At 41.1% G+C, this 65725-nt stretch overlaps 3 protein-coding genes across 7 annotated transcripts in view; 2 read left to right on the forward strand and 1 right to left on the reverse strand.

Annotated features, from left to right (window-relative positions):
• Positions 1–8743: 8743 nt before the first annotated feature.
• On the forward strand, positions 8744–49537 carry LOC143265883 (uncharacterized). 5 transcript variants are annotated; one of them, XM_076540347.1, is made up of 5 exons: positions 8776–9429; positions 33105–33143; positions 33211–33245; positions 34340–34382; positions 36375–37117. In XM_076540347.1, exons 1-5 carry the CDS (start codon positions 9357–9359, stop codon positions 36599–36601), a joined length of 417 nt encoding a protein of 138 aa, XP_076396462.1. In that variant the 5' UTR covers positions 8776–9356; the 3' UTR covers positions 36602–37117. The 5 variants fall into 5 exon arrangements, 4 of the variants coding, with proteins under 4 accessions (XP_076396462.1, XP_076396468.1, XP_076396471.1 ...); XM_076540353.1 differs by having other exon boundaries at positions 8777–9429; positions 33117–33143; positions 36375–37116; XM_076540357.1 differs by lacking the exon at positions 36375–37117 and adding an exon at positions 48083–49537 and having other exon boundaries at positions 8778–9429.
• A 4906-nt stretch (positions 49538–54443) lies between these two features.
• Positions 54444–60170, reverse strand: LOC143266604 (uncharacterized). Its single transcript, XM_076542020.1, has 5 exons — positions 58781–60170; positions 58560–58694; positions 58154–58265; positions 55406–55436; positions 54444–54519 (listed from the first exon to the last, which is right to left on the reverse strand). Exons 1-5 carry the CDS (start codon positions 58823–58825, stop codon positions 54444–54446), a joined length of 399 nt encoding a protein of 132 aa, XP_076398135.1. The 5' UTR covers positions 58826–60170.
• A 4410-nt stretch (positions 60171–64580) lies between these two features.
• Positions 64581–65725, forward strand: part of LOC143266074 (uncharacterized) — a 10102-nt gene continuing 8957 nt past the window's right edge. Inside the window, exons 1-2 of the mRNA XM_076541647.1 lie at positions 64581–64838; positions 64999–65725. The exon at positions 64999–65725 is cut by the window's right edge and continues 8957 nt beyond it. The gene's annotated coding sequence lies outside the window, so the exon portion shown is untranslated. The remainder of the gene's footprint in view (positions 64839–64998) is intronic.

Genomic DNA, 65725 nt, shown 5'->3' on the forward strand with positions numbered 1-65725 from the left:
GACTTTTAGTTAAAGACAGTGACTTTTTGTTGGTGGTATTGGTTACAATGGCAAACCGTGTTTCGATGGAGCGTGAGTATATCGCTGAAGAAAAGGAGCAACGTGCTTCGGAATCGCGATTACAACGGTTGGAGCTTATGATGGAGGAGATGCTGGTGTGATCGAGAGCATCGTCGCGAGCAACGTCCCGTGGAGCGGACCGTCGGCGTGCGTCAAGATCACGGTCTCCATTTCGACGTGCATCGAGGTCGCGTACGCCACCGCGATCGCATCGGGATCGTTCGCGTAGTCCGCAGGACGACCGGTTAGGACATGTAGAAAGAATTTTGGAGACTCTAACAAGTAAACCTACCCAAGTGTCACTCTCCGATTTTCATGAAATTTGGATATGTTATAGTACATGGAAAATTAGGGGACACGTATTTTTTTTTAGCTGCGGTAAAACATATTTAGGGTATGAAACAACCCCCCAAAGTGTGAGGGTAAAATAGAAAAATTGCGATATTTTCGAGATCAGTGAAGCAATTTTGATGATTTTTGGTATGAAAGTATCTTTCGATAGAAGACAAAAATTGGCCTAGGTATGTTGGAAGGGGAGTGAAAATTAGGGGGTGAAATACCCTAAAGCGACCAATTTCTTGCTGTAAAAAAATCGGTTTTGATCTGATCGAAATAAAATCTATTAAAACTTCAAGAGGAAAGTTAATTAGGGAACACGTATTTTTTTTTTTTTTGTTACATAAATATTTGGGACGTAAATAACTCCTAAATTACCGCGCTCGTTTGGCACTACGCATGAAACACCTTGCAAAACTGTATCTCTTAACTGTTCGATCCTTTTAATATATCGGTTTTTTACGTTACTGAATGGAAATCTGAAATCAAAATTCAATATAACGGATCCATTATGGCGGACGAAAACTCGAAAACCTACTTAAATAGACTGTATCTGTAACATGCGATTTTCAAAATATAATACAATTTCTGACATTCATTGTTAGGTGTGTAAGGTGAATCAAGCGTGTTAAGAACATATTGTATATTGTTTATAACAAAATTGTTTGAACAAAGGAATTAATAAAATATGTGATCGATGTTCATTGTTAGGTGTGTAAGGTGAATCAAGCGTGTTAAGAACATATTGTATATTGTTTATAACAAAATTGTTTGAACAAAGGAATTAATAAAATATGTGATCGATGTTCAAACAATTTTGTTATAAACAATATACAATATGTTCTTAACACGCTTGATTCACCTTACACACCTAACAATGAATGTCAGAAATTGTATTATATTTTGAAAATCGCATATTACAGATACAGTCTATTTAAGTAGGTTTTCGAGTTTTCGTCCGCCATAATGGATCCGTTATATTGAATTTTGATTTCAGATTTCCATTCAGTAACGTAAAAAACCGATATATTAAAAAGATCGAACAGTTAAGAGATACAGTTTTGCAAGGTGTTTCATGCGTAGTGCCAAACGAGCGCGGTAATTTAGGAGTTATTTACGTCCCAAATATTTATGTAACAAAAAAAAAAAAAATACGTGTTCCCTAATTAACTTTCCTCTTGAAGTTTTAATAGATTTTATTTCGATCAGATCAAAACCGATTTTTTTACAACAAGAAATTGGTCGCTTTAGGGTATTTCACCCCCTAATTTTCACTCCCCTTCCAACATACCTAGGCCAATTTTTGTCTTCTATCGAAAGATACTTTCATACCAAAAATCATCAAAATTGCTTCACTGATCTCGAAAATATCGCAATTTTTCTATTTTACCCTCACACTTTGGGGGGTTGTTTCATACCCTAAATATGTTTTACCGCAGCTAAAAAAAAATACGTGTCCCCTAATTTTCCATGTACTATAACATATCCAAATTTCATGAAAATCGGAGAGTGACACTTGGGTAGGTTTACTTGTTAGAATAATACAATGCATTCATTAATATTTAATTACATAAATTAAAAATTGTCTTACCTAAAATTGATAATTTTAGTCCTCTTAAATGGCATTGTACTGAAATGGGATATTGATTTTGAAATTCCTCCAAACATTTAAATGCATCTTCCGCTCTTTTTCGTTGATCTGGAGTAAGATAAACAACACCTTGACATGGTACTCCTTCGCGTCCTACCCTTTCTTCAATATTCTCTACGTCCTTATCTGTGTCCTTTTCCTGATTCGAGTTTTCCTTCGTTTCCATTTCATCTTCTTCTTCTTCGTTTTGTGTCCTTTCGGCAGTTTTTTCCACTTCTTTTAAATGTGTATTTTCTTCTACTGCACATATGGATAAATATTCTAAAATATCTTCTGTTGTTATGTTCTCTTCGGAAAATTGTGTACAATTATGTTGTATTTCCGAAATTATATTTTCTTCCTCTTCTTCTGCTTCAATTTCCATCTGATGGTGTCGTGTAATAATTTTTCTCCACGCATTTTTTATATTGTTTTGTGTAACAGCACTCCATGCATCATGAATCATTTGAATGCAATCCTTGATTGTGTATTTCTCATAAAAATTTTGAATGCCTGTGTTATTTCGGATGACATGTTGTGTCAGTTTGTGCCGGAAATATGTTTTTGCTTTTTGGATTACTCCTTGATCCATCGGTTGGATCAAGGCTGTCGTGTTTGGTGGTAAGTACATAACTTTAAAATACTCGTCATGAGTATAAGTTTCTGGAAATTTGTGGCTGGAGCAGTTATCAACTAATAACAAGACTTTGCCACATAAACCTTTTTGTAACTGGAAAGTGCGGACGGCCTTTTTAAAATGGTTTTCGAATCAATCGATGAATAATCCACGGTCCATCCATGCATTTCTTTGCGCTTTGAATACAACAGGCAGTTTTCCCATATCATTCTTCAATGCGCGCGGTCTTTTATATTTATTAATTACTATGGGCATCATCTTATGCGTTCCTGTTGCATTTGCACAAAACCCTACTGTTATTCGCTCTTTTCTAATTTTCTGACCGCTTACGCTCATTTCATTTTTACTTGTAAGAGTTTTTGCTGGCAATGCCTTCCATAGTAACCCGCTTTCATCCATATTATTTAGTGTTTAGTCTTATTTTCATCGGAAAAGTATGAAGAATACATTAGTAAAAGTTGGATAACGAAAAAATGGAAAATAAAGAAGTTTTACTCATTAGTATTATCCCTTAGTATGTTTCCGTTTGTTTACATTCGTGTAACGTCCCCGGGTACATCATATTGAACCCTGTCGATAAATGAAGACATATGCTAATACGTATATCTTTTTCTATTGTATTACCGACCGCAAATTACCGACTGCACCATAAAAATTCGCGTGGTAATGGGATGGGGTAGCTCACGCGTGCAACATTGTTTAGAGTAGATCACCGATCGATGGCGCGCGCGTTAGTTAGAAAGAGACAGAAGATATACTTCGAAACACAGTTATTATAAATTATTATTTAAATGTTTATATTATATATATTATTAATTATTCATTCATTATAAATTGCGTTATATTTTTAGCTAGTATTTTATGTATTATTTGCGATTAATTATTTCTTCTATTAAAACACTTATAATTTGCGTATCTAAAAATTATTAAAAATACAATTTAACGGGAAAACTTGTGAAAAACTAATTAATAATAAATCAAAGCGTATTTTTATTAATCAAACTAATATATATTTGCTACTAAATAAAGCGTAATAAAATAATAACTACTTTTTGAGCGGGAAAAACCCATGATTTTCTGGGTATAAAAGGGCGTGCAGCAGCGGCTGCGAGCGCAGAACAATCTTGGAAGTACTACGTGCCGGACCTCTTAGGAAGCAACGAACTGGAGCAGTTTTAACTGGTAAGAGCCTACAAGATTCTTAGTTTTGACTGGACAGCGGGTATCAGCTATTTGGATACTCGATCGTTGGGTAATTCTAGCAACTAGCTAACGTAGGCTCCCCGTTCAAACGATCTTGTCTCTGAAACTCCATAAGGAGAGTGCTATGCTCAGCCCCAGAAAAAACTAAGACATCAACGAGAGCTCGCCAGTCACTCATACATATTTCTTATTTTCCTGAATTACTAATTCGCCGTCAGATTCTCGGAGTTCGCTCTGGGTAGTTTAGTAGCCAGCTAACGCAGGCTCCCCATCATTGAGCGGCTTGGTCTCTGAAGCCCGTGTCTTTTGGGTGGCGTTTCAGTAATTTCAATAATTAATTAAAGTCGAGTCATTTTTATTTGCAACCCTGTTGGTCACACGTCGGTCACTTGATTCTTGCATTGTTGGGTAATTCTAGCAGCTAGCTAACGCAGGCTCCCCAATTAAGCGATCAGGTTTTGGGTGTCGATTTGTGTTCTGACAAAAAGGGCCATGAATCTAATTAGTTTAGAGTCAAAACAAGGAGTAACTGTTCCACGTTTAATACAAATTTTAGAGTTTTGTAATTAACCAAATATTGTTCTGTCAGTTTTGTTAGAATCTAGATCCATTATTAAATTGCGTTATTTTCTTGCGTTGCGTATATCATTATAAAACCGCGTAATTGAAGTAGTTAGCTACCGTTCTGCGATTTGCGTCAACAACAAGTCTATTATACTCTAATTTGCTTATAGAATCCAGTCACATATACATTTTTATATTTACTAAAGTAATTGTTAATTATAACTCTTTTTCTCATCATTATTTGAATAAACCTAATTAATGAAAGGTATTAACCTGTAGATTTCACTCTTTAACCACACGCCACCACGATCCCACATTCTTTTAGAATTAGTTATAGTAAAAACGAGTCGCTTAATAAGCAAAAGCCGCTCCTTGCTTCATAAGCGCTGTAAAATACCAGGTTCTAGTACCAGGGACGTTACATTCGGTATCCTTCGCTCGCTGTCCTTTTCTACGTTCGGCAAAACAACATCAATCAACGTAGGAACTGTACGATATCTGCACCAGTTCAGACCCGAGAATGGTGCACATATCGAATATTTACTGTATTACGTTTATTAATTCCTTTTTTTTTTTTGTATAATTTTAATAGTGGGCAATACGAAAAAGTAACCTAATAACAAAGAAAACTAAAAGATAGAGTAATGTATAACCGTACGGCGGGGAAATAGAAAACAAAAAAATAATTTTAAGAAAAAAAATACGCCGACTTCGAAATGCACTAAAAAGTATAAAATAATTTCTATTTCCTAATGAAGTAATTTCTATTTCATTCAATCATACAATTACGTAACAGATATGAATGAAACCTATTTACTTGTTAGGTAGTATATTAAATACATTTCAACCTTTTCGGAGGCGGCGCAAAATTAAAAGATTTTCTTGAACATGTCAATCTTTGGACAGCCGAACATAGGCAAAGCTTGTATAGCTATTTTTTTTTCTATACATATAACTCGACAGCACGCCGCGAAGTAGGTGTTAGTGCGTATAGAATGTAACTATGTTCTATCTAGATTCATAGACTATGCGACGGAAAGACTCAATCGCCGCATATACTATAAAGATAGAGGCCTTCTGCCGCAAATTTGGTAATTTTCGCGTCGTGGGCGCCGTTTATAGGTTCTTAGATTCATGGCTTCCACATGCGAATGAAGTCGATTCAATTTCATTTATATCAGGAACGTTGCGAAATGAAGATGCAGTCGTTACATTCACATATATTACCAGATATATCTATAATGGTTCGTATTCTTTCTCAGGATTTATTAATTTCCAATACGCAATACCACAATCAACTGGTTATTGGCAGCAACGTTTACTGAGGTAATTTTTAATTTTGCGCCGCCTCCGAAAAGGTTGAAATGTATTTAATATACTACCTAACGAGTAAATAGGTTTCATTCATATGAGTTGCGTAATTATATGATTGAATGAAATAGAAATTACTTCATTAGGAAATAGAAATTATTTTATACTTTTTAGTGCATTTCGAAGTCGGTGTATTTTTTTTCTAAAAATTATTTTATTTCACACTTTTTAGTGAAATTGAGAGAATTGTATAGGATACTGTGAGACAGTTCTTCCGGGCTTTTTTTTGTCTGCGTAAATGCCATGAACATAATTAAGTAAAAGACAACATGGATATTCGTTTTTCAACTTTTTTTGCAACAATAATCCTTTGCAACTAAAAAATGAAAAAATTTTTGATAATAGTATCAATGGGGAGTCAGACTCCACAAGATGCGAAAGGCTTTGTTCCGATCGGACCACCCACCTAGGAAAAAACCGGCGAACATGCATAGAAAAAAAATAAGGGACACTCTTTGAGGGACAAGTACAAACTAATTACATCATGATTGAGGGTTCTTCATCAATTTGTTCTTTGTTAACTGTCTTTGCAAAAATTTACTGCGCATGTGTATCTCTTACGGTTTAGGATTGCGCAAGGGTCAAAGTATCCATAAAATAATAGCAGATCCTGCTCAACAAATTTTCTAACAAATCAAATTGATGCATTTTTAGAACGATACGGAGACTGTACCAAGCAATGGGAATAATACACCAACGTCAACGTGAACTCATCTTGCTGTATAAGTCGCGTGTCAGAGCGGTAAAACTTAATTAGTGTTTTAGTAGGTACAGAACATTGTAACTGCCCTTTCTTGTCTTTCCCGTGCATAGCACGGGGCGTTCCACTAATATTAATAACAATAGTTTTTCGCTAATATCACGAAAACTAGAGTTTTCCGTCAATTATGCATTAGGAAAAACTCGTTCAGAATCATGCCACTAATAACGCATTAGAAGGACATTAACCCCTTAACTTGTACGCTCGAGTTAATTCGAGCGCGCTAAGCAGGCTAAACTGTGCACACTCGAGATAATTCGAGCGGCGTTTTTCGTTTTATTGATATTTATCATTTACATGGGATTGTAAGCTATAACACTTATTTATTCAAGAATAAAATATAGCCTTTTTCCATAGAACAAAAGCGCAGTATATAAAAATTGACTTTTCTGTTCGATTTCTTCAAAAAAAACTGTGCGTTAAGGGGTTAAAATCGTTCGAAGTTGGTTTCAAAAGTTAACAACAATTTTCGCTAATATTTCGAAAACAAAAGCTTTTCGTCAATTATGCATAAGGAAAAGGTTGTCCACAATCATGCCCCTGACAACATATTAAAAGGACATTAAAATCGTTCGAAGTTGATTTCAAAAGTTAATAACAATTTTTCGCTAATATCTCGAAAATAGGTTTGCGCGAAATTTGTATAGGAACAAAATTGTTCAGAATCATGTCCGTAATAAGATATTAAAAGCGCACTAAAATCGAGAAAAGTTTATTTCAAAAGTTGCCGGTTTTTTTGCAATAACAACACTTTGCAATTAAAAAATGAAAAATTTTTTGATAATAATACCAACGGGGAGTCAGAACCTATCAGATGCAAAAGGTTTCGTTCCGATCGGTCCACCCAGCTAGGCGTAATCGGTGAACATACATAGAAAAAAAAAAAAAACTATACTGATCGAATTGAGTAACCTCCTCCTTTTTCGAAGTCGGTTAAAAAGTACGACGAGCAGTGTTATCGAATAATAACCGTTTGTAAGGCGGGGAGGAAATATTTGAACGAACCGCCTGGCCTTTGTACGCCGAGGATGGGAGTCTTTTTTGCGGTATAGGTTCTATCTGATCTTTTTGTTTAACACGCTCACGCGGGCGCGTAGCACCGGTAGCTCGCGTTTGATTGTCCCATGGGGTGGCGTGTACCACCGGTAGAACACACTCGAATGTTCCATCAGACGTCGAAAAAAACCAAGTAGAAAAAATTTCTATGAGGTTGGAAATTTAAATAATTGAAATTTACTGTATATTAATTTTAAAATAGTTAAAGTTGTTTTATTTGATCTGGATATTATAAACACAACTAAACAAAATATTATAAACACAATTATAAAAAATTCTAAAATAAGAACATTACAGTTCAATATAATAAACTAGACTAAATATAATATTATAAATGTAACTAATTGTGAAAACATAATAATTAATTTTTAAAATGAAATGTTATAAACCTAACTTAACTTATTGTTTATGTTTACTATGTAATTTTTTGAAACATTTCAAGCAAAGTGTTATCCTGCTCTCATAACTATTGCAATTGTTTTCTCGTGGCATAATCTCTTTCTTTTTTTTTTGTATAACTTCGTATAATAGTCTTTACACCTTTTTGTTAATTTTCTGGCAGAACCTTTATAGGGTTTGAGAAAATGTGAAGCTTCTTGTCAAATATTAATGTATTTGCTATCCCATTTTTGATTTATGTACCATGCATTGATTCGACATGTCCCACAAATTGACTATATTATAATTTTCCAATACCATTTAACAGTTTTTCATTTAAACGAGCAAGATGGCCGCACCAAGACACTCTCTGTGGGGTCCTTAATCAAGGGAGGACTCCACTTTACCGACTAATGTTAATCGGGTAAAATAATTATTCATTTATTTAACATGAAAGAGTTTCAAAAGTTTATTAACAATGTCTGATTAACTATTTGTTATATTAGTCTTGATATTAGTCTTTAGGATTCACTCTAACACATTGATTAATAATACAAAAATAGTTCGTGAATGAATACAAGATTGAATACAAGAAGTTTCCGGGAAAGTGAACTTTTTTCCCCGAGGAAATCCCCTTCCAAAAAATTTAGGCGAGAGAAAAACGCACCCTTCGGCGGGACGGTTGAGCGGAAGTAGGTGTCGCCACATATTCTTAACGCGTCGATTCCCACACTAGCGCCACCTGCACCGCGCTCCACGGAGCACGCGCGTGCCGTGGCGGCTGCAGCTCACTCATTTAGTTGCGCTTCAAGGTACAGAATAGACGTCTCCGTGACTACTTTAATTTTCCAAATGGTGACGTATGCTAATTGTTACGAATTTCGCTGCTTGAGAGAAGAAATATGAACGTAATCTGTGCACGTTTGACAATTTTCTGACACTGTGAGATCATTTGCGCTAGTTGTTACGAAAGTGTGTTCTTTTATAAAAGGATAAAAGGAAGCAGCGCCTGAGATTGAACGGAAGTTTCTCGAACAAACTTTCGGACCGGAAATGATAACAATAGACAATGTTTCAGACACTGGAAGTGTTTCGCGGGTGATGTGTTCGTTAAACTACGACGTGTTGGACACGAACAGTGTGGTAAAAGTACGGTATCATTATGACATTCCGGACGAAGTGCTCTGTAAATTCGTGAAGGCCAGTGCAGAGACACAATGAACTTACCCATCGCGTCGATATTTGCATCTCCGTCACTTCTGACTTTTACGTGGATGTGCAAAAGGGCACGTAAATTAATTCCAGTGAACGCCGAAAGATGTTGGTGAAGTTAATTTATTGCCTAGCTTCGCGGCCACACCATGGCTGCCGTAGAAGATGAAATAATAGACACTGCAGTAGAATCGGTGCAACCGATTAATGGACGTTTTCTGCGTAAGTCGACGCTTTTTTACACAGTTTTATTTCCTCGACTTGCAGTCTATCACATTTCCATACAGTCATATTATATATCCAGACGTAGATTTTCTGTTTAAACTATCTTCTGCCTAATCAGCATCTTCGTAACAATCTGTAATTTCACAATTCTCAGCCTTTTTATAACATAACTTAAAGATTTCTTGTTAAATATAAATATTTTAGTATTCGCAACGTATATTTAAAATGTATTTCGCTGTAACAATTTTGAAAAATGCTTAAGTAATTTACACTACAACTAACATTACGTCTCGTACTTGCACTTATATTGTAACCGTCCACCCTATGTGCAACGGGTACGTTATATTCGTATATAGGTTTAAATATTACGAAATAAATATTCTCAGAAGTTAACATATACTATCGTAACCGTATTTATTCAAAGTAATGCGCACGTGTACACAAAACTGATATAAGAAATGAAAAGGAATTCGATACCCGGAATATAAACAAAACAAACATATCTCACGCAAAAACACACATTCTTCATTGGCTTAGAGTCGACCGTTACCGAATAAATAGATAATTTGAAATATAATATCCGCTTTACGAAGAATTGATCCGCGTTTTTGAATTATTAACCGCTTACGTAACCGATTTTTTACGTAAATAGGTCGTTGTATTTAGAATAAATTCACACCGACTCACAGTGGAGTATTTTAAAATTGACGCGCTCTTTAAACTTATATAACTTTATCAAAATTCGTCCAAAATTAGTAAATCAAAGACTATTTTAAAGCTTGAACTCACCATTCTTTAGATTTTTAACTATTTTTATCACAGTTAGTACGAAAAAGGAAGAAACGGGATATAAGTAAGAGTACTTTCATTTGCATAAATTCCTCGACATTTGTCACATACTACTAACTGCAGATATTTTTCTTGCAATTTTTAAACATATTATTAGTATTACAGAGTATTATCATTTATATTTAAATAAGTTAATCGCTATAGAAAAAAATGTTTGTTAACAAAAATATTTGCCCTATCGTCGAAATCTTTCTAACATGGAAAAATTTCATGTTTCAAAATAATATCTGAAGTAGATTGAGGAGAAGGGTGAATAAAAAATTAAATAGACAGATTTGAGCCTGAAAAATCATAATAATTTATTGGCTCAAATGATATAATTTAGGGGAAAAAGCCTTGCGGCATAAAAAACCCCTTTTAATGTATATTTGTTCGTGATTGATCGGTGAAAGTGTGAGATATTATGTATAATATATGATGTGTATATGTAACGTCCCTGGGGAAACATTTTTCTTTCTCTACCGGCATCATCACGACAATCTTCTATCCACCGATTAGAATACCCAATTATCGACAGTAGTTGCCAATTATCGACAGTACATTAGGTATCTATTATCATATCTATCAAATTCGACAGTCGGTAATCAGTGTATATATCGGTAATCAGTGTATATATATATATATATATATATATATACAGGGTGTCCCGCAATTAGTGTAGGACCCGAAAAGGGGTGGTAGGTGGGGCGATTCTGAACAACTTTTTCCTTTGCCAAAATATTGGTTGAGGCTCCATTTTCGAGTTATTAGCAAAAAACAGTGACCAATGAGAGCGTGCATAGACCGGGTGCGCGAAAGCGTGAGCAAAAGCTTCGAATATGACGGCCGATCGTCGTCGTGAACAAATGTATCGATACTGTCGGTATATATATATATATATATATATTATCATTTATATTAATTATCTTATAATTTTGATTTAGAGTAGGTAATATTTTCCGTAAAAGTAATTGAATATTGAGTTAGAATAATTAAAACAAGATTATGCATTATTTTATTTTAATTCTAATAAATGTATAGTTTTGTATGAGAAAGGGTATAGCCGGATAAGGTAGTCAAGTGTGCCCTTGAGTCGAATTAGAAACCCAACTCATCAGTCGGTAGCATATCCAAAAAAAAACATCTCACACCAAGTTTCAACCCCCTATCTCATCCGTGGGGGTAGTAAAAGGGAAAAAACGAAATTCCGGTTTTTGGCCTTTTTTAACCGACTTCGAAAAAGGAGGAGGTTACTCAATTCGATCAGTATATATTTTTTTTTTTTTTTTCCTCTATGTATGTTCACCGATTACGCCAAGCTGGGTGGACCGATCGGAACGAAACCTTTTGCATCTGGTAGGTTCTGACTCCCCATTGGTATTATTATCAAAAAATTTTTCATTTTTTAATTGCAAAGTATTGTTATTGCGAAACAACCGGCAACTTTTGAAATAAACTTTTCTCGATTTTAGTGCGCTTTTAATATCTTATCACGGACATGATTCTGAAGAATTTTGTTCATATACAAATTTCGCGGGAAGCTTTTGTTTTCGAGATATTAGCGAAAAATTGTTGTTAACTTTTGAAATCAACTTCGAACGATTTTAATGTCCTTCGAATATGTTGTTAGGGGCGTGGTTTTGGACAACTTTTTCCTCTTGCATAATTGACGGAAAGCTTTTGTTTTTCAGATATTAGTGAAAATTGTTGTTAACTTTTGAAACCAACTTCGAACGATTTTAATGTCCTTTTAATATGTTGTCAGGGGCATGGTTCTGGACAACCTTTTCCATATGCATAACTGACGGAAAGCTTTAGTTTTCGAGGTATTAGCGAAAAAAAAAATTGAAAAACGAATATCCATGTTGTCTTTTACTTAATTATGTTCATGGCATTTACGCAGACTAAAAAAAAAGCCCGGAAGAACTGTCTCACAGTATCCTATGCAATTCTCCCTATTCCACTAAAAAGCGTGAAATAAAATAATTTTAAGAAAAAAAAAATACGCCGACTTCGAAATGCACTAAAAAGTATAAAATAATTTCTATTTCCTAATGAAGTAATTTCTATTTCATTCAATCATATAATTACGCAACAGATATGAATGAAACCTATTTACTCGTTAGGTAGTTTATTAAATACATTTCAACCTTTTCGGAGGCGGCGCAAAATTAAAAGATTTTCTTGAACATGTCAAACTTTGGATAGCCGAACGTAGGCAATCCGTAGGTTGTCCGGAAAGTTCGTGCCGATTGTCGGTAGGCGGCATGAAATTTTATTTAGAATAATTTTTCACCAAAAAGCCTGAGACGTCCTGGAAGGCCTTCTCAAGTTGCATAAAAGATGGAAAAAGGCTATAGAACAGAGTAGCACCTATATAATTTAATAAATGTATACCAAATTTAAATGAGCTGCGTTTCAATTCCCCTCAAAATCGGCACGAACTTTCCGGACAACCCAATTTATTATTCTCTAATTCAATTCATCCTTGAAATAATCGCGATGTACAATATTAAGCAAAATATATCAAACAGAGCAAGTGATACCTGTTACAAATGAAGGCAGCAATGACGACTGACACTCTTCATAGTATTTCTTCAACAATGGAAAGTGATAAGTTACGAAAAATAAAATCGCATCCCCATTTGCTTATTAAAGTTAAAGAACTTTCATCTTCAGTCAAAGTATTTATAATTTCATCTAAATATATTACTAATCGGGCAACTGTGTGATCCAATAGATTTTGTACATTAATTTCAACGCAGCTTTCCGTAATTGTGTATGATTCCTTCCCGGGGTAGCAATCCGTTTTTGCGTTCTGTATAATAGTATAGCATGGAAACAATTTTTTGTCTGCCATTCGAATGATTTCGTATTGTCTTTTTGACAACTTTGCCTCCACAAATAAGACAAGAGCCTGCAGATTTGTCAATTTTTTATTTTCTTCCTCATTCTTCTTACCTGAAGACATTTGTCGAATTACTGCTGCGTGCGTAGGTGATTTCGTCACTTCTTTTAATACGAGGGTCATTCAATAAGTAAAGAGACAAATGGCTATAACTCAAAAACGGTTTATTTCAATCTTTCAGAATTAAGACTATTTTTCAACATAATCTCCCCGCACAGTTATGCACTTGTCCCATCTTCCTTGAAGCTTCCCAATTCCCTTGGCGAAGAATTCTTTCGATTTACCCCGAAGCCACTTTTGCACCGCTTCCTTAACTTCATTGTTAGCAAATCTTTTTTCACGTAGGGCGTCTTTGAGTGGTTCAAACAGGTAAAAATCAGATGGGGCGAGGTTGGGACTGTAGGCAGGATGAGGTAAGACCTCCCAACCCAATTCTTGAAGCTTATCACGGGTCAGCTGGACTAAAAATCTAATGACTGAGCGCTGCTCTTCTAAGGTGCAATCTTCTAGTGGACTTGCCATGGTGAATTGAAAATTTTGAGGTTATGTTGACATAAAATGATGAAACAGCTGATCAGAGCATATCCCAAGGTTGCCAACTAACACTCCTGAAAAGATTGTACACATTCATTGAATAGTTTTAAAATTATAGAATTTGTCTCTTTACTTATTGAATGACCCTCGTACATGCGAAGCATCTATTAAACCTTCAGATCTTAACTTTGACTGTGAAACAAACGTCAGCTCCTCAGTACTTATATTTTTGCGAAGATGTTCTGTCTTCCTTCTTTTGCTGCGTTCTGTCAAATCTACAAATGGTTTGCGTGCACGATAAAAATGAAGTTGTGATGTAGGAATTTCAAATGTTCCTCTAAGCCACTGTTCATTTTGTTTTAAAAATCGATTTTTATTATAAGTGGCACGCGTCCATCTATTTTTAAATTCTGATTTAAATCGGGATATTCTTTGCTTGAACGCGTGATATTCTTCTTCAGAATAATTCTGATCAGTTACAAGGAACTGTTCTAAATATTCTAGTTTTTGGTTAATATTTTCCTTCCCCTGTTCCTCCATTATATTAAATAATTTTTGCCGACTTATTATTTTAATTCCAGACGGTCCTGCACTTGGTTCCAAGGAATTTTCAGACATTTTGATTCCTATATGTCAAGTTATTGGGCTTAAATAATATTCACAACTCACAAATTGCATGAACAATTATACTTGCATGTCTAAGTGTACTTACCTAGTATAAATTAAATAAACTTCAATATGGAAATAGTTTATAGAAAGTTTATATAAAACCTAACCAATCACACTTAACGAATATTAGATAAATATAAACTACACAACACAAAACGTAAACTGAATAAAATACTGAGGATGTCACACAACGAGGGTGTTAACGATTCTGCGGGTGTAAACTTGTCGATACAAAAATCACAAATGTCCCGAGCAGCGCGATGTCCAATGTTTTTATGCCCTTTTTAAGAAGAGACAGAAATAGGAAAAGAAAAGGAAAAGTACAGAGTGGAAAGTTGAAGGGGTGAGAGAGAAAGTCAACGGAAAAACGTAGGCCCGCACGAGTCTGGCTACCAAATGTGCAATCGGACATTGACCAGACTTGCACTAGACCCTGGGACAATTGAAGATTGCAGAATAGGTAGGAAGTGCTTAGAAATACTCAGGCAATAGAGAAAGTTAGAAAAGTTAAATTAGCAAGAAGGTAGTGGCGGACACTGCTACAATACAAAAAATTATAAAATAATTTTAAGAAAAAAATACGCCGACTTCGAAATGCACTAAAAAGTATAAAATAATTTCTATTTCCTAATGAAGTAATTTCTATTTCATTTAATCATACAATTACGTAACAGATATGAAACGATTAAGTAAAAAACAACATGGATATTCGTTTTTCAATTTTTTTTTTATTTATTATTATTAAAAAATTGATAGATTGTAGAGGGGTAGCCTCCCCCTCTTCCGCCGCCTCTTCCTCCACCGCGGCCTCTGCCGCGATAAGGCTTTCGCCGCGTGCCCGCGGTTGTCCCCCTGACTACAATGTAAAATTTGAACTGTTACATAGGTTATACATTTTTGTACTTAATTCTTTATTATGTACGACACGGATTGGTTAACACTAGAACTACCAGCGTTCGATGTACATGACTTTTAAGTCGGAAATAAAATTATAAAACAAAGGATGAAATATAAACGTACCGTTGCACATACCGTAGTTCTTTATCTCAACACTAGGATCAACGTATATTCGAAGAAGAAACAATTTTACAAGTTTTATAATTTAGAAATAAGAAACTTTAAACAATTAATTTTTATGCCTTCGGTAGTTGTAGTGTTAATCATTTGTGTGATAGAATCTCTGATTCTTACCACGCGATGGCTTAGCTCCTTCCCCTTTTGGCTGCTGCTGGCGGATTTGCTCCGCCATCACTTGTAGTTGCTGCTACAGTTGCTGTTGTTGCAGCTGCATTTGCTCCATCATAGTCATGAAGGCTTGTTCTGAAAGAAAGAAAAGGGAAATATACAGGGTGTTCAGCGATTTACTAGCCAGCGTTTTTCTCGTAAATGACTGGTACTAGAAAAATATGAAAAAGGAAAAAGTGATAGCGTTTTTTGAAATCAACATAATGAAGTATGTATTTTTTTTGAGTTTAGACTGTTCTTTAAGATATGAAGGTAACCTTCAGTTTTTTAATGGAATCGTATATATTTTTTTATATCATATGAAAGAGCGTATCGAAACGAATTCAACAATGTATTATATCATGACCTTGAAATCCATTCTGAGTCAAAAGCAAACGAAATATTTCAAATATTTCGTATTACTGTACTTACCCGCTTCGCCCGCAAATACACGAACGACCCTTCCCGACCTTGCCCGCGAGTACGATCGTCGAGGCGCCTCCGCGGATTAGCGGACCAGTAGCACTTCGGCGCCCGATTCGAATCCGTTCAGTATCGCTTTACTTTATTTTATAATTGGGTGCCAGATGCCTTTCAGCGTCGCGATAAGGAACTTTGACGCGAAATGAGATTCTCAAGCGAAAAGATAGGAAAATCGCTTATATCAACCTCGAGGAAAAACGCGGAAGACTTGAATCGGCGGCGGACCAGCTCGGTAGCTCAGTAACCGAACGAAAGGGTAGAATGGCGGGATTCTTCCAGGGTAAAGGAACTAGACGCGGACGCGGACGAGCGAGAATGATTCGGGATAATCCGTGAGAGACCTCAATTTAGCGGTATTTGTTAAAACAGCGGGGTTTATTTTAAATATAATTAACCTACGTCGTACAGTGCGATCCAGGATATCGAAACTCGACTTATTCGTGTCTCGCTCGGCGGAAGGCCGAGGGACGATCTCCGCGGGACTTTAACCACGGAAACGATAAATGCCAGTTCCTAGGCGGAATACAATCTTTGATTTATTACAACGAAATTTCTAAACGCAACGCAAATACTTAACAAATGCGACGCAATTACCCGAACGGAACGTAACGCGACGAAACGCAATGAAACGCGTCGAAACGCGACGAACGCGACGAGACGCAATTATTCCAAACGCACTTCATTTACACGCGACGCGACTTAATCTTACACGCGAATCGATTCTGTATCGGCGACCGTCTAGAGAGAAGGCGAGAAGTTACGCGACAAACACGAAATGTCCGGTACGGCAAAACATGCACTTTACGATCTACAGTACTGATTCGTAACAAGCAACAGTTTTGTGATTCGTAACAAGCAAATTTCTATCCCCTCTTCTTTGTTTGAAGTCGGCCGCTGAGTGAGAGATCCGAGAAAGAATGAGAGGTCCGCGAAACCGAAGAAGTTATAAATTTTCACGGTCGACCGAACAGTTTAGTGGAAAGAGGACAGAACATATATATTGTTTTCTCACTCTGATGCATAGCGATTCTGTCGTTCATTCATTTAATCCTACATCGATTCGTAATAAGCCACTCGTAATAAGCCACTGGCTTGGGTTTGGGCAGTTGCTTGTTACGAATCCGGTATATTTTTCCATTCATGAAATTTTACTACTATTAAAAAGGGAAAGCATGCTATGTTCTGTCCTTGTCTAAAGAATAACATCGCCGCGCGACCGATTACTTTATATTATACCGCTACACCCAACCCCCTGTTTTTTCTACGCCGTCACCGTCCTCGCGCTTGGGAACAAAGGCAAGCCGAAAATATACCTGATTCGTAACAAGCAACTCGCCAGACCCGAGCGAGTTGCTTATTACGAATCAGTACTGTACTCCCGTACCAAGAGTTCGCGAAATCGAGACGTGGGAGGGCACAATATTGGCAAAGACCTACTCGAGACGATACTTTAAATTGTGGCTAACGCCATTCCTCGGTACAGGTTCGGTGATCGAGCCGAGTGGTTATTCGAGAGATCGAGAAGCGATCTCTTGACGAAACGAAAAAAGTCCAAACGTCAGGATCCTCGACCGTCCCGGACAGGGGCCCCCGGGATTACTCTTCTAACTTAACATAATTTCCCTACGATACAAGGCCACTCCGGTCACACTTTGCGGAACCTGCCCGTGAATGGCAAGCCAGGTGGTCTACAATCTACGATATGTTAATCTCGATTTCGCGTTCTTTTACACATATAGCGGTAAATGAGTGGGTTTACCAAGGCGTCCAGGCACAGGTCACGGCGGGTCCGGTATGATTTTCCTCTCGGAACGATATTTCACGATACTATTCTACTCGACAAAACTGGGCAATTGCCAGATACAGAATAAGGATCCGCGGACCCTTGTGCCGGTATTAGGACACCTCGTAGCCTTCTCCCACCCTCGGCCGGAGTCTCCGAATTCTAGCGAAGTTTTCTTCGGCAGGACCTCCTCCGGCTCCACAGCCTCTCTTCCTCTATCGTAGGGCGGTAGCGGGGAAGCGGCAGGGTATCGGCACTTTCCCTCGGCGTACGTCGTTCTCTCGCTGGTCTCTCTCCTCTTACTCCTCTTACTCGCTGGTCTCTCATGGTCTATCGGAAGGTCGAAGCGGGGTAGCGGCAGGGTAGCGGCGTGTTCCCTCGACGTACGTCGTTCCCTCGTTGACAGTGACGTCATTCTCCGGCGGTACATACAAAATAATATAGAGGCAGATTTCGTTCTTACGATATTATACGCGCTTCGTTCTCTCTCTAGACGGTTTCTGCCTACGACCTATAACCTGTCCGGTCTCCCGAGGAGGCTCCTTGTGACGGGTATAAAATACCACGTCACACTATAAATACTTTATTCAAATAGAAGGAAAAATCTTAAACGATAACATAATAAAATTAGTCTGGTAAATATAATTTGTAATAGCTAATAGTCTGGTAAATATAATAGTAATATAACTCAAAATTAAATTTTATTTTATAATAACGTCCGCACGCTTACCTATGTACCGAGACAAGAGAGCGAGCCACGGACAATGTTCGCTTCACGGCCTATGTTCGCGACGACCTCTCACGCTCCTGCGCGCTCTTTTCAAAAACCGTGAGCCGCGTGATGATTATTTTTAACACTCCGGATGGGGAGGGAGCACGGGGATAACCCCGGGACGCCAGGTTGTCCACGGGGTCGCGAAAACGTAAACGATCACGAGGAGAAAGGTCACGAGTTCGTTCCCTTCTCTCGCGTCGTTCTTCTCTGGGCAAACTGTAAGCGTAATCGCGTTCAACACCTCCGCGCTCTGAATAACCAGCCCCGGATGGGGAGGGAACGCGAGGGTGGCTCCGGGACGCCAAGTTGTCCGCGGAGTCGCGAACACGTAGACGATCGCGATCCTCATCTATTCTTTCGCGTCGTCCTTCGCGTCGCTCTTCGCGTTGCGGTTCACGACGGCTAACGCATGATTCGGTGACAGCGGGTAGGGGAACTTCTCCGTCGCTCCCGCTGCTGCCATACCGAATCTGTTGGTGGGAGAGTGGGGGGTCTGGTTGACGGTGTTCGTACCGACCCGTCGCTCGCTCTCTTACCGGCCGCGACGCGGCAGAAATCCCCTCCCTTTCGGAACGCGTTACTCGGCGATCGCTACCGATCGGTTCGAATTGGGGAAGGGGAGCCGAAGAACCTCGCGTCTCCAGCGGTGGGGAAGCGTGACGCGTTTCGCGATCACCCCGGTGTCCGGTAAATTCGGACTCCGCGAGACGCGAATCCCTAACTCGCGGCGTGCTTGCGGTTGCTAGGGGGCGGTGGGGAGTAGTATCCGCCGGTTGGGACATTTCCACCCCTTCAGAATGAAGACTAAGGGGGTCCCGATAACGACCGACGGACTGACCAGTGGGCATCCACTGGCGGTCCTCCACCCATCCGCGCGGTAATTCGGGAGTGTTGGAATCCTCCGGTTGGTCCAGCGCGGACGCGTTTTCTCCCGCTGGCCGCTCCGTAACCGGACACGAAGGTTCGGTCACGGTCAAGGTCGGGGCGGCGGCGGGAATCAAATCTAAACTAGCGCGCGCTCCGAGTGGGTACCCGGACCCGCGAAGGGGGGAGAGACGGAGGATGGACTCGTATCGGGCGAACAAGTCCTTTCCTCTGCTGCCGGCCACCAGTTTCAAGCGATCTGTTGGTCTGCGCGCCGGCCACCTCGTCTACTGCAGGGTCCCACCCGGCCGCGTTGGGTCCGAATTCGAGGCGGAAATGGTGACGCCTGAATCGGTCAGCCAACGCGGTCCACGTACCGACGGTACTGAATCGTAACATTTCCATCAGCATAATTACATCTACGGCATTGTGTCGGTCCACTAGTGAGGAGCACATCTCCCGCAGCTCAGCTCTCTGTTCGCGAAGGGCGAAACGGCGAGCGCGGTCAGTCTCAGTGGTCTCGGAGCCGGACATAATGAAGAATTTTTTCCTAACTTTAACCCGGAGTTAAGCTGACGATGAAAAAGCGATAATATACGCTCAAGAAAAAAAAAAAAACAACCGACAGCTCAAACCGTCACGGGTGCCAATTCTTAACACAAACAAAGGCTCAATATAATCGGCCTTGTATGCCGTTAGAAATCAAATGAAAAGACAATAATAATCCGTTACAGAGTTTCGATCTAGAGACAATCGCGGCAATAATATCGGATACCCACGTGTACATACGGGGTACAGGTAGATGTCAACGAAGCAAAAACGATCGCCTATTGCTAGATTCGAAAACAAAGACTCGTCGTTGAAATCAACGGTACGAGTAACGGGAATTTCAAACCAACTAGAACAAAGAAAATCTTTAAGGGTGGATACTCGCGTCCCTGTGGTCAACTTTACTCGGGCCCCACGTTGGGCGCCAAATTTGTGACGGATCGGTGGGGGAAAGCCCGAAGGGGGTTCTCTAGAGAGAAAAATGAATTCGCGTGGGCCCCACGCGTTACAAGCAACGGTCGAGGAAAAAGGGGTCGACTCGCCAGTTGCGAGGGAGGCTTTTGCGGCGCGGGGGCCAACGGTACGCGCGAGAGCAAAGATAGAGAAAATACAAAAAGGTACAAAGACGCTGAGGTAGTCGTCCGCGAAGGAACACGTCCTGTTAGTGGTCGTGGACAGTAAGGGGACGTTGGTCCTAAATACCAAATACAGCGGAACAAAAGAAAAAAACTAGATTAGAGGGGATGGTGTCGTGTAGACCGTCCGCGGCCTCTAGGGTCCTCGTCACTGGGGCCAGGGTTCCTATCGCCCTCGCCCACGCGCAAATGAATAACAAAAAGAAGGGTAAGGAGATGACTCCTACCTTTTTGGCGCAGGTGTACTCAACCAAAGAACTTCACACTGGGGCGGCGGCGACGGAAAATCCACGCACAGGCACACACACAATACAAAGAAAAACAAAACGGTAATAAAAAAAAGAACGAAACGCACTACTGAATTAAGAGAAAAAGAACGGAGACGCGATACACACAAAAAAAAAGAAAAAAAAAGAAACGGGCTATAGCGGGACTTTTCAAGCGTTACGCTCTCTCGCGGCGGCTCGCTAGCTTCTTCCTTCCATCTTCTTCTTCCCCGGTTCGCGGTATTCCCCCACCCCGAGGATTTCGGCGTCGAGGATGAGCCATTCCACTGCGACGTCTGGTGGCCAGGTCCTGGGGCCCTCTCGAGGTGGCAGTCGGGGGTGGCTCGTCCCCAGGCCTGGCGTTTCCCGGTGGTGGGCTGCCGGTCGCCCTCGCGGAGGGTGACGGGGTGGCACCGCGACCGGACAGCCGGGGTCTTCTTTGGTGGGCCCATCCCGCGCCTCCGTCACTCAGGGAGAGGTTCCTCCGCGACCGGGGACAACGGTGGCTCCTTCCTGGTGTTGGAAGGGGGGGGGGGGGGGGGGGGGGAGACAAAGCGGGGCTCGCGAAGAGAGAGAAAAAAAAAAGAAAGAACACATAGAAAAAGAAAACACACGGCACACTCTCACTCATTCTTGCCCCAGCGGTGAGGGGGTCCGCTTGGGCGGAGGAGTGGGGCTGGCAATTCGGGAGGATCCTCATAACGAGGCATAACCAAAAATAAGAAGGTAATGAACTAAATGAAAATATGCCTCGTTACAGTAGTAAGGAAAAATAGAGTGTATATTTTGTAACTAATAGGTGTTTAAGTTTATTCGCGCGGTTCCCGATGTCGCATTTTCAAATTCCGTGATGCGGAAGGTATCCTCGGTGTTTAGAGGTACTCCCGCTTCGAATGCTTCCACATCCTCGTTATCCATTTGAAGTATTTTATTGGTGCACTCAGAGCAGGCTATGGCTGGCACACACAATGCTCTTCTTGCATCTGAGGCACCGGGTTTTTTCTAGGGCGTAGTCCCTCTTGATGTAGAAGTGCGATCCTGTACGCAATTATTTATTCGTTTAATTATTTATTGAATGATAAATATAAAATGAAATCTTGATTCTTGCCTGCGCTCCACCACTGCCTTTTCGCTTCGGAGTGGATGGGTACCATGCAGAGTAAGCATAGTCTCCCTACAGTAGGGTTGAATTTATACGAAAATACCAGCCCCATGTCTCTCATGCAGAGTGCAGTTGTTAGTTGATGATTTTGTCGTCCAATGTCCATTTTGTCCGGGTCTTGAGTGATCCTTTCTTTTTCCTTTCTTCGTGGCTATTCCTCCGGATGGCACTCTTACTACTGACTACTTGTTCGTACGGCTACGCCCTTTCGCACGTATTCATCTTCCTGTCGATTTCCAATTATTCGTTTGTAAATGGGCCCGTTTAACTCGATCCTTATGTACGATTCTTCTTTTGTTCCTTCGGTCTATTTGTAACTCTATGTTATTGTCTCCTATGATACGTGTAATCTTGTAAGGGCCTGAGTATTCCTTCTTGAGTTTATTCTTCCGTGCCGGATTAAGGAGGAATACGTCCTCGCCGGTCTCGTAACTAATCGGGCGGATCTTCTTGTCGTAGTAGTGTTTCTGTCGGTGTTTCGCCTGTTCGAGATTATTCCGTGCGGTTTTCCGAAAATTGTGTAGTTTTGTTATAAGATCGTCGACGTAGTCTGGATAAGTGCATACTGCATCTTCTGTTGGAAAATTCGATGGTTGTCGTGCTTTCTTACCGAATACTAACTCGTGAGGGGAAAATCTGGTACCTTCGTGGAGACTGGTGTTGTAGGAAAACATCGCTTGCGGTAACCATTCATCCCATTGTTTTTCTACTGTGAGAAAGTGTTTTAGATATTCTATTAATACTTGGTGGCTTCTTTCTAAGGATCCATTTGACTGCGGATGGAAAGACGACGTTCTGTATGCCCGTATGTGGAATATTTTTGCTAACTTCTTTATTAAAGAGCTCATGAAACATGCCCCTTGGTCAGTTAAAATCGCCTTTGGAGAGCCAAATGTGCAAATAAAATGCTCAGTGAATGCTTTCGCTACGTCTTCTGCGGTCATCGAGGCGATGGGTGCTGCTACTGAATATTTAGTCAAATTATCTTGCATGGTCAATATATAGCTGTATCCTCTTGACATTAAAGGTAAGGGTCCCAATATATCCATCGAGATTTTATCGAATGCATCTAGGGGAGTATCCGTAATTACCATAGGTTCTTTATTTTTTACGCGAACTAATTTGTTTCTCTGACAGTCTATACAGGTTTTTACAAAATCGGCTATCTCTCTCTTCATATTCTTCCAATAATAATTCTCTCTGACGCGATGGTAAGTTTTTCGTATTCCTTTATGCCCCCCGGTGGGTGTTATATGATTTTCTTGAATTATAGGGATTCTTTCCCCGAACGATGGAGTCTTAATATCCCCGGTGCAAATGGCGATACGTATAGGCATGTCAGCAAAAGTTAAGAGTATTAATTTTTTAAGATTTCTGTTATCTGGTAAGTTAAGGTCACTAATTTTATTCTTTTGGAGGAGTAACGCGAGTTTCTTAAGAATCTGAGGTAATTCCTTTTTTGATATAATAGTTACGCCGAATATCCATTGCTTTCTTAATTTAAGTTGAATTATTTCTTTTTCAGGTGCTGGTTTGATTTTCTTCCTCTTGATGAATAACTCTGATTTAGAATCCAGAGGGATCCCTTGGGAGTCCCAAAATACTGCTATTGGTCCCTTTCTCGTCCAAAGATGATCCTTTACTTCAATTACCGAGCTTATTATTTCTTCGGTTATTCTCGGTTTCCGTACTTTGCTTACCGTAAGTTTTCCATCTTCCTTTTTTATTTTAATGGGAGTTACTGGACCCGATTTATTTAACTTTTTAGGTTCGTAAGGAGCTTCTTCTTCTTCCTCTTTCTCGGATTCTGAAGATGGAGGTGCAGCATTAATTTTCGGCGGATCTTTGAATAGATGTTTGGGAATTATTGTTTCTTCGCTGAATTTTTCTATTTCTTCTCCGATTACCAGTGGGTCGTTTTTCCTTAATATTAGTGGCGGTGGAGTCTTCGCTTTGAATGCGTAGGGTGGTTGATGAACTTGTGCTTAAACTTGCATTTGGTGTTCTTTAATTTTTTCGTGATTAATAATTTCTTCGTCTGCTTCCTTGTCAATGGTATCTTCATCGGAACCGTCTGTGTCATAATAGTTCGATTCGTCGGAACTTATCTCCTCTTCTTTTATCCCTTTCCTACGTTTATAAGGGAGTGCATCTGAGTTTTTGCCTTCCAATGGGCGAGTAGGGTATTGGTGATACTTCTTAGGCCTTTTGACCTCCCTTGAATTCGTTGCAGTTGATTCCCGTGGTCGGGTTTTGTATTGATGCCACTCCTTTTTCTTCTTGATTTCTCGCGAACTGGATGTAGCTGATTCTCGTGGTCGTGTATTATATTGATGAAATTCCTTTTTTCTTTTTATTTCTTTCGAACTGGACGTCATTGGTTCTCTTGGACGAGTGTTGTATTGATGGACTTCTTTTTTCCTTTTAATTTCTCTGGAACTGGACGTTGCTGATTCCCTCTGACGAGTTTTGTACTGGTGGAATTCCTTCTTCTTTTTAATTTCCCTTTGGATATCTGTACTTGTAGCCGATGGACGAGGTCTTTTCGCGTTGACCGGTAGCACTTTTGTTGGAACGGGGTTACGGGATAATGCGTCCGTATTGGCGTTCAGGTTTCCGGCTTTATATTTAATCTCGTAGTCATACTCACTTAACTTAATTCGCCAGCGCAGCAACCTCGATGTCGGGTCTGCGACGCTGTTCAGCCAGACTAGGGGCTTGTGGTCAGTTATAAGGAAGAATTTTCTTCCGTAAACGTACGGGCGGAAGTGATGTACTGCGTAACCGATGGCGAGTAATTCTCTCTCCGTGGTTGAGTATCGCGTTTCTGCCGGGTTGAGGACTCTCGAAGCGTATGAGATCGGCTGGTCCTTTCCTGTTTCACCCTGGCTGAGAATGGCTCCAATTGCAATCCCTGACGCATCCATAGTAATGTTAAAGGGTTTGGAAAAATCTGGATGAGTGAGGATTGACTCTTTACATAGTCTCTCCCTAAGGATCGTAAAGGCTTCCTGTTGGAGGTTAGTCCATTCGAATTTCTGTTCCTTTTTCGTCAAATCTGACAATGGCTTCGCTATCCTTGAGAAGTTTTCGATGAATCGTCTGTAATATCCGCAGAGTCCTAGGAACTGCCTTACATTCTTCACCGTCTCTGGTACCGGGAATTTTTCCACCGCTTCTATTTTCTTGGGGTCCGGTTTTACCCCGTTTTCGTCGATGATATGGCCTAAGTACGTTATTTCCTTTTTTAGAAATTCACATTTGTCGGGCTGTAGGCTGAGGTTGGCGTCTCTCAATTTCTCCATCAATTTATGGAATTTAACTTCGTGTTCGTGCAGTGAACTTGCGTAGATTACGATATCGTCCAAGTACACGAATAGTTCTATTCCTTGAAGTCCAGATAGGACGTTGTCCATCAATCGTTGGAAAGTGGCTGGTGCGTTCTTTAGTCCGAATGGCATCCTGTTGAACTCGTAGTGACCGTAAGGGGCCGAAAACGCAGTTTTGCACTTGTCGTCCGGATGCATTGGAATTTGATGAAATCCTGATTTTAGATCGAAAATTGAGAAATATTTCGCGCTACCTAACTGGTCCAAAATATCAGTGATATTAGGAAGTGGATATGCGTCGCTAATAGTTTTTTCATTTAAGCGCCTGAAATCTATAACTAATCGCCACCTCTTTTTGCCCTGAGAATCTTCTTTCTTTGGTATGATCCATAAAGGAGAATTATAAGGTGAAGTTGATTGTTCAATAATTCCTTTTTCGAGAAGCTCGTCAATTTGCCTGTTGATTTCCTCTTTTTGACTTTATGGATATCTGTACTGTTTTACGTTAATTGGTGCGTCATCGGTGGTAATAATCCTATGGTATACTTTTTCTGTTGCTGCCAAATCTTCTCCCGGTAAATTAAATCTATCCGCGTGTTGCTTTATTAATTTTTCGACGCTGGCTCTTTCTTCGGAATTCAAATGATCTAATCGCAGTAGTTTAAGTAATTCTTGTATTCTAGGTGTATCCGGAGATTGTGAGTCGTCTACGGGTGATTCCTCGAAAGGCTGTAACTCTACCTCAGGCATGGAAATTTTTATCTTTTCGGAAAAAACGTTAATCGCGTAAATAAATGCTACCCCCTTTCTATTAGTGACTATAGCGTTACCGAGATGCAAATTGGGATTTATTTTTAGTTTTGGAACGTATCCGGTGCTGACATGATTATTTAAGACCCTAATTGGTATTACGTTTCTCTCCCTAGGTTCTATGTGGATAATTGGTTCTTCGAATGGTATGGTAAAATCCTTGGTGATTACTATTGCTTTGGGATAGTTAATTATTGCTTCAGTGTTTTGGAAGAATTCGTTTCCGAGGATCCCGTCTTGTTTTATTGGTAGGGTTTCGGCGATGTGTATTATGGTTTCGTGGTCGAATATCTTCACTTTGATGTACCCTGTTGTAGAAATTTTTCCCTTAGTTATTCCGCTTAGTTGTAGACAGACGTCGGTATAGATTTGAGTGGGATATACTAAGGACGTTTCTTTAATTAAATTTAGATCTGACCCTGTATCTATCATGAATAAGGCTGACCCGCTTTGGAAAATCTTATTTTTTGCTTCGATACTAGGAGGTTTTTTAATAATTTTAGTGGGGACTATGAGGTTTGTACTGCTACGCACCTGTTCTGCTCTTTTATCTTGATAAGCCTGTTCGGCTCTTTTATCTTGATAAGCCTTCTTCCTACATTGCGCGATTGTGTGGCCAATATTTCCACAGAACGTACAGGTAGGAGGAGGAGGCCTGGCTGCTGGGGGCCTTCTGAGAATAGTTGGACTGGCTATTTGGCTATTTGGATTTGGCGCAGTGTGTGGTGCAATGTGCTGTAGTTGTGGTAGTTCTTGGTTAGTTGTTCTCGTGGGTCTTCCGTGTTGGTTAAAACTACGACAATCTGGGGCTCTGTGCCCTAATCTCTGACAGTGAAGACAATATTTTTGTTGCCATTGTACCGTCGCGGTTTGCTGAGATCCTGACATATAATTAGGACGCTTATAATTGCTAACGCGAGCATACTCATCTGCCATTTTTAATCGGACCTGACTCTCCCTAAATTCTGCTTCGGCAAGAATTGTTGCGCTAATCGCATCGTCGAGAAATATATATTCGTGGTGTCGCAGTCTATTGTAAATTTCTGGTCTTAACCCTGTCATAAATGTTCTAATCGCGTTACTTTCGGCAGTTTTGTTATACTGTTGTGCTAACCTCGGTTGCTCTTCCTCATTGCAATTCTTAATTTGTGATAAAAGGCTTGATACGCGACTACCATAATCTACAACTGCTTCATTTGGCATCTGAGCCATTTTTGAGAGGTCTCCATATAATTGGTAAGAAGTGTATAATGGAGCGAAACGCGATTTCAAAACTGTAATTAGTTCGATGATCGTATTATAATCACCGCTTGCGATTACTCTGGACGCTTGACCAAATAACTTATTTTTAATTAATTGTACTAGGCCATATTCGGCGTGAGGAGAAATAATATTTTTCGCGCTAGTACAACTTTTCGTGAACTGATATAGGGGTATATTGTGACCGTCGAACGGAGGCACAATATCCGCGGCATCTCGGATGCTAATTTGAGGAGAAGGAGAAATAATTACCTCCTCCTGAGTTCCCGAACTACATTCCTGCGTTTCTAATTCCCTTTCCATTTTGGATTACAAAATCTAAGCTACTATAATTAATTAATTAATATATGTATGTATTATTAATTTTTCCTATTCCTTTTAACTAGATTGTTTTCTACTTGTGTATTTTATTACGCGTTTATCTTTTATTTTATTTTAGTGATGAACGATCTTGATCTCCGCAGAGAAAAGTTCTCTTACCACACAGGAGATCGGTGATACGTATCTCTATAGCTACGTTCAGTGACCTATTCCTGTATATCCCACCGCTGTCACCAAATTTTTCTAATCGTGTAACGTCCCTAGAACCTAAGTTTAGTTAGTTACAAGCGCTAAAAGGTAAAGAGCGGCTTTTACCTCTAAACGACTCGATTTCGCAAGTAAAGATTGTGGGATTCGTGTGGTGTGCGGCTAAGGAGTAAAATCCACAGGTCAAAATCTTTCAACAATTAGATTGATTCAGTAAACGATAAGAAATGAAACAACAACAACAACAATAACAACAAAATAAAGAAAGTATATAAATTATAAATGATTGATTAGTATAAAGAACTAAATAGATCTTGAAATAATAATAATGATAGAAATAATAGAAATTGATAAATTAAACAATATGTAGTATGAGACTCGCTGGTCAGTACTTTATGTTGGACCGTATCTAATTCTGATCTCTGATAAAGTTAACTTCGCTTTTATACGTATTCGATTCTCGTGTTCGAAGGTATCGCAGTGACAAAGTTTATCTCAATTTGTACGATTGATTTGTATAAATGTTCTTTGACGAAATTAATTAATACTAGCGCTTTATAATCTACCGCTGCGAGGAATTCGACCTAAGTGAGATTCTCTAAACGCACCTAAATACGCTTTCGCAAAAATTAGACAGATTTATCTACTATCTAACGCGATGTAATCGATTACGGAAATGACGCTAAGTGAGAACAGTATTCTTTTATTAATTCAAATAACAAAAATTTATCTGAATCTGAGAACTACTCTTCGGAACAATTACTCTTATGATTTGACTCGACAACTAAATGGTTCATGACCCTTTTAGCCAAAACGAATACTGACATCCGAAACCAGATCGCTTAATTGGGGAGCTCTGCGTTAGCCAGCTACTAAAACGACCCAACGATACCAGAATCAGGTGAACAATATAAGTTCGACAGGGTAGCAAATCAATTGACTCTAATTGTAAAATCGTAATTGCTGAACTCCCACCCAAAAGACACAGGTTTCAAAGACCAAGCCGCTCAAATGGGGAGCCTGCTATTCGCTGGCTACTAAACTACCCAGAGCGAGCTCCGAGAATCTGATGGCGCGTTAACAATTCGACCAAAAATAAACTATGAGTAGCTGAGAGCTATCGTTTCGATATCTTAGCCTTTCTTGGTGCTAAGTACAGCTCTCTCCTGACGGAGTTTCAGATACGAGATCGTTTGAATGGGGAGCTCTGCGTTAGCCAGCTACTAAAACGACCCACGACCAAGTATCCAAATGGCGTATACTCGCTTGACCAATCAAGTATCAAGATTCGTTGCGGCTCTTAACAGCGGAAATTGTTCTGAGTTCTTATTCTTATCAATAATACTTCTATCGTGCTCGACTGCGAAAACTGTTCTGATTTTAGACGGGTTTCGCTCGCCCTTTTATACTCGCAAGTTCGCCGAATTCCTGGAATTTCTGTGACGTCAGAATATCTAAATTTTCATATAACTTCGTTATTATATATTAATTATAAATTTGAACGGTTCAATTATATTTTAAATGTTGCTCTCTAATTTCTGGCTAACAATTTGATATAAAAATAGTAGTATAACGGTGTTTTAGCGAAAAATACATTTTTTGTCCTTTTCTAATTAATTGCGTACGAATTCTATGAGAGTCGAATCTATTCCGATTTACAGCTTTTTAATTGAAGAAAATAATTGTGGTTCCGGCCATGAATAGTTTAGCCCTTTGCGGACGACGACTTTTTCGGCCGGGTAAGGTAGCAGGACGAAGCGATTTTCGCAAATGCGTTGAGTGACTTACATGATGCAATAAAATGATCTTACATATAAATTACCTTTTAAAAACGTTATATTTGGATTGTTTATCTATATTTACATGTTTATCTATACAAGAAACTAACTATCTTTACAAGAGCTTATCTATCTTTACAAGAATTACGGTCTATAATGTCGTTTTGTGTGATACGCTGTATAGCATTCACCAAGATGCATCCGTGGTTTATCTGGGCACGTATCACAATAATACGTCGTCTCATGTCTACCACCTGGTTTGTTACGGGTTGAACAAACTTTACAGTCCTTCTTTGTTCCCGTAAGAATTACGTGAAGCTTTCCGTTTAGGCGAACTTCGTCAGGGTTGGACGTCGACTTTGAAGCTCGCTCTCGTGTCTGACGAAAATCTCCTCTCATGTTATTTAGCAAATCTTTTCGAAACTCTAAATGTGAAAGCGGTTGTTCGTTCCTTTGCCTTTTGACTTCTTTGTACAGAATGTACGAATTAATAATGCATATTTCCAATCCCCAAAAGAATAGTTTGCGCCACCACTTTAGGGACTTCCTCATAAAACAGTACGTCGAACAATATTGATCTGCGAGATCAACGCCACCCATGAATTGGGTGTAATTTGTGATAGCATTGGGTTTTGAAATCACCGTTTGGACACCATGCCGGAGAATTCGTCCAACGGTACTCATTTCTGCACTGTAATAATTGGACAATAGTGTGACGATCCTCTTATCCTTCCAAGCCAAAATCACATTATTGTTTCTACGATACGCTATCATAGATTTTCCTTTTGGAATATGTCGTTTTTTTATTTCATCTGGCAATTCTTTTCTATTGGTTAGTATGGTCCCAGTCAAATGACATTTTAGTCTATATAATTCATTAGCTAACATGTAACTCGTATAATATCGGTCAGTAAACATGTGATACCCTTGCGCACCTGGAATTTTATTTAGCATCATTGTATACAAATGTAAGGGGATCCTTGTCGAAACTGGAAGGTTCGGCCTTAGCAGTTTTTCCGTCGTAATGCTGCCATAATAAGGTAAAATACTGCAAATGTAACCAGTATTGGAATCTGCCAGTATATAAATTCTAATGCCCCATTTAGTCGGTTTCTGGGGATTATATGTAATAAAAGAAATTCGACCTTTCAATTTTACGACGGATTCGTCGACACAAATTTCTTGGCTCGGTGTAAAATAATCCAAAAATCTCGAATTTATATAATCAAGATGTCTAGTGATGCGCTGCAAACGTGTAATGTTGCTACCTTGTGCCCCTTCTATTTGTACATGCAACATCCAAAAAATTTGGACAAATCGATCTCTTGTAAAGGTGTTTGCAAAAAATGGAATGTGGCTTATTTCACGTGTTGACCAGTATTCTTTTATATTGCCGACTACCATTATCCCCATATTTACAATCACTGCAATAAATCCCCAAAATTCTTCCTTCTTGACATTGTGCCAAGTTTTCCAAAGCGACCTTGATGATAGCGTCTTTCCTTCCAACTTCTTTGCAGCATAGTTATTTGTTTCTATTGTTATTTGATCGACTAGCTCTTCGGTAAAGAACATCTTGAAAAAATTCAAAGGTTCTCTCACATCGGAGGGTACGTGTGGTCCTGTAGATCTTTTGCCCGGTATGAATTTTATTCTGGATGGTACTTCCTCGGATTCGTGACAAGCTGTCCATTCTGATTCACCGGAAGTTTCTGGGACATCACTGTCACTTTCCGATTCGCTATCAATTACTCGGATTTTTCTAGTTCTCACGCCTACTACATCATCATCATCCTCTTCGCTTTCGTCACTTCCCGTCCCTCTGATGTTTTTAGAAATACGTTGAATTTCGTCATGCACCGTATCGAAACAAAATTCGTCTTCACTGGAGCTCAGATCATTTGTGAGATCCATTTTTTTAGGGATTCACACAAAATGACGAAACAAATTCTGTTGATGCTTCTGCTACACTCGCCAAAGTCTCAACTGAGCTCGGAACTGTTGTTAAGGCTACACAATTTGGAAGGCCCTTCATTATTTTATCTCTGTTACAACGTATCGTTTTACACATCCTATATAAGAACCTAAGCAGTTCAGCAACCTCTTTAAGAAGCGATAGTGCGACCCAGTCAATTGGAGATAGAGGGAACATAAACATACACCGACTGTCGACTGTCACTCGCCATTCGTCCTGCCGCACGAAAAGCCGTGGCGACTGAGAGTCGCCTATCGTCCGCAAAGGGTTAGTAATGACTGATTTTACGTATATAATTTGATTTAGTTAATTAATTAATTTACTGTTTGATAATGCCGTAAATAGAAATAGTATCGCTATCCTTCTCTAGGATTAGCGCTGATCTCAAGGATTTCGGGCGAGTATCGCGGCACGTAGGCACATCATAGCGTAACGGAAATTTCTTATACAAAACTATTTATTAGAAAAATAAAATACATAATCTTGTTTTAACGATTCAAACTTAATATTCAATTATTGGTATGAAAATATTACCTATTCTAAATCAAAATTATAAGATAATTAATATAAACGAAAACATATAGATACATATTGATTACCGACTGTCGAATCTACCAGGATCGATAATCGATACGTAACATACGGTCGATAATTTGGCAACTACTGTCGGTAATTGGGTATTCTAAATAGGTGGGCAGAAGATTGTCGCGATGGTGAAGGAAGAGAAAAAAAAATTCTTCCCGGGGACGTTACACATGCAGCTCCATCCAATTTTACATCCTATTACAAAGGATGCGCTCAAATATCTTCCCAACTTCACTGATAAGACAAATAGGTCTGTAATTCTTGTTGCCGTCTGGGTCCTGCTTTTTGGGTATCAACACCACCCTTGCGTTCTTCAATCGAGAAGGGAACTCACAGACCTCTAGTAGTCTCGAAAACTATGTTGCTAAAAAACCAGAATTAGCCTTCGCTAAAAGAGCAACAAGGATCCCTGGAATACAATCCGGGCCGGGGGCTCTGTCCTTTTTAATTCTCCTAGCCGCGGAAGTTATTTCCTCATTTGAGACTTGAAGGGTCTCCCCCAGTCTCTCTTGATATTCTCTAAAAGAAAAGCCCTTCTCTTCCTGCCTCGTAGACCTGGAAATAAACTTTCGACAACCCTACTCGCCTCTTCCGCGGTAGGGGGAGGTTCCCTACTCTTAAGTTTTCTCATCGCGATTTGGAACACCTTACCCCACACATCTCGGTCTAAGTCCCTAATTAAAGCATCCCAGCATTTGCATTTTTTAACTTTAATTAATTTTTTAAGATTCCTTTTCAGATCTCGGTGTTCATTTTTGGCTAACAGGTAAATATCCGAGTTAACTACAAATTTTTTCTTACATTTTTTCACTAATCTGCCTTTTTTATTACAGATCTTTCACAATGTCTCCACTTCAGGATTCCACCAGTACGCATTTCTTTTCATGTTTGGCCTACTCTTACACGCTAAGTATCTATCTGCAATGTTACATAATACATTACTGATATTTTCTTCTGGGTCGCCATTTGCAGTCGCGCCTCAGCTTGTAGGATTTTTAAAACCATCTAAAATAAGTAATACATGGTATGTCCTGAAAGTAATGTCAGTGACTTTATTGTGACGCGACTTCACGTCGGACCGCGATTTTTTCGGTTAAAATTGGTAGTACGGGAAGTCAGCTAAACAGATCTCCGCTGCTGAAGGTGCTCCGAGCATCCGGAGAGTGAGGACGAGCCTATCCGTGAGAATTGTTTTGTGTCACTGTACAAGTCAAAATGCAGCGCTCGTTAGAACAAAGAGTTGCGATCATGTTTTACGTGAAACTTGGAAAGATCGCGACGGAAACGGTTGCTATGATCAAGTCAGCTTATAAAGAAGATGCCCTGTCAGATCAGCAAGTGTTTCGGTGGCACAAGGCCTTTTTGAAAGGCCGGGAAGAGGTCGACGACGAGGACCGTGCCGGACAGCCATTCACGACCACCACAGCCGACAATGTGACACGAGTGAGGGAATTGTTTAACTCAGACCGACGATTAAGTGTTCGTTTAATGGCCGATATGCTAAATATTCCAAAAACTCAAGTGTATGGCATCGTCACGAACCATATCGGCAGACAACTGGACGTTACACCACGCTCCGGCCAATACCGCCTTTATCGTCTCCGACTACTTGGTTAAAGCAGGGGTGCCAACGATTCCCCAGCCCCCGTACAGCCCTGTCATAGCTCCCCCCGACTTTTTTTTGTTTCCACGAGTCAAAACACCCATGAAAGGCAAGATTTTCGGGACAGTAGACGGAATCAAAAGAGCTTGTACGGCGGCATTGAAGGAAATTCCGGAGGAGGCCTACAGCAATGCATTCGAGAGTTGGAAGACTCGCTGGAGCCGATGTATTGACGCAGAAGGAGCCTATTTTGAAGATTTTTAATCATTTGTAACGAGCAGTTCAATAAATAATTTTTAATCGACTTACTGACATTACTTTCAGGACATACGATGTATATTCTTTTTTAATCTTTTCAGGGTCCAACGAAGACTCCCGGAAGGAGAGTGACTACGCCGACAGGTAAGTAAAACTTAAAAGCTTATGTATTTATGATCGCTTAGGGTTTCCTGTTCTAAAACAGCCCAGTTACGTACCCTATCCATCACCCTCGCCGAGCCTAGGGTAATGTCCACCACCGATTCTTCTAGAGCACTAACATATGTAGAAACTCCCGGTTCGTTGAAACAAGTAAAATTTTCCCTAAGGACCCATTCTTCGATTATCTCTCCCCTTCTATCCCAAATGTTCCCGTCCCACATGCGACCGTGGGCATTAAAATCCCCAGTAATAATAAAATTAGTTTTATCCTTACCAAAAAATACAGAAATATTCGACGTTAATCTATTCCACGTTTCACTAAAATAATTTAAATCTACATTAGGCGACATATATACAGATACCAACACAAAACCCTGCACCTCAGTTATCACGAAATCCCTAATCCCTATTTAATACCGTAAAACCTAATTCTATAGTTTTAATAATAATAGCTGCTTTTCGACTAAACGACCACACACATTTTAAATTATCTATCTTCCTAGGAGGTTCTGAAATCAAGGCAATTTCTATGTCTTCCCGAGTCATTTTTTGTGCTAGTAGATCTAACGCACTTCGCGAGTTGTTCAAATTTACTTGAATACACTTAAAGCTTCTTGTCGTTTCCCCTGTCTCTCTTAATGTACTCTGATTAGCCATTTTTAATTTCTTGTTACTGCTCTTATATTTCCTCTTCTACATTCTCTTCCCACTGAAAACTCGTTATTCTTGCCAGCGAAGCCTTAACTTGATTCATAGCCTGAGTCACATTTAGCCTGTTCACAGACTCCGAAAAATAGTCTCTGTTTCCACTCTTATTCCCCTTCTTATCCCCTCTTTTATCCCCCTCTCTATTTTCCTTCCCATCTTTTCCCCTCTTCCCTTGATCCCTACATTCCTGCGTGGAGTGCCCCATTCTCCCACATTTCCATCTTAAGAGGATACGCGAGTATCTCGCGACCCTCGCCCTAGTCCAACCCGTTTTGATCGTCCTCTTTTGTACGAGAAGGTCAGCAGCTCTAACTGGTAGCTTAATGATGGCTGTTTGATGTCCATTTTGCTCTTTAAACAATCTTAATAACTCAATTGATTCCTCCTGTAAGCCTAAGTCTTTAACCTCCTGTAAAATAGCTTGAATAACTTCCTTTTTACTAACTAAGTAGTGACTCGATTCCCCTTATGCGTATCCCCTCCCTGGGTTCAAGACGCCTCACCCGACCTACCTCCTTAATTTTATCCTCTATTTGATTGGCCCACGCATCACCATCCTACCCCTGCATGAGCTCACTGACTATTCCCCCTGCTTTTGCTTCTCTAATTTCTTTAATTTGGACGTCCTTAGGGGAGTCAATCCTTTTCTTCAAATCCTCGAGATTTTTTCTAAAGTTTCCCGTGTTATATTTAATGAAAATAGCTTTGCTATTGTGTTTCCTTATTTCCTTCTTCCTATCTTTCGGCTTTCCATTATCTCTATTCCCATCTTCGTTCTGTTTCCACCCCCTATCTAGTCCTGTATCTTTGTTTTTTGTTGTCCTCACACCCCTTTTTCTTCCAACAATCTCATTCCACTTGGGAGTGGACTGTGATATTATAACTACTTCCTCTGTCTGTGTGCCTATTGTCCTAAACATCACCCTTCTATTATTCCCCTCTTCTTGATTTATTTCCACACAGCTGTTTCTCGCCCTTAATCTCCCCATTATGTTACCTTCCATCCTTGTCAAGAAACTACCATCCTCTTCCAAATCCTCATATCTATTCCTAACCAAACCTTCTCTTCCGTTATTCAAATATCTACCTCCCATAATCCTATTGCCGTTACTATAATTCTCCACGCGCATTCCATCCTCAATTCTCTCCCTGTCTCTATCCTGTTTCCTCACCCCATCCTGTTCTCTATAATTTCCACTAACACAGTCTCTCTCTAAATGACCTTTAGCCTTACAACGAAAGCAAATTTTTTCTTTTAATTTACAGGCCCAGGCGAGGTGGTTCCTAGCTCCGCACCTAAAACGTCTCCTATCATCCACATATTCCCTTATTCTACACATCCACCAACCTATTTTGATCCTGCCCTTCTCTATCATAATCCTCACGTCCTCTTCTTCAACATCCACACAGGCTGTCCTAGTACTATCCTTATTATTTTTACAAAAAGTTATCTTAGCATCGTCCGTTTTAATTTCTTTTTTCACCGCCAATAAAATTATTTCCTCTTCCTCGTCTATATTTATCCCCACGACCACTATTTTCCTTCTCCTCCCCATGCTTTTGTCACATTTGTATCCTTTTTCAGTTATCCTATCATAAACCCTGTTTAAGACCTCCTCGTTTTCAACGTAGATCAATATATCCTCCCTTCCCCTCGATCTTCTAGTATCAGTTATATTGCAATCATCCATATTTATACCTCCCTTAACTTCTCTAAGCAACTCTTCATATTTCTTCCCTTCCCATGGGCCCACCTATCCTCAAAATTTCAATGTCCTACCTTCAACAGAACGGAAAGAAGAAAACGGCTAAAGAAAATGGTGCGTTAATTTTGGCCAGCAGTGTATACCCTAACGCGCACTATTTACACTTAACCACTAACTTAAAAACTATCGCTACTGTCACTGAGGTCCAATGTACGGTGAAATACGCGAAGATCCACCGGGTCCTCTATGGCAGTGCTCGGATTTAGTTGCACTTTTCGGGCCGATTTCGGAGTAGACGCCTACCGTGTCCCCACTCCCGCGCTAGACTGCCCACGTGACGCTGTGTGCCAGGGGCATCGTACGATAGATTTGTCGGGATCCATTCGTGATTAAAAATTTTGCTTATACTATTAATAATTATTATTTTTACGAATTATTAAAGTTATTAATACTATATTTATGTCAATAAATTGACATTACCTTTCGGTTACCCCTACAACACATTATTACTACCGGTGGCATCCGTTGCTCAGGGGCCTGAGATTGGGTAGCTCCGCCGGCAGTTTTAAGGGTGAGAGTCCTGTTGTCTGCGGTCACGGACTTATCTCCGATACTAGGCTTAGTTAGGGATCACCAACCCGACACCTCAGCAACGGCCGTGCACTCCCCCCCCCCCCCCCCCCCCCTCTCCCCCCTCCCTTCAGTATGCGTACAAACGAACCTGCCCATGTTAACAGGATCCTTCCCGTCACGTCTGATGGGTCTCCGTCGAGGCAACTTTGGTTAACCTCTACAACACATCATGGATTCTATCTGCGGCATCCGTTGCCCAGAGACTGGGATTGGGTAGCTCCATCAATAGTTTTACGGGAACAGACCGTGTTGTTTGCACTGCTCCCGCTCGGTTTAGACGGAGAAGCCGGTGCATCGATCCCATGAGGGCGGCGGGGGCTGGTTTTCCCTCGGGGCGAGGTTTTTCCGCCGGCTGCCACTTTTGGGCGGACTGCCGTCTCCCGCTGTGCTGCGGTTTGTCTCCTGGTCCTTCGGCCGTAGCGGGACGTTTCCGGGCGGGTTGCCTTCACTTCGTCTGGCTTGTTCCGGGCGCCTCCGGGAGATTTGGCAGCGGTCCTGGGACAGTTGAGGTGCTGGGCGCCTCGACCCTGTCGATCTCGGGTAGGCCGATCAGTGGCAGTTTTGATACCTTGCTCAGCGGTGATGGCGGTAGCTCTGCTGCAGAGGGTTGGGACGGACCTGCGGTGGTGGTTACGACCGCTAATCCGCCTCCTGGTGGTGACCGGCGGGCCGGTGGCCGCATCTTGGGCGGCGGACCTCGGCGCGTTGATGGCACCAAGGTTACTCGGATGGGCCATTGTCCCACTTGGATAGTCCGTATCCTGGGCTTTACCTCTAGGGGACGGTGCTGCTGGTCGCCTTTGCCTAGCGGCACTGGTTCGTCTGCTGGCTGGTTCCGCTTCATCGCGTTCTGCTAGTTGGCTGAATAATGAATCCTCGTTTTTTTTTTCTTTTTTTTTTCTCAAGATGGCGATGAGATATTGAGGTAGGGCAACCACAACCCGAGATGACAGTTCTCCCTAAGCACGATAGATGGCGGCCTCCTCAGGAGTCGTTCCTGTCAGCCTTAGCCGACTTACCGACAAACATGAAAATAGAAAAATGTCATTAGCGACCTGAGATTAAAAATACTAATAGTGACCCAAGGTGGGGTGTGGAAAATTTGCAAAAAACCACAAAGAAGGAAAACTAGAATAAGCAGAACGAGATGAACACTCACGGCCAGGGGGAGGGGCCGGTTTGAACGAGCGAGACAAGCAGCCCGTGGGAACGGATACAAAATTCACCAGGAAAACATTCCAGAGGAAAATAGACAGAAGAAAATAAGAGAAGCAAGGCAAGAATAAAAAGCTGGGATGATAATTATGTTAAGCATGGTTGGCAAGTTGATTAAACCTATTAATAAGAGGAAATCTATGTTTAATTCTATATGGAATGTTGTGAATATTGAAGTTTTTAAGGTCGCGAATAAGGATATTCTCAAGAACATCAATGTTAAATCCTTCAGACAGGCGCAAGACATATTCGTCTAGGCGAGGAGTGCGAGCCATAGCGCATAGGTCAGCTGTTCTAATTACGAATGGGAATTTAGGAATATTCAAGATAAATTTAATAATTTTGTTTTGCACACGCTGAACCAGAAGCTTGCTTGAGTCTGAAACACAATCCCACCAGACCACGGACCCGTACGTGAGCACGGGTCGGATGCACATGCGGTACAAGGCCAACCTGATGTTAGAGTTCAAGTTCGAAGATCTAGCGATGTGTGGCTTAAGTGCTCCGAAAGCCTTCCAGGTTTTGGCTATCCGGTCGTCAATGGCCGGGATCCAGTTGAGTCTGTTATCGAGTATGACTCCAAGGTATTTCACCGAATTGGACCACTTAATCGAGATGCCGTTCACCTTAAGGGTGGTGCAAACGGACTCACGCTTCCTGGAAAAAACAATCGCCTCAGTTTTATCGGCGTTGAGAGAGTTTCCATTTCGCAAAGAATTCAGTAATGAGGTCGAGGTAAGATTGAACGCGAAGACAAGCCACATGCACCTTGGAGGAAGAAGTGAGTAACGCGGTATCGTCAGCATATAGAGCAAGCATGCAGTTAAAAAGAGAAGGAATGTCGTTGATGAATATATTGAAAAGAACAGGGCCAAGAACAGACCCCTGTGGCACGCCCGCAAGGACCCGCCGAGGGGAGGAACAGGACCCATCAGCCTTGACGAAAAAGGATCTATTGGAAAGATAGTTAAAAATAAGCATTATTAGATTCCGGTTAAATTTGAGGGAGTGAAGTTTAAAAATCAAAGCATAGTGCCAAACAGAATCAAAAGCCTTTGCCAGGTCAGGTAAGACCATGACGGAGGACTTATTGGTATTGAACCCGTGAATTATACATTGGGAGATTCTAGTAATCTGGTGTAGGGTGGAATGTGACTTCCTGAAACCGAACTGCTGGTCAATAAGAATTTTTTGATCTTTTAAATGGCTATTGATTGATCGGGAGATGATTATCTCGAGCGTCTTCCCGAGAATAGAGAGTAGGCTGATGGGCCTGTAGCTCGAAGCCTGGTCGGCAGGCTTGCCGGGCTTGTGGATGGGGATAACCTTCGCCTGTTTCCAGGCGGCAGGGAAATATGAGTTGATCAGACAGAACTGGAAAATGTAGAAGATCTGTACAATGAATTTTTTGGAGGCGTTTTTAAGCATAGGGACAGATACACCATCCTTCCCAGGAGCTTTGGAATTTTTAAAACCCGAGATAATATCAGCGACATCCCTCGGAGTTAGATCAATCCACGACGTTGGGGAGGGGGTTTGATCCTCGGAGAACTCCGTAATGAAGTCGTCGACCGTTGACTGGAGGGGAGAGCTAGCAGTGCTGGCCTCGATGTAAACTGACTCAAACTGATCCGCGAGAATCTCAGCTTTTTCAGGCGCACCAGAAATAGGCTGGCCACCCTTACTCAAGACAGGAAGCGGAGTACTTGTAGATTTACCGGCAAGAATTTTGTAGACTGGCCAAAAAGTGGCGTTTGGTTTTTTGAAGGAGCTGAGTTTATTAATCCAGTCCTTGTGTGTAAGATATGAAATTTGTCTTTTGATGGAAGCAGTGAGGTCGCGAGTAAACGGGTGTAAAAAGGAGGATCCAAAACGCTGAGCGTGCTTTCTAAGATGCCTCCTTTTCCTGATGAGCGAGAGGAGATAAGGATCATTTTGAAGAAACGCGTGTCGAGTGCGAGATGTGTCAATTTTCAGGGTGGCAGTCCTTCTAGCAGAATGCATCAGGGTGACCATGCTCCGGATAACATCATCGATATCCCGCGGACCAGCGAAGGCAGTACGCATGTTAAAGTTACGCGTCAGAGATCGATACTTCTCCCAATCAATCTCAACATCGATCCCACGGGAGGGGCTCTCCGTAGATGCAGCAAGGACCACTGGAGAGTGGTCAGAGGGGCCCGGGTCACGGGTGTCACATGTGAAGGAAAGATCCGAGTCTACCAGAAAGATGTCTATGGTAGAGGGGTTCACACCAGGGGCCGACCTGGTGAAATGATTTGGGAAGATCACGTCATAGTTGTTGTTGGAGAAGTGATGATATAATATCTTCCCGCTGGGGTTGGCCCTGGAATTGTTCCAGTGGCGGTGCTTGGCATTGAAATCACCACCGATGACAAATGGAGAACCAATACTGATCAGATTGTCTATATGGGAGGGAGAGAGAGTAGTGGAAGAAGGGGCATAAGCCACCCCCACATAGAATTTTGGATGTCTCAGTTTAACGGCGCAGAACTCAATTCCGTCAACTCTATTTATGTTGATCACTGAGTGAGCAAGATTTTTATTAAGAAGCATAGCAACCCCACCTCCAGTACCAGAGATTCTATCCTGTCTAACCATAGAGAAGCCTGGGATGCTGACGACGTCAGCTGGAGACAGAAAAGTCTCTGTAACCAGCACAATATCCGGTTGCTCCTTCGAGATGAGAAGGAGAAGCTCATTTCTATTCCTTTTGAAGGACCTGATATTCCAAAGAAGAATGTTGGGGAAGGAAGCCATAGATTTATTTTAAGCTACCAAGAACTGAGACAAAGACTTGAAACTTTTGTGCGTCGGAATTACAGCCACGCAGGCGAGCATTGAGGGTTTCGACGGTCGACAACATTTGGTCAACATCTACCAGCGAGTGGAGGGTTTGGAATTCGCTCATCAGTTCATTGAGCTTAGCCCCCTCATTGAAAGGAGCCGACTGAATACGGGGCAGTGGCCCGTACCTAGCAGCATCAGCGTAAGACAAGGCGCGGGGCGCGGGCTCCTCAAATGAAAGAGGACCCATGGGGCGGGATGGCCTGGCGGGACGGCCAGGAGGGGAGGCCAAACTACTCAGATTTTGTCGGTTTTTGAGGCCCGGAAAGTCCATCGCCGACGGAGTGGCAAGAGGCTTGAATTTCTTGGAGTCACGACGACTGAGATAATCTAATAATGAAGGGCAGCCGGAGAAGTTGGCTGTGTGCTGACCCTCGCAGTTCGCACACCTCGCCGGGGTATCGGGAGTCTTGGAGCAATCCGCAGTGTGATGTTTGGCACCGCATTTAACACACCTCGGGGGCATGTTGCACTTTGACGCCGAGTGCCCGAAGGCCTGGCAGCGGAAACACTGGGTATGATTTTTATTGGAGTAATATCTGTCCCAGTAGACTCTGGTTGAGAACAAGAAGCTAATTTTATTGACTTGGGAGAGACTGGTACCAGCAGGGAAGTTGACGCGGAAGATTGGCTTGGAAGTCAACTTGCCAATTTGCGATACGGAGGTTGGCAACAAGCCTTGATTCCTGATTTCAACTAGGACAGTGTCCGTAGGGGTGGCAGGGAGGCCACGAAGAACAACGCTAAGGATCTTCTCGCTGTTCCTAGTAAACGTGAAGAAATTCTTACTGTTATCTTTAAGGAAGTTGATCATTTTATTATGCGAGTCGAGATTATCAAATTGGATGCGAATCCCTTCCTTGAGCAATTTAAGTTTGAAGGTTTTACCGCATAAGTCCGTGAGTTGCTTCTCGAAGACCGAGGCCGAGCAAGAAAAGTGGGAGACATAGATAGGTGGGACTTTCTCCGAGGTGCGGCGCGAGCGGCTGCTGGGCTCCGCCGCTGGTCTGTCAGCGTCGGTATTAGCACGACCGTCGGTAATATCACCGGCCGGGGATGAGTTTTGCAAGGGAGCGCTGGTGTTTGCGTCCAAACAGTCGAACGCGTCAGCAAGAACGCTGTAACGGTTGCTTGTGGGGACGCATGGGATGGCGTCCATTTTGATTGATGAATTGACGGGGGCCACGCGGTTAGGGTTTTCAAGTTTAGAAGAAATGCCGCTAGCCGCGGCCAATATGGGCAATTTCTCGCGATTCGCGAGAAGGATTCTATTTAACTCCTCCTTGGAGGGGGAACCACTCGCTTGAAGACTAGCCGGCATGTCGATTAGTTTAATCGACTTAGAACGGGGCTGCGAATCAGAAGAGCTATCGGATGAGGTTGAGCTCTGCATGAGGAAATTACATGGGGTTGGGGAGACCGAATCCCCAACCGTTGGGTGAATAAACCTAAAGGCACCTGCGGGGAAATGAATAATGGAAAGCGAATGACTCACCGAACTGCTAGAGGCGGAAGACTCCACCAGCCCACCTTTATCGGGAAAAATTTCCTCCTGATTTAACGAATTGTCCTCGGTTGTCAGCTCTCGCAGGGAAGCAGCCTCAGGAACAACGGGCTCCACGCTCGGGGCAGCCACGTGGGCGTCTAGGTTAGGTGACTTCGACTTCACGGCGAAGGGCCGCTTTCGCCGACCTCTAAATAATGGGATCCCAGAATCAACGATCGAACTCGTGCTGGAAATCACTTTAGCAAAGGAGAAGACACTGATAATAGACTCAGAAAACTTTTGAGATTCGCACGGTAAGCACTGACGATGCACACTCGCCGGTTGCCACGCAAGGAATGCTGAATAATGAATCCTCGTTGCTCGCCGGCCCAGCTTTTATAGCGGTTGGCCGGTGATGGGGCAAGGCTTCAAATCCTGCAGATACGCGCGCCGCGGTCGGCCGCGCGGCCCCTGTAGCAGGACTACCGTAGGCCCAAGGAACTTCGAAACCCCGTATGGTCCAGCGTATTTAGGGGCTAATTTCGCGTTGAACTTTTTCCCCGCAGAGGAAAGCGAATAGACCCTTTGCATGACCATGTCCCCAACGGCTAGAGCGGAATCTCGTCGATGGCGATTATAATATTTACTTTGGCGGACATAGGCTCCCGCCAAGGTTATTCGTGCCAGTGTTATTGCTTGCTTCAGGTGGTTGATGGCTTCTTGGCGTGGCTGGACCTCGGTTGGCGGGCAGGTGGCCGGTTCTTCGGGCACACGGAGTTCTCTCCCATAGTTCAGGAATGCTGGAGTGTACCCTGTTGAATCGTGGCGAGCAGAGTTATACGCGAAGCTGATTTCGGCGATCCACTGGATCCAGGTGCGACGGTCTCCTTTTGCGTACTGCGTAATCATCGTTGTGATTTCGCGATTTGTTCTCTCGACCGGGTTACATTGGGGAGTTTACGGTGGCGTCTTTCGGTGTTGGATGCCACACTCCTGTAGCAAGGTCGCGAACTCCTGACTCTCGAACTGGTGGCCATTGTCGGTGATGACGCATGAAGGGCACCCGTGACGGAGCTTTGGTAACGGCTGGTGCGGTGGCCTGGCGGAGGGGGTGTAGTTCCGCCCATTTGGAAAACTTATCTTGCATTGTCAGCAGTACAGTGTGTTCTTTGGCAGAGCAGGGAAGAGGTCCGACCAAGTCCACCGAGACCACGGCCCACGGATTCTCTGCTGGAGTGGTTCGCATCTTTCCGGCTGGAGCCCTTTGGAGCGCCTTATACTCCTGGCAGCTTCGGCATCGACGGACATGACGAGCAGCATCTCGGAACATTCCTGGCCAGTAATAGCGCTGGGCTAAGCGAGCGATGGTTTTACTTATGCCGAGATATCCGGCGGTAGGGGCATCATGATTAGGCCTGAGGATGGTCTCTCGGTCGGCTTTGGGAACACACAGTTTCCAGTCCTGGTCGGGGTGGAGGCCCGTGTTATCCGGGAAGTATCTGTATAAGCGTTCGTCCTGCTAGCGGTATTCGGGATGTTGCGTCGGGTAGTTCGGTACAGCTTTGCTGGTCTTGTCGTACCACGTGTCTGGAGGGACGCTCTGAATGGCATCTGCTTCCTCCGGCTGTTCGATGGCTTGCTCCTCGGATTGGCAGGACAAAGCATCGACCACTATGTTGCCTTCTCCTCGCCTGTACTGAACATCGAAGTCATAGTACTACAACTCCAGACACCACCGCGGCAGTCATCCAGAGGGGCTCTCAATAGCCTGTAGCCATTTCAGTGCTTGGTGGTCGGTGTGGATGGTGAATCGGTAACCCTCCAAGTACGGGCGCATCTTCCGTATTCCCCAAACCACTGCCAGACATTCCTTCTCTGTTGACTTTCTCTGGTGACCGAATAGTTCCGTTCCGTCTTGTTCAGGGTGCGGCTGGCGAAAGCAGTCACACGTTCCTCGCCGTCGTGGTCCTGCGTCAGGACAGCTCCCAGACCGCGGTTGCTTGGGTTGGTCTGCAGAACGAACGGGCGTTCGAAATCCGGGCAGGCCAGTAACTGTGCGGTGGCGAGGTGGTGCCGCAGCTCTTGAAACGCGATTTCCTCTTATGCTGTCCACGTCCATCGCTGACGTTTTTTGAGAAACCGCTTGAGAAGTGCCGTCATATCAGAAAAGCGGGAAATGAATCTGCGGTACCAGGAAAGCCCTCCGAGAAACCGTCGTAGCTCCTTGATGTTGGTGAGCGCCGGAATCGCTCGGATGGCCTTTACCTTCCCTGGGTCGGTGTGGATCCCTTATCCGGTGACGACGTGACCAAGATAGGTCAGTTGAGTTTTCCCGAAGTGGCACTTCTTGGGGTTTGGATTGTAACCGTGCTGGATACATAATATAAGAACACATTTGTTACGAACCGGAGGGGTCACAGCCGCGTGGCTGGGGGCTGTATTTTGGTCAAGGTAGTGTTACTAGGCTAACTCAGGTTTGTTAATCAACCTGAGCGCCAAAGGAAAGTAGACGCGGGAACGAACCGACGTATGGCTAACGCCGGGAGCCCCAGGAGGTTGGCTATGGTGAACGAACCGACGTATGGCTAACGCCGGGTGTCACAGGAAATGTTAGTATTTTGTGCTCGTAACAAAGATATGCCAGTATACCTCGAGCGGCTAAGATATACCGACTGGTGGGTTTATTAGGACTTTGGTTATAATTGACAAAGGCAAAGATTAAGTTTAAAAATAAAAGTTGACAATATATTCTTTTCCCAAAACCGGAATTACAAATGATTATGTGTATTTGTCGGTTAAGGTGATTTTTACAAGAAATGTTCTTGACTTGATTTTACTTGAGTTTAAAATGTTTTGACTCCGACAAAACGAGAATCTAATCCTGCCTAGTTTTAACGGAAAACAAGCGAAACGGGGACCCGAAAGTACTTTAGAAAAAATGCCTAACAGTAAACTATACGTACTGTATGGTTATCAATGTTGCTCGAAGGGGACTCTAACCCGATCTTGCTCAAAAGTGACTTAGTTTTATTTCAACGTGAATGACTCTAACTAAACTCCGACAGAGGTTCCTCGTTAGTCCACGTTCGAGAATTAACTGGGTCCGAGGTGTCTTCTCCACAACCCTTTTTATACTCAAAAATGGGTAGAAAACGAGTAGTGGTGGAGACGGTGGGAACGAATCAACGCGACGTTTTCGTCTAACGAATTTTCATCGCGTTGGTCCGAAGACGTTAGATGTTCTCAAGCGAAGCCTAATAATGAAACCCTGGTAACTGGGAAAGCTAGGCAAGACTAAACTCTCGCTTCGCGGTGATCTTCGACTATTCTCGAATATTCATCTCCAAGGAATAAAAATCATCGGCGTACGTAACACATTATATATCAGTTCATGTATTGTCGCGGTATGGGGTATCCCTACTCCGAGCATACGTCGTGATCATTATTTCATGGGGTTACCGGTAGAGTATTTACCCCACTTTCACTAATTATGCGTGCGCATCGATCCTCACTCGATAGCGATCGAAGGAGGTCGATGCGAGGATCAAATTCGGGACTCTACGTCTGGAAGCGAATCGAGACGGTTCAAGAAATATCTATTCTGCGAAACACGGTACGCGATTGCGAGGTCAAACCGACCTGATAGATTCGTCAAGCCGACAATTTATCCGCGACACGTAAACGCCTCAAACCGAGGAGTCGATCGTTCAAGCCGAACGGTGGCACAGTCAGAGTAAAATTTCGGAACAATTATTCGATCGTAAACAGCGTAGTAGTCAAAACCTAAATATTAATTTGTATTAAAGCGAATAACCGAATCGGTAATTTCTAAATTCATTGGGTAAAGAGGTGGTAAGTAACGGTTGATTGGAAGTCGGTTCTCTTTAATAACTTTCGACGTTATTCCCGCAGTTGTGAATAGCGACTGAGATCATTTAAATTATACATTTTGGCGTGGTACAGCTCTCAGGCTCATACAAGCAATTGACGTGTCCCGCCGTATCTTCTAATTGTACCTGTGTGCCCTTGCGAGAGTAGAATTGTATGATTTCTGCCATGTTTGATCGGGGCATAGCTCACAGACTCGTTTGAGTAACCAGAGTATCGCCCAGCTCACGAAAGTGCCCTGCCGCTACTCGTTGGTTGTTCTCAAATGCCTTTCACTCTGTTTGGAGGTTAATTTGTTCGAATCGGATTCATCTTCAGTTTGGGTAATCGAAGTGTCGCCCAGCCCACATATTGTGCCTGCCGGCATCTACTGGTTGTTCTCAATCAGTGCATGAATCTCATAGTACAGGCACTTTTTGGCTTTTCCCGAGTTGCTCGACAAGGTCAATTTGTGTGTTACTATACTATTCGCGTCGCGAATTACACGATCGGATCAGTACTGTTGGAATCAGGCGTCCGGCATCAGAGCAAGTCTTGAGCCCTAACAAACTCCTCTAGACGAACTCCTAGGTGTCTCAACCTGATCTCGACTTCGTGCGAGTCTCCACCGGAACATCTCCTCCGATTTATCGGCGGAAAGGTGCTGCGACAATCCTCAATCGTGCTATTTACCGAGGCATTGACTCCAACCACCAATTTAAATATATACATAATTAACCAATTGGGATTTCACGTAAAGCATTTACTTTCCTTTCGCGTCTTCGAGCGCCGACTCATTGAAAATCATTAGACTGAACGAAACAAAATTGTCTTACAAAATTCGTAAATATCTTTTTTTGTGCGTGCGATTTAATATTGCGATAAATGAACGAAACTCTTATTGTTGGATATACATGTATGTATGTGTTGGATTTGCAGAATATATATTGTCTTATGTTAATTATAAACGAAAGAGGTTTCTAACTTTCTTTAACGACCAGTCAGACCACTCCGCTATCCAGTACCTGGAGGTCCGAACCCTCCATTTAAATCATTCATAGATTAAAGTACTTTTATTCTTACTGAGAAGCCCAAGCTGGGCTCAAACCAGACAGAATTCATAGAAAATATAACGACATAATTCGTAGAAGCAATGCCCGTCTCTGGGCGTATCTAAATAAACAAACTCACGTTTACAGGATGGAGATTGGCAGCGCGGGTGCGCTGGAAGACTTCCCTTAGGTTCGCCAGGTGTTCTTCGAACGTTTTCCCGAGGACGATGATATCATCGAGATAGGCGAAACTCTGGGAGGCCAACTTAGGCCCGATGATTCGGTCGAGTAGTCGCTGGAAGGTAGCCGAACCGAAGCGGAGGCCCAACGGCATCACCTTGAACTCGTACAATACTCGTCCCGGTACGGTGAAGGCGGCCTGGACCTGCGGCAGTGGGTAGGCATTCGCGGTTCTCACCCTCTATCGGCGACGCGAATAGTTCGCGCCTCGGTTATCGCGTTACAATGTAACAGTAAAACTTTTTTATTTTTAATTGTTCCTAATGAAATTTTTCCTAATGAATTTGTGAGATTTTTCTGATTAAAATGAGGCCAAACATGATATAGTTTGAATTATATTTACTTGTTGCTAAGGCTTAAATAAGTATCACTAATTACAAAAACGTGTTGTGCTCATTAAAGTAATTTAAAGTAATAACATACATTATAATAAATATAGTCATATATTACAAAAGATATAATAAAACATTAAAATAAATAATAATATATGTAGGATAGAATCATACATAGAAATATACATAGATAGAATCATTTCAAATAATTACTGTACAATGAAGATTTCAATGGAAAATGATTACAATAAGCTTTGAATTAATTCATTGGGAAAATAATTTGAAATAATTATTTTCTGTGTATCTGCAAGTGGAGATCAGTAATTTATCTCCTTTTTTTATGTATCTTTAGGGCCTAAAAAAGAGGAATTAATTATTAAAATGAAAATTATATTTATAATTTCTATAAAATGATATAATTTTACTTATAATTAATATTAAAATTACCTAAAAAATGATTTTTGAACACCTGAAATATATTTTGGACAAAAGGTGGTTCGTCAGATGCGTGGTGCTGCAACCGTTGAAATAAATATTTCAGTTCATTCATTTTATTTTCTTGTTGTTGTTCCGTTTCTTCCGCATTTTCATCTTCGTCTGTACTTGTATCATTTTCATCTCTGGATCTTCTTGTTTCATCTTCTTCACAGTTTGTCATAAACTATACAACATCTTGTTCCGTGAATGTTTCTCCCGTTATTATACTCAAATCTCATGGCAGAATGGTACAAATCCGTTTCACATGGTATGATTTTCTTCCATGCATTGAAAATGTTTTCTGCCGATACTTCTATCCAAGACTGGTGCAATGTCTCTATACAATGTTTCAATGTGTATTGTTTTTGAAATACATTTATTTCGCCTATGTATTGTGTAGCTTGTCGGAGAGATTTTTGACGATGCACTGGTTTTAACTTCGCTATTATTCCCTGATCCATTAGTTGTATTTGGTGGGAGATATACAGGGTGTCTCACAACTCGTGTAGGTCCCTGAAATGGGGGGTAGCTGACGTGATTCTAAGCAAGATTTCCCTTTGCAAAAATCGGGTTTGAAGCGTCGTTTTCGAGTTATTAACGAAAAACACGGACCAATCAGAGCGCCGGGATTACGCGCGCCGAGAAGCGGGAGCGAAAGCTTCGAGCCGGTCGCCGGAGTGCGAGCGCGGTCAACTAAGTTTTCCTCGGAACTGTCTTAACGTCTAATAAGAAGTCTTTACATCGAAACTCAGTTAAATAACGAACAGAATAATTAAAAGTAATGTTCATTTATTCATTCCTCATGAAGGAGGATCGGAATTAGTTATGTGTAATTGACACAAAGTATGCAAATGGAATTTATTGAATACTGCAATTCGTTATCGACAAGGAATGTGACATTAAATGTCGAAATTTATTTGTTTTATTTCCGACAATAATATTGGCCAACGAATTTACGTATTTTAATAGGAAATACTTATTCTGTTTGTAAAAAAAAAGAGTTTCAATGTGAGATCTAACAAATGTATTAACGTCTCTACTAATTTACAGGAAATTTATTAAAATAAGACTCCCCCATTCTTTGAAAATAATCCTGTTTGTTAATAATCCGAGAGTGAAAGTGATGGGGTAATTGCCACTGGGTCGTCCTGCCGATGTTGACCTGTCGCAGACACTAGCACCGTATAACACAGCTGGTGGCACTCACAGGTCACTGCACTGTCTTTATTTCAATACACTTTTGTTTTCACTTTCACTTTCACTTTGCAGAATCCCTGGTAAAAGGTATTGTCCCTTTCGATGCCTCCGAGGGTGTCCGAAAGTGGCCGATTATTTGAATGTTGTCCTGGACTGCTCCTGTGATTAATAATAAGTAGCCCCGAAAGGGGCCGATTTTGTGATTGTGATATTTTTTGGCTCCGAAAAGAGCCGATTCAATGTTATTGAGATTGTTTGGCTCCGAAAGGAGCCGATTCAATGTTATTGAGATTGTTTGGCTCCGAAAGGTGCCGATTATGTTAAGTTGAATTTTTATGGCTCCGAAAGGAACCGATAATGTTTTTCCTGGTTGTTCTTCGTATAAGTCGATGAGTGGCCCCGAAAGGGGCCGATTACTGCCGGCAGTCACATGAGTGGCTCAATGTGCCCCCCGCCTGTAGCAACACACGCCCGCAACCGCTTAATAGTATTCTTCCGCACCCGCCGCAATAGGTCCGGTGTTATTTTGGCAACCGTGCCGTGGATGCGGGCTACCACCTCCTCCGGTGTGGTCACCTCCTCGCGGTACACCTCATTCTGCAACAATTAAATTAAAATGCAAATTGTTAATTTTTGAATTGTTATTAGTCGTTAATTGTGAATAGATATCATACCTTCAAGAATCCCCAGAAAAAAAAGTCTAGTGGATTCAAATCCGGGGATCTTGGGGGCCACGCAACTGGGCCTCCGCGGCCAATCCACCTGTCTCGAAAGGCTTCATCTAAGTATGATCTGACATCGGCGGCATAATGGGCAGGCGCACCATCATGTTGCAAAAACATGTTCCTCCGAATCTCTAATGGAATTTCTTCCAAAAGAGGTGGAAGAACATGTTTCACAAAAATTTTGTACGAAGGGCCGTCCAATCTGTTTGGCAGAATGTACGGCCCAACAACAAAATCTCCGCAAATGCCAGCCCATACGTTGATTGACCAGCGTACTTGCGCAGCGCGCGGGCGAATCGCAATCGGATTCTGTACGTCCCACACATGCGAATTGTGGGCATTAAAGCACCCTTCTCTTGTGAAGAGAGCTTCGTCTGTCCACAAAACGCATGAAAGGAACGACGGATTCCGCTCGATTTCTCCCAAGATCAATTGCGAATATTGCAATCGTTGTGCAAAATCTCCAGAATTAAGATGTTGCACCCGTACATACTTATACGAACGTTGTTTTATAAAACGGCTGCTGGTACGTGCTATATTTCAGGGACCTACACGAGTTGTGAGACACCCTGTATAATTTTAAAATGATCATCATCCAATGATTCTTAGTTGGTATAATCGCACACTTGGTTTGAAATGATTTTCATACCAATCAATCAACAAAGTTTGAGTCATCATCCATGCATTCTTCTGAGACTTAAAAACCACTGGCAGACTGTTTTTACAATGTTTGAATGCTCTGGGATTTTCATATTTATTGATAATGAACGGCATTAACTTGTGCGTCCCGAATGCATTTGCACATAAATCTATCAGAATACGCTCTTTACGGCTTTTTAAGCCTTTTATATTCCTTTTTCTGAACGGCATTAACTTGTGCGTCTCGAATGCATTTGCACATAAAGCTATCGGAATACGCTCTTTACGGCTTTTGAAGCCTTTTATATTTCTTTTTCTATGACAGAAGATGTCCGCTAATGTTTTAAGCGGTAAGGCTTTCCAGAGAAGTCCAGTCTCGTCCATATTGTAAACATTATCCGTATTTATATTAACTTCTTCCAACAATTTTGTCGCCGCATCTTCATCGACATTCGCGCTTTTTCCATATACCCGAACTAGGCGTATGTTATGACGATTCTTGAAGCCTGCTAACCAGCCTTTACTAACTTTAAATGTTGACGGTAATCTCATATTGTTCTTCAGTTCGACTGCTTTCTCCAAAAACGCAACATTGGTTATAAAATCGCCAAGGGTTCTCCTCTCTGTGAACCATGTCATCAAATTCTGCTCTAATGTGTCGTATGCCGATGCACGTATCTTTCGGCGTTTCCGTTGCACCTTGCCTTGGTCGAAAAATTGCATATCTTTTGGAGCATTATTCTTGATCCTACAAATTGTTGATTTGTGAACGTTGAATTTTCTGGCAACATTAGAAACACTAAATGTTTTTAAGTCGTTCAACACTTTTAAACGGTCCTCCATGGTTAGTGTCGTTGCGTTCTTCTTGCTAGCCATATTCAACACTTTAACCATTTGCGAACTGAGCGCTCTTTACCGTTTCGTTCCAGCAGGTCCGCGCTGGATTCGCAAGTGCGTTCCAGCCGGTCCGTACAGATTTCACTAATCTAGTCCAGCGCACGTAAATTTCGTAAATGCGGATAGTCCCTTCGGATAGCAAGCCGGTATACCAATGAAATTTTAAGTCCGCATGCCTTACCTATTCGTCAATACACTTGAAACCGATTTAGATTAGTCCAAGGCAATGCTCGACCACATACAGCGAACGTTGCAAAACGGTTCCTGTCGCAACATCGAATTAATACGCTACCACATCCAGCAATGAGCCCAGATCTCAATCCAATTGAACACGTTTGGGATATGATGGGGCGTTGATTGCGAACGGACTATCCGCATTTACGAAATTTACGTGCGCTGGAAAATGCGCTTCTTCAAATTTGGAACAAAATTACCCAAGCCATAATACGGCAATGCATTAATATACGTGAACGTTTGCAAGATGTAATTATCAACCGTGGTGGTAATACTCGATATTAAATTTATAAGTCCTTGAATTTTTATTGAAAAAACAAAATTACATTCACCCGCGGAGACATTGCGGCAGGCGCACATACCTGCGCGCTCCCACGTTCATATACTTGCACATACACGGCACACATACGCACGAACTCACACATACAAGAGGAAGCGCAAATCCGACCTTTTCAGACCAAAGCATTCTTTAAAAATTTACCAATGATACCGGTAAATGTAGAGACACAAACTTTTTTAGCCAACAAACGTATTAGTCGCGGATCGGAGTAGTAATGACGTTTCCTTAACTCTTTTCGTTCAAATTTCAAAGTTTGATCCATCGGTTCATAGGGAACAAAGAATCGGAGCCATTTGAAACTTTGCATACATTTTGTGGGAAATATGAGCTTAAAAAAACCTAAGCATAATCATTACAATACTTATTTACAAAGATACCGTAACTTTTGTAATTTGTGGAAAAAACGCCGTTTTTTGACGTTTTTTTACATCAATATTAATCATAAAAGAAAAACATTTAATCAAAAACTGATATACCCATTTTAAAGGGTACATTCTCCGCTTTCTGGGACCGTATTTACAATTTCTGTTCGATGGTGGATTCATGAGATAATGACTATCAAAGGAAAAAGCGTCACTTCGGTTTTGGTAGCTCATAACTTTGCGACCGATCGTCGAAACGAACTTCATGGACGTGCAAATTATAGGAGAAGGAACAAGGAACAGCAGTCTAGAAGTGGCATTATTTAAAAAAATTTTTTCATGTCTTTACAAACCTTAAAAAAAAGAAAAAAAATCCTAAAATTTTTTCATCGCGATTTTTTGCATATTTTGTTAATGATAATGGGCTCAACAAATTTTTGAGATAAAGAGTTGAAAACTAGAGACCTGAAGCTTCAAAATGACTATTCTGGATGTCTTCTGTGATGAATTTCAACGGAGCCAGAGCAATTTGAAAATGACCTAAAAATTTAAGGAATTTTTCTGGTCCCTTAATTTTTTTTGACTAGTATATTTTAAGTGAATCTATCGCGTGAGATATGAATGACTGGATGCATCATTCTGTTTTTAGGAAAAGGAGGGGTGGAAGTCAGGGTGCCTGCTCGTACGGAGTGCAATGTGGTGAAAAGATCGCGGTCCTAGGACGGCATGTCCGGGTGAGGTAAAAGGAGGCAAACAGGTGGCGTTACAAGTTGAATCTGGAAGTTGGAGCGTTCACGCAAAGACTTCCCCGAGGAACTTGACGTATCTACCTGGGCCGAGAGCTATTTCATCCATGCATCCTCTTCCGTACGGAGCTTACTCGCAGTAGAGGAGGTGTGAGGGGGACTCAGTCTCTTATCTTTCCACGAGCGCAAGCGACGACCTAGCGCGGGTGTCCCCCATTTGCAACTGATGAGGGAGCTCGTCGGGTTTCCGCCAACCTCAACCTTCGAGGTGGGTGGATGGGGGGGGAGTTTTAGTGGGTAGGCGCTGAAATCGCCCACACTAGGTGGGCACCGTAGGCGAGAGTCTCACACTACCTGGGCCATCTTCCCAGGTGTCCATCAAGGATTCCTCTCTTCTGCATACAAAAATAAAATAATTTTAAGAAAAAAAATACGCCGACTTCAAAATGCACTAGGAAGTATAAAATAATTTCTATTTGCTAATGAAGTAATTTCTATTTCATTCAATCATACAATTACGTCACAGATATGAATGAAACCTATTTACTCGTTAGGTAGTATATTAAATACATTTCAACCTTTTCGGAGGCGGCGCAAAATTTAAAGATTTTCTTGAACATGTCAACCTTTGGACAGCCGAACATAGGCAAAGTTTGTATAGCTATTTTTTTTTCTATACATATAACTCGACAGCACGCTGCGAAGTAGGTGTTAGTGCGTATAGAATGTAACTATGATCTATCTACATTCATAGAGTATGCGACGGAAAGACTCGATCGCCGCATATACTATAAAGATAGAGCCCATCTGCCGCAAATTTGGTAATTCCCGCGTCGTGGGCTCCGTTTATAGGTTTTTAGAACCATGGCTTCCACATGCGAACGAAGTCGATTCAATTTCATTTATATCAGAAACGTTGCGAAATGAAGATGCAGTCGTTACATTTACGTATATTACCAGATGTATCTATAATGGTTCATATTCTTTCTCAGGATTTATTAATTTCCAATACGCCATACCACAATCAACTGGTTATTGGCAGCAACGTTTACTGAGGTAATTTTAATTTTAATTTTTAATTTTAATATACTACCTAACGGGTAAATAGGTTTCATTCATGTCTGTTACATAATTGTATGATTGAATGAAATAGAAATTACTTCATTAGGAAATAGAAATTATTCTATACTTTTTAGTGCTATTCGAAGTCGGCGTATTTTTTTCCTTAAAATTATTTTATTTCACGCTCCTTAATGAAATGGGGAGAATTGTATAGGATACTGTGAGACAGTTCTTCCGGACTTTTGTTTAGCTGCGTAAATGCCATGAACATAATTAAGTAAAAGACAACATGGATATTCGTTTTTCAATTTTTTTTCCCCTAATATCTCGAAAACTAAAGCTTTCCGCGAAATTTGTATATGAACAAAAAAAAAAAGAAAAAAAAAATACTGATGGAATTGAGTAACCTCCTCCTTTTTCGAAGTCGGTTAAAAAAACTCACACCAAATTTCTGCCCCCTATCTCATTCGCGAGGGTAGTAAAAGGAAAAAATCAAATTTCTAGTTTTTGGCTTATTTTACTGAAACGTTAAGTTTCACGTAGCGCATATCATACAATTCTTTCATATTTTTGGAGCGCAAAGTGTAATTGTAAGTTGTAATTTCACGTGGACTACAACATATTTCGATTAAAGCAAAATTGGAGATGGTGATTTCCAAAAGTGATCGATTTGGTATGGAATGACCTTACTGTATTCACTAATTTTACATTGTGACGGATCGGTGGGGGAAAGCCCGAAGGGGGTTCCCTGGAGTGGGGGCAGTCAGGGAAAACGGCCCTCCACACACCGATGCTCACACCCACGGCCGATTTATTTAACGGGGCGCCAGTGCTAATGCACTCGTCCGTAGTAATCGCCCTTCCGGCTGCTCTGTCGGGAGCGGGAATCAGAGGGGGTCAGAAAAAAAAAACTAGTAAAAGACCCGCGAGTTCGTATCCAATAGAAAATGCTTTTATTCGGGCCTCCAAGTAGGCCACGTAAGCAGAACAGAAAAATGAATTCGCGTGGGCCCCACGCGTTACAAGCAACGGTCGAGGAAAAGGGGTCGACTCGCCAGTTGCGAGGGAGGCTTTCGCGGCGCGGGGGCTCACGGTATGCGCGAGTACAAAGATAGAAAGGTACAAAGAAAACGCTGCGGTATTCGCCCGCGAAGGAACACGCCCTCTTAGGGGTCGTGGACAGTAAGGGGACGTTGGTCCTAAATACCAAAATACAGCGAGAGAAAAAAAACTAGATGAGAGGGGACGGTGTCGTGTAAACCGTCCGCGGTCTCTAGGGTCCTCGTCACTGGGGCCAAGGGTCCTATCGCCCTCGCCCACACGCAAATGAATAACAAAAAGAAGGATAAGGAGAGGATTCCTACCTTTTTGCGCTGGTGTACTCCAAAAATATTCCACCCTGGGGCGGCGGCGACAAACACTCCACGCAGGCACACAATACACAGTAGAAATAAGCAGAAAAATAGCAGAAAAACGGAACGCACTACAAACAAATCAAACTAAAAACGAGACACGAAAGAAAGAGCAAAAGAAAAGGTCCGAAACTGAGGCTTTTAAGCGGGGCTTGTAGCGAAAAAAAAACCGCCTTTCCGTCACGGCAGCTCGCTGGCTTCTTCTCGATCCATCGTCTTCTTCCCCGGTTCGCGGTATTCCCCCACCCCGAGGATTTCGGCGTCGAGGATGGGCCATTCCACGGTGGTGTCTGGTGGCCAGGTCCTGGGGCCCTCTCAAGGTGGCAGTTGAGGGTGGCTTGTCCCCAGGCCTGGCGTTTCCCGGTGGTCGGCTGCCGGTCGCCCCCGCGGAGGATGACAGGGTGGCGCCGCGACCGGACAGCCGGTGTCCCCTTGGGTGGACCCATCCCGCGCCTCCGTCGCTCAGGGAGAGGTTCCTCCGCGACCGGGGACAACGGTGGTTCCTTCCTGGTGTTGGAGGGGGGGGGAAGCGTGGCGTCCGCAAAAAAAATGAAAATGAAAAAAAAAAACACATGCACTCGCTCACTCATTCATACCTGCCCCAGCGGCGAGGGGGTACGCTTGGGCGGAGGAGTGGGGCTGGCAATTCGGGGGGATCATCGTAACGAGGCATAACCAAAAAAAAGAAGGTAATCAACCAAATGAAAATATGCCTCGTTACAACATCAATATTTAAATTCCGAAACATAAGAAATTACTTCAACGGAAGGATTAGCGAAAAGGTTAGGTGCCCTGCCTTGTGATCTGTACATCTATTTCGGCCGCAGCTTTGAGTCCCGCTGAACTTGATTTTTTTCCATCTTTTGCAATAATATTAATATACAATTCAAAGGGTTTTCCGATAAAACTGTCAGGTAATACTTGATGGGATATATAGAGGTAATAATATTTAAAATGAAACTGAGACACAGTAACTTTGAAAAGAATTTAATAAATTTATTATTTGAATGAAACGATTTGGAAGGATCTCTTTAAAATATTTTAATTAAACCTGATTTATGAATATCTTAATAACGTAGTATATTTTTGTACGTGTGAAAAATTTTAAACCAGAAAAACAATAACGAAGAAAAGTATAGATTTTATTTTTTTGTAACACAGGAGAGTCTGATCGAAATTGAGCGGTATCTCAGAAGTAATTGATCGACGCAGGAATTCGATTATCGACTTTTCAATACAGATATTTATTTTTGCTAATTTAATTAAATTGAAAATTCAACGAAACATGTCTACGTCTACGTAATTAAAAACAAAAAAGTTAGCAACGCATTAACATTATTAACAATTGACCCGAAATGAATATCGCGACCGAAAGGGGATGAGGTCCGTAAAGGAAACAGTACATCATTTACTAATATTTATTTTACTTTTTATTTTCAATTTTTTATACCGCCGTATATTGTACATCCTGATATAGTTATTCCACTTCTTCCGCGGTTGCCTCCACTTCCGCGGTTGCCTCCACTTCCGCGGTTATCTCCACTTTCGCGGTTACCTCCTCTTCCGCGGTTACCTCCTCTTCCGCGGAAGCCTCCTCTTCCGCGGAAGCCTGTGGCGGCTCTTCCCCATGCCGAATATCGTAATAAGCGTTTTAATATTTTACGCATCTGAAACAGAAAAATGAAAATGTAAAATATTTTATATGTATATATTTTTTATACATATATTAAAAAATTAATTTTTAAAGACTGTCGAAGAATTAATTTCGTTGATAAAATCCGCGTTTGCTCAAAGTTTTGATGTAAATAATATCCATAATGAATTAAAAGCAGTATATCGTCGCGAACACGAAACGATTGAGGAGTTCGGATTCCGGGCTAGTTATAATAATTTTTTTGTAAATACATAATTTACCGTAGGGAAATAAATCGGAATAAATAAATGTGAAACACATTACTTACTTTTCTTCCAGACATTACTGGTGTGTTTTGGGCACGTGGGGACGGCTCTTCTTTTACAGTATCTGTTTTTGGCTCCTCCACTTTTTCCTCCTGTTTTTTATCTTCCTGCTGTTCTTCATTTGTAACTATGTCCATCTAGAAATAAAAAATTTACATATTGTAAATTTGTAATTGACACTGGCAAGACACCGTACGCGTGACATTATACGCAAACTACTTACTTCTTCAATTCCTTTCTGCACACTTGTCATTTTGTCCATGGTCATTTTTCAATTGCTGGATCGTCGATCGATGCCGGGGTTCGAAGCTATGCACCCCACCACTGTCCCTTACTTCCACCATTGTCCCTCGTTTCACCCACGTCACTCATTTCCACCACCGACTCTCAATATGGCTACGAATATTACATCACATTACGTTCTGCAACATCCGAATGCAACGTATCGGAATTTTTTGCATTACGTCTACGTATAAAGTAGTATTTCACATTTGTTTAAGTAGAGTGATTTAGTTTTTAAATTATTTAGTTATTTACTTTTTTTTCTAGTATTAATTTTATTTAGTTTATTAGTATTTCTTTTAGTATATTTATTTTTTTTTTTTTTCGAAAGTGAAGTGAGTGAAATAAAAGTGAGTGCACCGAAAGTGAGTGCACCGAATATAAGAAGAAAATTATACTCCTCAACGAAGAGGTACTCCAAGAAAAGAAGACTTCATAAAGGGCGATGTGGTTCAGATGTTCCCACAAGCAATACAGGACTTGCTGAGGAGTACGGAAATCAGCCGTCAACATCCGACGGAAGGACCTCCATGTTTTCAACATGCGAGACAGTACCAATAGCACAAAATAAAAAAACTTCAGAAGATACGATATCAGCACACACCTCAAATGGCGAAAACGGTACCTGGACCGTAGAAGAAGTAACTTCAACCCGGCCAGAAGAAACGCCGTCTTTTTCAAACGGATTAAACATCGTAAACATGCAGCACATGTTTGAAGAGATGAAGAAAATGAGCCATCATGCCGATAATAGAGAAGACTGCGGGATAAAATACTTGCAGATAACTGGCATGCAACAGTCAGGCTTGAAGACTACCCTCAACGTATGTTCCCTCACTATGAAGGGGAAATTCACAGTCAACCCGACAAAATTGAAGAAATGGACGTAAACCGTAGTGCCGTTGCTGGAACAATGTTTACTGGGGGTAGCTATGCGCAAATGGAAGAATTGTTGGCAGCAATGAATATAAAATGCATGTCGAAAAGACAATTTGTAAAACACCACGATGAAATAGCAAATTCATTGATTGCCGCTGCGGAAGAAGAAATGAGAGCAGCGGCCGAAGAAGAAAGACGATTAGCTGTTGAAAGGGGCGATATTGCTCTACAATCTGGAATTCCATACATTCCCGTCGTTGCCGATGGGAGCTGGATAAAGAGATCGTTTCGCACCGGCGCACAGTGTGTCGTTTGGCCAATCTAGCGGGACAAAAATCCTGCTTCAACGAAATGTTGATTATTTTTCGTTTTATTGGTTTTTTATTAATCAAAAACATGATATTTCATTAAACATTAATGATTATATATATTTGCTAAATTATTTAACAGTTAAATAAACATAACAATAAAATAAACATACAAAATCATTGTACAAATTTTTTCATTATATCATACATTATTTATTCGATAAAACTAATATACAAAATCTTTATTATATTTTTTAAAACATGAATATATTTTTTAGTCAACGTTGCTTTCGTGTGATACGTCTTCCGAGGAACTGGGATCAACTAATGGTTCTTCCAAGAATTGTTGTATTTCTATTATTATATTTTTCCGGACAGTTTTTTGAGAAGTTCGTAAATGTGAAATAAGCGGATCTGAAGAAATTAATAATCTGTTGAATAAATCCCTGTTAGTATCCATTCTTGAAGCTTTTCCGTTTTAACGAAAAGGGCATGCGTCAGCGCAATATGTTTTAATAAAAATGATAGATGTCAGTGTTTGTCTGTAATGCCCTTTCAGGTTTATGTTGTTTATAAGTCTAGCTTTCGACACAAAAAGTGGGAACATGGTATAAAGTGGTATACTATGTTAAAAGTCTACCTATATTGTGAAATAGAATGTAAATTATATGCTAACATTTGAAAAGGTATAGAATGACAGAAGATAACACTACGTATACACAAATATTAATATTGGATACTGGCACAACACGATTGTCAAAAATCTCAAGCGCGGAAAAAGTGCTCTTAGAAGTAGTTGCGTCAAACTAAATTTTCAGATATTATTAACAGATCACTACACATTGTTTTTTACATTAATATTGTTATTTTCTTATAAAATGGACATTTTACTATCGATACATAATGTCAGTGGACATATCTGTGTAAGTTGAAAAATTGATTTTTGTCCCGCTAGATTGGCCAAACGACACACTGTGCAGCGCCTATAACTCTGCGTCAGGAGTCGGTGTGATAGTTGGATATCACACCCGAAAAGTTTTATTCATTGGTGTGCGGAATAAAAGATACAAAATTTGCGAATGTGCTGCAAAAAGACAGAAATGTAAAAGAATACGGTATTGCGCATCAGATTGTTACATTGTATGTAATGTATGTTGTGCATGATATATATTGTGTTATGGCGTGATCGGTGGCGGGCATCGAGGCCAACCGAAATTCCGAGTGACGATCGGCAGTTGTCATCGACGTTGTCGGTGGCAATAACGGTTAGAAAAAGGACACAGTCGATCGAAACGTGTTACGACGTGCACATCGTGCACATCGCCTTCCGCTGCTTGATTTATTAAAATATATACACAGATATTTAACCCTCTATTTCGAGTACACGCTTTATTTCTTCATCCTGACAAGACTATTACAGAAAGAACCACGAAAATACGTGTGTTTTAAAAATTGGAGCAAGAGGCGAACATCCACCGCTATGGAAAGCGATGCCATTGTAGAAGGATTTCAAACGAGCGTCGAAAAGCGTGGATTAATTTATTCCACGCTAATCGCTGACGGAGATAGCAGCGTGTACAAAAAGATTGTAGACGCAGATCCGTATAAGACAGAGATTCGTGTAAAGAAAATTGAATGCACGAATCACTTATTACGGAATTTTTGTAGAAAAATGAAGGAAATCGTGAAAAAGACGACTGCAGGTACACTGAGAACAGCTGTGGAAAGCAGCATTCGGCGGATGCGAACAGCAATTGTAAAAGCTGCACAATATAGAAGTAGTGAAACTGTATCAACCAGCACCAAAATTAAAAATTTATACTACGACATTTACAATGTTCCAAGCCACGTGTTTGGCGAACACGCAGATTGTAATAAAATAAATTACTTCTGCAATGGACAAAACAAAGAAAATGAAAAAAACATCGTTCCACAGTTGGAGAATATGGGAGTGTATCAACTAATAAAAGAAATACTTCAGCCATTAGCAGCTCACGCAGAAAGTTTATTATATAACTGCAATAACAATCCTGTGGAGAGTTTCAATAGCGTAATTGCCAAATACGTCGGTGGAAAAAGGATAAATTTCAGCCAAAGAGGTTCGTACACGGCAAGATGTGCTGTTGCCGTGTTACAATATAATACGAAGAAACCGTCACGAATTTTATCACATATGGAAAGAAGCAGAAGTACGAAAAATGAAGAAAATGTTCGAAAACTAAAGGAAACAGAAACCGCGACACGTGTTCGCAAACAATTTCCCTCCAAAAAAGATAGTGATTATGGAGCAAACGCTACAAGGCCAGATATGGATGAAAATATTTATAAGTTGGAAGAAGAAAAACATATGGCAGTGCTCCGTAATTGGCAAAGAAAAAAAGATGCTGTCCAAATGGAAACAATTGGACAATCAAAAAATTCACAGTGGTACATTTACAAATCAAAACTTCTGACAGCATCCAATTTCGGAAGTGTGTGCCGTCGAAAAAGTAGCACATTATGTGGTAACTTAGTTAAACGATTAATATATCCGAAAATTGTTAACGTTCCTGCAATTAAATACGGGCAAGAGTGCGAAGAAATTGCCCGCGAAGAATTGAAGAAATAGACAGGGAGAGATATTAAAGAATGCGGAATCTTCATCGATAGTTCTCATCCGTTCATAGGAGCATCGCCGGATGGTCTCATCGATGAAGAGGGCATCGTAGAAATAAAATGCCCCAAAACAGCCGAAAATTTGTTTCCGGAGGAAGCTATTAAAACGATTCCGTCTATCCGACGCGAATATGAAGATGAAGAAGGTACTGCGCTAAGCAGAACCCACCAGTACTTTTACCAAGTGCAAGGACAATTGCACGTAACGGGTAGATCGTACTGCATATTTTGCATTTGGACGCGGAAAGGGATAAAATGCACAACCGTTGAAAAAGAGGACAGGTTTTGGCAAACTGAAATGGAACCAAAATTAATTAAATTTTACAGAAGATATATTACAGAAGAAAGGAAGCGCTTGGAAAAACCCGCCGTCGGACTGCGCTGTGAAGTGCAGTTGCGGACGGCGTTCCGCATGCCCTTGCTTGGCGTGTGCGTACTGACTTGGTGAGTTGAAATTATAAAAATAAAAAATTTTGCAACCAACCGCCGTCGGACTGCGCTGTGAAGTGCAGTTGTGGACGGCGTTCCGCATGCCCTTGCTTGGCGTGTGCGTACTGACTTGTTGGTGGGTTGAAATTATAATTATCTTATCCAAATTATCTTATCCAATATCATCCATCCTGTCCCATTTTATCCCATCCTGATGGAAGAAGCCCACCACCTTCTCGTGGTTTCCATCGTGCGATAATACTTCTTTTCAAACAATATTAACATTAACAAATATTTTTTTTCTAAGTACAGTAAAGACTGGATAACTGCGACAAACGATGGACTGGATAACTGCAACGTTACTATCCCCACCACTTAAGGGGATCCCCCTTGAATTTTGACACTCGACGAGCGAGCAGCGTATGTAATGTAATCCGAACCGGCGTATCGATGTGACAACACTAATGCAACAGTAAAACTTTTTTATTTTTTGGTTTTACTAAATATTACTTTTACCAATGTAATTGTGAAATTCTCCTGATCAAAATAAGACCAAACACGGCATAATTTGAACAACATTTGTTTATGTAGTAATATTGTTTGTTTTTTCGAGTGTATGGAGGCGCGATTTTGTATGGAACCAAAAGACTATTACTCGTCAGACTTCTCTAAAAATTTAATTTTAAACAGCCTCACTCGTTCGCTCTCTGTCCTTTCCTACGTTTAGCGGTCGACGCGAGCCAAATGTAAACAAGGAATCGACACCTCGACTCGATAACTGCAACGCTTGTTCCCGATTTTGTTGCAGTTATCAAGTCGAGGTGTCGATTCTTTGTTTACATTTGACTCGCGGCGACCGCTAAACATAGGAAAGGACAGAGAGCGAACGAGAGAGGCTATTTAAAAGTTAAGAATCGACACCTCGACTCGATAACTGCAACAAAATCGGGAACAAGTGTTGCAGTTATCGAGTCGAGGTGTCGATTCTTTGTTTACATTTGGCTCGCGTCGACCGCTAAATGTAGGAAAGGACAGAGAGCGAACGTGAGAGGCTATTAAAAATTAAATTTTTAGTAAAGTCGGGTGAATAATGGTCTTTTGGTTCCATATAAAATCGCACCTCAATACACTCGAAAAAACAAACAATATTGCTACATAAACAAATGTTGTTCAAATTATGCCGTGTTTGGTCTTATTTTGATCAGGAGAATCTCACAATTACATTGGTAAAAGTAATATTTAGCAAAACCAAAAAATAAAAAAATTTTACTGTTGCATTAGTGTTGTCACATCGATACGTCTCTGCCGATTGTTTTCTTTCCTCGGACCTCTCTCTCTTTCAGTCTCTGTCCTTTTCTACGTTCAGCGCTCGGCTCGAGTCAAATGTAAACACAAAATCGACACCTCGACTCTATAACTGCAACGCTTGGGTCCCGATTTTGTTGCAGTTATCCAGTCTTTACTGTAATAATAAAGTGAAAAAAATTTGTTGAATTTTAAATATCATGAAAGAAGTATTATTGGCTAAGAGTGGGTTCCTATCATAATTTCTTTGCGTACTAATAATTTGTTACAGATTTTAGAACGAAAAATTAGAGAGGAAATGAATTTTCGTGAGTATGGCGGCATACTATATCGGGCGAATCTCGTGGAATGCACCGTGTAATTCCTCATTACGAAAGAGAAGAAAAAGGTCACTTTATGCATTGAAAGGGTATTGCGTTGCAGGTAATGTATGTTTTTCAAACAAAATGTAGTATTTAGTTTGAATTATTACAGTTATTTGGTGAAAAATAAACTGGAGATTCCAGAAAATAAAATTTTGCACAATAGTCGATATAATACGAGCAATAATAATCATGTATTTATATCATTTCATCTGTTGCAGATACTTCGTAAATAAAGAATGCCAAGCAGCGACGTCTAACAGCTGATTCATCTTCTGCGGTCAACGCCCTGAGATCGGAGATTTTGTTTACTTTGAAAGGTCTACCTGTTACCCGTGCGGCGCAAACACCAAAGGAAATCAGTGACACGGAAAGAGGCAGGTTCTTCCACCGCCTGCTTGGGCACGCGACACTGGAATAGGTCAGTGCGGTAAGGCAGGTATAACAGTGAAGAGAAATGAAGGAAGATGCGAAAGAAAAGATACTATTTTAAAACGTGTAATTGATTTCTACGTGCGTATCAATGAACAGTAAATAAATGTAATTTTTTATCAATTTCATTATATTGTATTGTATCATGTTATGAGAGAACAAGTATTGTAAAAAATATTGTATGATTTTTTGAGTGTAATGAAATAGAACGCACGCCCGGTTTGAATTAGGTAAATTACTGGTGATGCTATCACCAAGTGCCGAAAGCTATTATTGTGTTTACTGTCCTACAATATGATTAATTTGTACGTACATATAAATGAACAATAATTGAATGTAATTTCTAATAAATTTTATTGCATCATCAGAATAAACCTAACCTAACGAATTTTTATTAATTTATAATTTCAATCTATTTACAAACTTTATTTTAACAAATTCCACATTCCAATACTTCCCTATTATTCATTCTAATCCATTCATTTCATTACTTTACTATCCTTCTCTGTTTCCTCT

This window comes from Megachile rotundata, chromosome 2 (genome assembly GCF_050947335.1).
Source record: "Megachile rotundata isolate GNS110a chromosome 2, iyMegRotu1, whole genome shotgun sequence".
Classification (NCBI taxonomy): Eukaryota; Metazoa; Arthropoda; class Insecta; order Hymenoptera; family Megachilidae; genus Megachile; species Megachile rotundata.

Bases quoted from the DNA above. Each gene is read 5' to 3' on its own strand.
- LOC143265883 (XM_076540347.1), top strand. From the start codon at position 9,357: ATGGCTGCCGTAGAAGATGAAATAATAGACACTGCAGTAGAATCGGTG. The intron at 33,144-33,210 runs GTAAATATCCGA...TTTTTATTACAG, and splicing joins TGTTCATTTTTGGCTAACAG to ATCTTTCACAATGTCTCCAC. The intron at 34,383-36,374 runs GTAAGTAAAACT...TTTAATTTACAG, and splicing joins GAGAGTGACTACGCCGACAG to GCCCAGGCGAGGTGGTTCCT.
- LOC143266604 (XM_076542020.1), bottom strand. From the start codon at position 58,825: ATGACCATGGACAAAATGACAAGTGTGCAGAAAGGAATTGAAGAA. The intron at 58,266-58,559 runs GTAAGTAATGTG...TTTCTGTTTCAG, and splicing joins CAGTAATGTCTGGAAGAAAA to ATGCGTAAAATATTAAAACG. The intron at 55,437-58,153 runs GTAACCGCGAAA...GCATTTACGCAG, and splicing joins AGGTAACCGCGGAAGAGGAG to CTAAACAAAAGTCCGGAAGA.